General features: G+C 50.0%; 2 protein-coding genes across 10 annotated transcripts; one reads left to right on the top strand and one right to left on the bottom strand.

Moving 5' to 3' along the window:
* Positions 1-18,671: 18,671 nt before the first annotated feature.
* LOC147985439 (uncharacterized) lies at positions 18,672-21,860 on the top strand. Its single transcript, XM_087541573.1, has 3 exons — positions 18,672-19,496; positions 19,633-20,889; positions 21,156-21,860. The coding sequence occupies exons 1-3, from the start codon at positions 18,672-18,674 to the stop codon at positions 21,858-21,860; spliced, it is 2,787 nt and encodes a 928-aa protein (XP_087397699.1).
* LOC125537753 (F-box/kelch-repeat protein At1g67480) lies at positions 21,302-29,768 on the bottom strand. 9 transcript variants are annotated; one of them, XM_087544091.1, is made up of 5 exons: positions 29,600-29,768; positions 22,880-23,645; positions 22,158-22,779; positions 21,938-22,007; positions 21,302-21,848 (listed from the first exon to the last, which is right to left on the bottom strand). In XM_087544091.1, exons 2-4 carry the CDS (start codon positions 23,401-23,403, stop codon positions 21,957-21,959), a joined length of 1,197 nt encoding a protein of 398 aa, XP_087400217.1. In that variant the 5' UTR covers positions 23,404-23,645; positions 29,600-29,768; the 3' UTR covers positions 21,302-21,848; positions 21,938-21,956. The 9 variants fall into 9 exon arrangements, 8 of the variants coding, with proteins under 8 accessions (XP_087400217.1, XP_087400212.1, XP_087400215.1 ...); XM_087544086.1 differs by having other exon boundaries at positions 21,938-22,010; XR_015616710.1 differs by having other exon boundaries at positions 21,938-22,779; positions 29,600-29,761.
* Positions 29,769-72,089: the final 42,321 nt, after the last annotated feature.

Consider the following 72,089-nt stretch of genomic DNA (forward strand, 5'->3'; position numbering starts at 1 on the left):
ATTTAACGTGAATGCAGCTATCTCTAATGCATAACCCAAAACGATAGTGGTAAATTGGTAAGAGACATCATAGATCGCACCATATCTAATAAAGTACGGTTATAACGTTCGGACACACCATTATGTTGTGGTGTTCCAGATGGCGTGTGTTGTGAAACTATTCCACAATGTTTTAAATGAAGGCCAAACTCGTAACTCAAATATTCGCCTCCGCGGTCAGATCGTAGAAACTTTATTTTCTTGTTACGATGATTTTCCACTTCACTCTGAAATTGTTTGAACTTTTCAAATGTTTCAGACTTATGTTTCATTAAGTAGATATACCCATATCTGCTCAAATCATCTGTGAAGGTCAGAAAATAATGATACCTGCCGCGAGCCTCAACACTTATCGGATCGCATTCATCAGTATGTATTATTTCCAATAAGTCAGTTGCTCGTTCCATTGTTCCGGAGAATGGAGTCTTAGTCATCTTGCCCATGAGGCATGGTTCGCAAGCATCAAGTGATTCATAATCAAGTGATTCCCAAAGTCCATCAGCATGGAGTTTCTTCATGCACTTTACACCAATATGACCTAAACGGAAGTGCCACATATAAGTTGCACTATCATTATTAACTTTGCATCTTTTGGCTTCAATATTATGAATATGTGTATCACTACGATCGAGATCCAACAAACTATTTTCATTGGGTGTATGACCATCGAAGGTTTTATTCATGTAACAGAACAACAATTATTCGCTGACTTAAATGAATAATCGTATTGCAATAAACATGATCAAATCATATTCACGCTCAACGCAAACGCCAAATAACATTTATTTAGGTTCAACACTAATCCCGAAAGTATAGGGAGTGTGCGATGATGATCTTATCAACCTTGGAATCACTTCCAACACACATCATCACCTCGCCCTTAACTAGTTTCTGTTTATTTTTCAACTCACGTTTCAAGTTACTACTCTTAGCAACTGAACCAGTATCAAATACTGAGGGGTTGCTATAAACACTAGTAAAGTACACATCAATAACATGTATATCCAATATACCTTTGTTCACTATGCCATCCTTCTTATCCGCCAAGTATCTAGGGCGGTTCCACTTCCAGTGACCATTTCCTTTGCAGTAGAAGCACTCAGTTTCAGGCTTGGGTCTAGCTTTCGGCTTCTTTATGGGAGTGGCAACTTGCTTGCCATTCTTCTTGCAGTTCCCTTTCTTTCCCTTGCCCTTTTACTTGAAACTAGTGGTTTTGTCAACCATGAACTTTGATGCTTTTCTCGATTTCTACCTTCGTCGATTTCAGCATCACGAAGAGCTCGCGGATCATTTTTGTCATCCCTTGCATATTATAGTTCATCACGAAGTTCCAGTAACTTGGTGATAGTGACTAGAGAATTCTGTCAATCACCTTTTTATCTGGAAGATTAACTCCCACTTGATTCAAACGATTGTAGTACTCAGACAATCTGAGCACATGCTCACTGGTTGAGCAATTCTCCTCCATCTTGTAGGAAAAGTATTGTCAGAGGTCTCATACCTCTCGACACGGGCATGAGCATGAAATACCAATTTCAAATCTTGGAACATCTCATATGCTCCATGTCATTCAAAACATTTTTGAAGTCCCGGTTCTAAGCCGTAAAGCATGGTGCACTAAACTATCAAGTAGTCATCATACCGAGCTTGTCAAACATTCATAACGTCTGCATCTGCTCCTGTAACAGTTCTGTCACCTAGTGGTGCATCAAGGACATAATACTTATGTGCAGAATTGAGGATAATCCTCAGATCACGGAGCTAGTCCGCATCATTGCTACTAACATCTTTCAACTTATTTTTCTCTAGGAACATATCAAAAATAAACGGGGAGCTACATCGCGAGCTATTGATCTACGATATAGTTATGCAAATACTATCAGGGCTAAGCTCGTGATAAATTAAATTTCAATTAATCATATTACTTAAGAACTCCCACTTAGATAGACATCCCTCTAATCATCTAAGTGATCACGTGATCCATATCAACTAAACCATGTCCGATCATCACGTGAGATGGAGTAGTCTTCAATGGTGAACACCACTATGTTGATCATATCTACTTTCCCTGTTCAAGAATTCGTCCGATTAACCAGTTAACTTGCCAATTAATCCCTACTCGTAGGGTCAACGAGTAGCGGATAAACCGATAAATCGTCCGATTAATTGATTAAATGGCCGATTAACTTGCCGATTAGCCTATTAATCCCCTACTCGTCAGCCAACCGAGCAGCTACCAGTTAACGATTTCCTCAACAATGTCTACTATATGATTCATGCTCGACCTTTCGATCTCAGTGTTCCGAGGCCATATCTGCATATGCTAGGCTTGTCAAGTTTAACCCGAGTATTCCGTTTGTGCAAAACTAGCTTGCACCCGTTGTATGTGAACGTAGAGCTTATCACACCTGATCATCACGTGGTGTCTCGGCACGACGAACTGTTGCAACAGTGCATACTCAGGGAGAACACTTGTACCTTGAAATTTAGTGAGAGATCATCTTATAATGCTACCGTCGAACTAAGCAAAATAAGATGCATAAAGGATAAACATCACATGCAATCAATATAAGTGATATGATATGGTCATCATCATCTTGTGCCTTTGATCTCCATCTCCAAAGCGCCGTCATGATCACCATCGTCACCGGCTTGACACCTTGATCTCCATAGAAGCGTCGTTGTCGTCTCGCCAACTATTGCTTCTACGACTATCGCTACCGCTTAGTGATAAAGTAAAGCAATTACATGGCGATTGCATTTCATACAATAAAGCGACAATCATATGGCTCCTGACAGTTGCTGATAACTGTGTTACAAAACATGATCATCTCATACAATAAAATTTAGCATCATGTCTTGACCATATCACATCACAACATGCCCTGCAAAAACAAGTTAGACGTCCTCTAGTTTGTTGTTGCAAGTTTTACGTGGCTGCTATTAGTTGAGCAAGAACCGTTCTTACCTACGCATCAAAAACCACAACGCGGTATAGTGATTGCTTTTTGATCTTCAGAAAGAACCTTGTTCATTGAATCTGATTCAACTAAAGTTGGACAAACTGACACCCGCTAGCCACCTGTGTGTGAAGCATGTCGGTAGAACCAGTCTCGCGTAAGCGTACGCGTAATGTCGGTCTGGGCCGCTTCATCCAACAATACCGCTGAATCAAGAATCAACTAGTGACGGCAAGCAATATGTATATACCCGCGCCCACAACTCCTTTGTGTTCTACTCGTGCATATAACATCTACGCATAAACCTGGCTCTGATGCCACTATTGGGGAACGTAGTAATTTCAAAAAAATCCCTATGTATATGCAAGATCATGGTGATGCATAGAAACGAGAGGGAAGAGTGTTGTCCACGTGCCCTCGTAGACCGTAAGCGGAAGCGTTATGACAACGCGGTTGATGTCGCCATATGTCTTCACGATCGACCGATCCTAGCACCGAAGATACGACACCTCCGCGATCTGCATACATTCGGCTCGATGACGTTCCACGAACTCACGATCCAGCAGAGTGTCAAGGGGGAGCTTCGTCAGCACGACGGCGTGATGACGGTGATGATGATGCTACCGGAACAGGGCTTCGCCTAAGCACCGCTATGATATGACCGAGGTGGATTATGGTGGAGGGGGGCACCGCACACGGCTAAGAGATCAATGATCAACTTGTGTGTCTATGGGGTGCCCCCCTCCCCGTATATAAAGGAGTGGAGGAGGGGGAGGGCCGGCCCTCTACTATGGCGCGCCCTAGGGAGTCCTACTCCTACCGGGAGTAGGATTCCCCCTTTTCCAAGTAGGAGTAGCAGAGAATGAAGGGAAGGAGAGAAGAGAAGGAAGGAGGGGGCGCCGCCCCACCCCCTAGTCCAATTCGGACTAAGCCTTGGGGGGCGCACAGCCTGCCCTAGGCAGCCCCTCTCTCTTTCCCCTAAAACACAATAAGGCCCATATACTCCCCGGTGGGTTCCGGTAACCTCCCGGTACTCCGAAAGATGCCGAACTCATCCGGAACCATTCCGATGTCCAAACATAGGCTTCCAATATATCGATCTTTATGTCTCAACCATTTCGAGACTCCTCGTCATGTCCGTGATCAAATCCGGGACTCGAACTACCTTCGGTTCATCAGAACACATAAACTCATAATACTGATCATCACCGAACGTTAAGCGTGCGGACCCTACGAGTTCGAGAACTATGTAGACATGACCGAGACACTTCTCCGGTCAATAACCAATAGCGTAACCTGGATGTTCATATTGGCTCCCACATATTCTACGAAGATCTTTATCGGTCAAACCACATAATGATATACATTGTTCCCTTTGTCATCGGCATGTTACTTGCCCGAGATTTGATCGTCGGTATCTCAATACCTAGTTTAATCTCCTTACCGGCAAGTCTCTTTACTCGTTCTGTAATGCTACATCCCGTAACCAACTCATTAGCTACATTGCTTGCAAGGCTTATAGTGATGTACATTACCGAGAGGGCCCAGAGATACCTCTCCGACAATCGGAGTGACAAATCCTAATCTCGATCTATGCCAACTCAACAAACACCATCGGAGACACCTGTAGAGAACCTTTATAATCACCCAGTTACGTTGTGACGTTTGGTAGCACACAAAGTGTTCCTCTGATATTCGGGAGTTGCATGATCTCATAGTCATAGGAACATGTATAAGTTATGGAGAAAGCAATAGCAACAAACTAAACGATCATCGTGCTAAGATAACGGATGGGTCAAGTCAATCACATCATTCTCTAATGATGTGATCCCGTTAATGAAATGACAACTCATGTCTATGGTTAGGAAACATAACCATCATTGATTCAACGAGCTAGTCAAGTAGAGGCATACTAGTGACACTCTATTTGTCTATGTATTCACACATGTACTAAGTTTCCGGTTAATACAATTTTAGCATGAATAATAAACATTTAGCATGATATAAGGAAATATAAATAACAACTTTATTATTGCCTCTAGGGCATATTTCCTTCAGCGCTCGCCTCCCCTGGCCCGTCCGAGGTCGCGGACTCCCTGGAACTTTGGGCTTCGCCATCCCAGATCCGGTTTCCGCATCGTGCCAGCTACTGAGGGATGAATGCTCGGTGGATGTAACTCCTGTAGATCCGGCGGATCCTTGCTCACCCCCTGCTCAATGCCTGCAGTCCATCATCATCGTCCCATCCCCCGCAGATAGGCTTTCCCTTTCCGGCGTGGACGGTGACTGGACCGAGGTCCATTCGCAGAAAAACCGCAAGCCCTCCCAAGATTCAACGGATCTTTGCTTGCCGAGTGCAGCACACCGCTCGGACCGGCAGCCGGCCTTCAATGTGGTGGGTGGCTGCGAGGATTTCTTAAGCAGGTTCAGAGGGCGTTGCTTCCGTTGCCTCAGCAAGCACCACCCCCGGAAAGATTGCCGAGACCCCCTCCGTTGTGTAATCTGCGAGCTTCTGGGCCATTTTGCTCGCGAGTGCCCCCAAAACCCTCGCAATCGGCGTGGCGGCTCCGCTTCCAGTAGGCTAGGTCCGTTCCCAGCTCATCCTCCAGTTCACGGCTGCCTCCGCTTCCCAACCCCGCCCCCGCCCACTCCATGCCCACCCCCCGCGGCGGCTATGGCTGAGCTTAGCTTGGTCGACCCCGCACGACGCCCCCGCTCCAGCCACAAAGTAGGAGAGTCCACCCTAGCCATCGAGAAGAGTATCTTCTTCCTTCGCCGCCATGCCATCACGTTGCGCGCCACCAACGGCGTGTGCGCTACCTCGCCTATGGCTGTCGGCCGAGCCCTGGAGGCGCAGCTATGCGTCCCACCACACCATCTACGGGTGACGGCGCACAACTCGGAGGACTTCTTTGTCATCTTCACGCAGCCTGCCCACCACGACAACACGGTACGCCGCGTCTCTCTGCGTGTCGACGGCGCCAACTTCGCCATCGCACCATGGAGGGAGAACGACCACGCTGGCCACGGCACCTTCAACCTCCACATGCGCTGCGTCATCGAGCATCTGCCCCAGCAATACTGGACACTTGAGGGCGTCCAAGAAGTCTTCGGCGACAAGGTACACATCGACCTGCTGGACAGCCGCACCCTGGAGCGCGACCACACCAAAACGTTCGCCTGCTGGGTGTGGGTCTGGGACATGGCGTTCATCCCGAGCAGGCACACCTACCGGAAGCTTCCTCAAGGCGCCGGCAGAGTGGAGATGGAGGGCTTCTCGTCGCTCGACTGCAGGGTGCCCCCACCCCGCCCGGCGCGGAGTGGTACGACGTGCTCATCCACGTCGATAGGGTCGAAGACTGGCCCCTCCGCTCCCTGATATCGTTGCACTCTGCTCAGAGTGGCCTGCCCTCCTCCGACTCTGACCACGACGACGACCTGCCCCGCACCTACCCCAGCACCTGGGTCATGCACAGCGAGGACAGCCAGCCTATGTAGCGGCACCGCCGGCAGCAGCGCGCTCCTATGGTGGACATGGGCTGCCGCGAGCTCCCTGGGGGCGGACCTCACCGCGACCATGGCGGTCAGGGCGATGGTGGTGGCGATCGCCGGTCCTGGAAGGACACGCTGCTGGGTCGGGGCCGCGGCCACAATGCCCAGGCCGATGGTGGTGAGGCCACGAGTAAGGAGTACCGGTGCAGCCGCTCCCCTCCGGCTCGCCGCTCAAGGAGCTCCAGGGGCCACGGGCGGCACGGCGGCCGCTCGTCCGCGCAGGCCTACCCAAGAAAGAAGCAGCATGGCAAAGCAAAGCTCGCCAGCCAAGTCCATGTCCCAACCCCCACCGCGTCCACGCGCACCCCAGTTGCGGCTCCGATCGGCTCCAGCACCACGCAAGACAACGTCGCAGAGTTCTTTGCCACTTCCGAGAAGGCGCTCACCACCCCTTCCTTGGGCGACGCGGCCGCTGCACTCCTAGATGAGGAGATCACCACCTCCATCGCGGCGCCACTGGAGTTCCAAGACCACTCCAAGCCGGAGAAGGGCAAAAACGTGGCCAGGGAGCCGGACGTGTTCGGCCCCATGCTGTCTGGGCCGCACCACGCTCCGGAGCACTTCAGCTGCCAGACTTCGTGCGCGCTACCACGGTCGCCATCCAGCTTGGTGCAGTGACCCAGCAAGTTCAGCTCCTGGAGATCGAAGAGCCAAGGAAGGTTCCACGATGCCTCTCCAATGACAAGCCTACCTCCCTGCTCGGAACGACATCGATCAAGCGAAACTCTACCCCGCCAAAGACGCGGGCGACCTCTGTCCCTCCTCCATGCCAGAGTGCATGCCAGGCTACCCAAAACTGCAAGGTGCCTGTGGCGCAACGCGGCTCGCTCCGGCTGGTGCAGGGCCTCGGTCTGCTGGGCCCCAAAGAGCGGATGACGAAGAAGGTGGCGGAAGCGCTCATCCGCAAGTTTGATGAGCCCCTCTCGGATGACCACATTGTCGTCATCACGAAGCTCACCAACATGGATAAGGGCGCTCTCCGCATCGCGGCAGGGCTCAACGGTCCTGACGGCATCGCCGAGGAGGCCGTGGTGTGATCATGTTAGTGCGGCCAAGTCACCATAGTAGTAGTGGTAGCTTCCGTCGGCGGCCAGCGCTCGGCTGGCTAGAGTTAGGTTTCATTTCCCTTTGTTCTAGTAGTAGCATGTGGCTCGAGTTGCACCGTCGTAGTTTGGGGCCTATTGGTGGTCGACGGCATCCCTCGGAAAGACGGTGGGTGTACAAGTGCAGTTTCTATCTTAGTAAGTGTAGTCGCTGGAGATCTCTCATGTGTTCCTGAGGGAGTCCTGGATTAGGGGGGTCTCCGGACAGTCGGACTATATCCTTTGACCGGATTGTTGGACTATGAAGATACAAGATTGAAGACTTCGTCCCGTGTCCGGATGGGACTCTACTTGGCATGGAAGGCAAGCTAGGAAATACGGATATGTATATCTCCTCCTTTGTAACCGACCTTGTGTAACCCTAGCCCCCTCCGGTGTCTATATAAACTGGAGGGTTTTAGTCAGTAGGACAACATACAATCATACCATAGGCTAGCTTCTAGGTTTTAGCCTCTATGGTCTCGTGGTAGATCAACTCTTGTACTACTCATATTATCAAGAATAATCAAGCAGGACGTAGGGTTTTACCTCCATCAAGAGGGCCCGAACCTGGGTAAAACATCGTGTCCCCTGCCTCCTGTTACCATCCTCCTTAGATGCACAGTTCGGGACCCCCTACCCGAGATCCGCCGGTTTTGACACCGACATTGGTGCTTTCATTGAGAGTTCCTCTGTGTCATTGCCGTTAGGCTTGATGGCTCCTTCGATCATCGATAGCGATGCAGTCCCGGGTGAGACTTTTCTCCCCGGACAGATCTTTGTGTTCGGTGGCTTCGCACTGCGGGCCAACTCGCTTGGCCATCTGGAGCAGATTGAGAGTTACGTCCCTGGCCATCGGGTCAGGTTTGGAAGCTTAAATTACATGGCCGATATCCGCGGAGACTTGATCTTCGACGGATTCGAGCCCCTACTTAGTGCGCCACACGGCCATGATGAGCATGATCTAGCTCTGCCATCGGACAGTGTCCAGGAGATCGCGCCGGCAACTGCTCTGACCCTCAATTCGGAGCCAGCTGCGCCTTCAATGGGCGGGTGGATAGACCCTGCCACGGAGGCCGCACTCTCATCGGCGATTGAGCCGAATATCGACCTTACCCTTCACGAGAGCCATGATGCCACTCTGCCGGATCCTTCCCCGGCCACGGACTCCGAACCGCCTGCGCCCGTGCCTATAGAATCCGATTGGGCGCCGATCATGGAGTTTACCTCCGCGGATATCTTTCAGCACTCGCCCTTTAGCGACATACTGAACTCATTAAGGTCTCTCTCCTTGTCAGGAGAGTCCTGGCCGAACTTGTTGGAAATATGCCCTAGAGGCAATAATAAATTAGTTATTATTATATTTCCTTGTTCATGATAATCGTTTATTATCCATGCTAGAATTGTATTGATAGGAAACTCAGATACATGTGTGGATACATAGACAACACCATGTCCCTAGTAAGCCTCTAGTTGACTAGCTCGTTGATCAATAGATGGTTACGGTTTCCTGACCATGGACATTGGATGTCATTGATAACGGGATCACATCATTAGGAGAATGATGTGATGGACAAAGACCCAATCCTAAGCCTAGCACAAGATCATGTAGTTCGTATGCTAAAGCTTTTCTAATGTCAAGTATCATTTCCTCAGACCATGAGATTGTGCAACTCCCGGATACCGTAGGAGTGCTTTGGGTGTGCCAAACGTCACAACGTAACTGGGTGGCTATAAAGGTACACTACAGGTATCTCCGAAAGTGTCTGTTGGGTTGGCACGAATCGAGACTGGGATTTGTCACTCCGTGTAAACGGAGAGGTATCTTTGGGCCCACTCGGTAGGACATCATCATAATGTGCACAATGTGATCAAGGAGTTGATCACGGGATGATGTGTTACGAAACGAGTAAAGAGACTTGCCGGTAACGAGATTGAACAAGGTATCGGGATACTGACAATCGAATCTCGGGCAAGTATCATACCGCTAGACAAAGGGAATTGTATACGGGATTGATTAAGTCCTTGACATCGTGGTTCATCCGATGAGATCATCGTGGAACATGTGGGAGCCAACATGGGTATCCAGATCCCGCTGTTGGTTATTGACCGGAGAGTCATCTCGGTCATGTCTGCATGTCTCCCGAACCCGTAGGGTCTACACACTTAAGGTTCGGTGACGCTAGGGTTATAGAGATATTAGTATGTGGTAACCCAAAAGTTGTTCGGAGTCCCGGATGAGATCCCGGACGTCACGAGGAGTTCCGGAATGGTCCGGAGGTAAAGATTTATATATGGGAAGTCTTGTTTTGGTCGCGGGAAAGGTTTCGCGCATTATCGGTATTGTACCGGGAGTGCCGAAAGCGGTCCGGGGGTCCACCAAGGGGGTCCACCTGCCCCGGGGGGGCACATGGGCTGTAGGGGGTGTGCGCCTTGGCCTATATGGGCCAAGGGCACCAGCCCCAAGAGGCCCATGCGCCAAGAGATGAGGGAAAGGAAGAGTCCTAAAGGGGGAAGGCACCTCCTAGGTGCCTTGGGAAGGATGGACTCCTCCCTGGCCGCACCCTTCCTTGGAGGAAGGGCCAAGGCTGCGCGCCCCCCCCCCCTCTCCCTTGGCCCTATATATAGTGGGGGGAAGGGAGGGCAGCCATACCTAAGCCCTAGCGCCTCCCTCTCCCTCCCATGACACATCTCCCTCCTCCCGCAGCGTTTGGCGAAGCCCTGTTGGAATCCCGCTACTTCCACCACCACGTCGTCGTGCTGCTGGATCTCCATCAACCTCTCCTTCCCCCTTGCTGGATCAAGAAGGAGGAGACGTCGCTGCTCCGTACGTGTGTTGAACGCGGAGGTGCCGTCTGTTCGGCGCTAGGATCATCGGTGATTTGGATCACGATGAGTACGACTCCATCAACCCCGTTCTCTTGAACGCTTCCGCGCGCGATCTACAAGGGTATGTAGATCCACTCCTCCCTCGTTGCTAGATGACTCCATAGATAGATCTTGGTGACACGTAGAAAATTTTGAATTTATGCTACGTTCCCCAATAGAACTATGTCCGGCAGGATTAGGGTGCGAATGACAAAGAAATTCGCCGCCCACCCACCACCCACTTAGTAGCCACTGTCGACGATTTGATCGACATGCTTGACCTCGACTCCGAAGACATTGACGGTCTGGACGACGATGCAGGAGACGAACAGGAACCACTGCCCACGGGGCACTGGACGCCCACCTCATCATATGATGTATACATGGTGGACATACCCAAAGAAAACGACGATGAGGAACGGAAGGACGCAACGAAGGGTTGTTCCCTCAAGAAGCAGTCAAAGCGGTGGCGTAAGCGCCACTCCAAATCCTGCCTCGGCAGAAACATCGGTCACATAGACCCAGCGATAGAGCAGGGTGAACCATCGCCCGACCAGGGCAACACGGAGAATCAAACCGAACAACCCGGCTCCGTCGAAGATAACAGTCCGGACGACATCACACCAGACAGGCGCCCGGAGCAACATAACGCCCATCAAAGGCTTGTTGCCACTGCGAGGAGTCCGAAAAAGAAGAAGCAAAGGCTCAAGGTTGCGCAAGACACACTCAGAATCAGATGGAGTGAAGTACTCAACACTGCAGCAAAGTACGGCGGTAATCGCCACACCAAGAGCTACTCGAATTGAAAGTTGCTACCTGAATTCGGCGAGGAGGCCTTAGATCCCCCGCAATTAGAAAATAAAACGGCCATCCGGTCGGATAGACGACCTCGCGGCCAATATAGAGTGGCAAAAGACGCCGCACATAAGCCAGTACACGATCCACGCGAGGGCTCGCATCAAAAGGACGACGCAACCAGATCCATATACGGGCCACGCAAGCGCGCTCCAGTATGCAATACAACACAACAAACATCCGAACACCATGGTACACCCAAATACAAGGGTACGGTGCCGCACACCCCCTATGTTTCACCGATGAGGTGCTGGACCATGAATTTCCAGAGGGATTCAAACCTGTAGACATAGAGGCGTACGACGGAACAACAGACCCTGGGGTCTGGATTGAGGACTATATCCTCCATATCCACATGGCTCGAGGAGACGACCTCCACGCCATCAAGTACTTACCCCTCAAGCTCAAAGGGCCAGCTCGGCACTGGCTTAAAAGCCTCCCCAAAATCTCCATTGGAAGCTGGGAAGAGCTCGAAGACGCCTTTCAGACAAATTTTCAAGGGACCTATGTCCGACCACCGGATGCAGACGATTTAAGTCATATAACTCAACAGCCCGGAGAGTCAGCCCGAAAGCTTTGGAACAGGTTCCTCACTAAGAAGAACCAAATAGTAGACTGTCCGGACGCCGAAGCCTTAGCAGCTTTCAAGCACAGCGTTCGAGACGAATGGCTCGCCAGACACCTCGGCCAAGAAAAGCCGAGAACAATGGCAACATTAACAAGCCTCATGACCCGCTCTTGCGCGGGCGAGGACAGCTGGTTAGCCCGATGCAGCACCAGCGACCCAAGTACATCCGAAGTCGGGGACGGAAATGGGAAATCATGATGTAGTAAAAACAAGTGCCGGAATAAAGAAGACAGCCTGAAGAGCACAGCGGTAAACGCCGGATTCAAAAGCTCTCGTCCAGGTCAGCAAAAGCCGCCCTCCAAAGGCAACAGAGACGAACTGTCCAGCCTAAACAAGATTCTAGACCAAATATGTCAGATCCATAGTACCCCCGACAAACTTGCAAATCATACCCATAGATAATGTTGGGTCTTCAAGCAGTCCGGCAAGCTCAACGCCGAACATAAGGGGCAGGATACACCAAGCGAAGACGAGGACGAGCCTCGCAAGCAAAGCACTGGGGAACAGAAGAAATTCCCACATGAAGTTAAAACAGTCAACGTGTTACACATAATAAAGGGGAGAAACAAAGCGGCACTCCCAGAGACACATGCCCCAGGGCCTATCACCGCGGAATTCTGCCACTGGTCGTCCCATCCGATCACTTTTGACCATCGGGATTACTCAGCAAGTGTTCGGCGTGCAGGATGGGCTGCCTTGGTGTTAGACCCAATAATTGACGGATACCACTTCACACGAGTTTTGATGGACGGCGTCAGCAGTTTAAATCTAATATATCAGGACACAGTACACAACATGGGGATAGACCCAGCAAAAATTAGCCATAGCAATACTACCTTTAAAGGAGTAACGCCAGGCCCAGAAGCCCATTGCATGGGCTCCCTGCTACTAGAGGTTATATTCGGCTTCTCCGTTAACTTCCGCAGCGAAAAATTAACCTTCCACATCGCTCCGTTCCAAAGCGGCTATCAAGCACTACTCGGACGCGAAGCTTTCGCTCGCTTTAACGCAATACTGCATTACGCATCCCTCATGCTTAAGATGCTCGGTCCACGCGGCATCATTACAGTAAATGGAAATATTGAGCGCTCCTTGCGCGCAGAAGACCGTGCGGCTGCCTCGGCAGCCCACACTAAACGGCCTCACTAACTAAAGCATCTGACAGGTCATTAAGACCACGAACACGGTTGGACGAGTCCGACGCAGTTATATGTAATTGATACAGGTTTGATGGCTATACCCCTATTACAATACAAGGGGCTCAACGCGCGCAAACAAGTGCCAATTAGGCTCAACTTTACTCATCTTGAACTGTACATATTTTCTTTAGTACAACCTACCTTTTTGCACAGCAACTTTTCAACTAAGTTCCTCTCTTTTACAAATGACCATCGTGCTACACCCGTCCAAGATACGGCACAACAGAGACATAGGCGCAGACGTGCAGCAGGGACCCGTTCCAAGGGTTCTTTTTAGATTAAGACCCTGCGTAAACCTTCTTTACTGTCTCTTGTTGATACACATCCCCCGGATTCTCAGTACAATTGAGAAGGATGCTGACATGTTAGCATGTGGCCACGCTAGAATATTGCGCGTACCTGGACACCAGGGGCATATTACAAAGGCCACTGTCTAGGCCCGGTTCACACCATAAAGACCGAATACCTTAGGGAGTGTTCGGCTTCGCGAGTTTGGCCTTATATGCATCAGCTCCGAATCATGTCTTTGGTCAAATGTTGGGTTTTCCCGGCTCCTGTGTTTTGCGGCCTTACGTTCCGCTCTATCGGCTAAGGCGGCACCAGGAGAACTACTGCGATTGTGCCCTGGTTCATCCGGACGAGCACCTCAGTAGAGAAAGCCGAAAACTGACTGTCATGATATAGCATGAGACTGGTCAACCACTCGATGACCTACCGGAATCTTTGGGATTCCTCCGCCTTAACGAAGGGCCGTTTCCCGGCCAGGCATGTACGCACCCCGAATTCGGATGAGTGCGGAGCCACTAGGGGCTATATAGTAGCCCCACTGTCAAACTCCTCTGGCTAAGTGAAAGTGTTAAAGCATTATAGTCCGGTTGCCTAGTTCGCTGCGCTATCACCTCCTTAATGGACCAAGACGTTGGATCAAGTGTGAACATGTGTCTTCTGCGAACACCCCCACATTATATGCGTGGGGGCTGAAGCCGACGACCGCAATCTTTCAGGTTATATACATATATACATAAACGGCCGCACAGGAGGCATCATAATACTTTCGGGCAACAGTATAAATACAGCTTTGATAAACTTAATAAAACATTGTTTTTACAATGGGAATACATGTCATTCAAACATAATATTCTTCGAGCACTGGGCCTCTATCGAACGAGTGCCTTCAAGAACTTCTTCAAAATAGTGCTCGGCAGCCACTCGGCCTATCGCCGAGCCCTGCGCCGTGACAGTGGTGGCATCCATCTCCGCCCAGTATGTTTTGACATGGGAAAGGGCCATCCGCGAGCCTTCTATGCACGCCGACCTCTTCATCGCATTAATACGCGGCACCACACCAAGGAACTGCTGCACCAAACTAAAATAGTTGTTCGGCTTTGGTCTTTCCGGCCACAGATGATCCACAACACACCTCATGGCGAGTCCGGACAATCTATTCAGCTCGGCCCATTCAGCAAGCCGATCAGTCAATGGAAGCGGACGCTCTGGAACATTAAACTGTGACCAGAATAGCTTGTCCACTTCATGATCTGTTTGATCTTGGAAGTATTCGGCTGCATCGACAGCACTCGCCGCCAAGTCCAGATATGCGTCCGCCGAACTCCACAGCCGGTCCAGAGGGGCATACTGAGGATCTCCAAACTTCCTCCGCGGCATGAAGGGTTTCCCAGCCGCGATATCCCCGGCTTGACGCAGCTCCTCCTTCTTCGCTTTCATCGCAGAGCGGGTGTCTTTGGTCACCATCGTGGCCTTCTCCAGGTCCGTCGCCTTCGCCCGATTTTCTTCTTCAAGAAGCTGGCGACGGTCGACAGTGTCTTTTAACTTTACAGCCATCTTGGCCATTTTCTCTTTGCTCTCGCAACGCGCGGCCTTTTCGGCTCTTAACTCTTCGGCCGCCTTTAAAGCGGCCGCATTACTACTCCTTGCTTGCTCCTTGGCTCAGGCAAGCTCCGCCCGAAGGGCCTCCATGATGGCAGCTCCATCTGTAGTCACAACATATTAAAGATACTGGCATCATGCTGCTCTTATTATGTGACGATCACCAGAAAAATCACTCACCCTGTGCCTCGTCAAGCCGCTTGTTGACAAGCACAATGTCGGCATCTGCCGCATCCAGTTGCCGCTTTAGTCCGGCAAACCCATCAGTCCGGCTAGCCACCGGAGCTTCAACCACCTGCACATAAAGGCGGTCTGGTCATTAGCTAGGACTACGATCCTCTGTTTGTCGACGTTCTCGACGACAACCAGAGTCTCAGGGGCTACTATCTACACAGGGCACACCTTAAAATGTGTGGTACTGTCAAAAATGTACATCATTTCACGTACCTCAAAACCCGTCAGTAGACTCATAAAGGCTTCATGCAACCCGCTTTGGGTGGACGAAATCCTTTCAATCACCGTACCCATCAACGTACGGTGCCCTTCTGAGATAGTCGCTCGCTCTAGCAGATCCCTCAGTACGTCCAACCGCATACCAGACGGTGTCGGACTCTTTCGGTGGCTCTCTTCAAGAGCCGGATACTGGGGACTTCGGGTGGCCATAGGATTGTCTTCTAGCCTCACCGGATCCAGAGAGACCCTTTGCGACGACACTTCAAGGTCGCCCGCTTCTTGAGCTGGGGAGTCCGGGGGAGGCGTTTCGCTCTACATCATCTCCGGAAGAAGATCCACCGAAGACGAGCTCTGCTGGGAAGGGCTAATATCCGAACTGCAAGATAAATGCTTCGGTTATTTCCCTCAGAAGTAAGGTAGGATATCTTCACTAGTAAGTACTTTTTGATTACTTACAGCTCGTTAGAGGGCTGATCCCTGCCCGGACATTGTGCGGCAAGAGCACCCTCCGAGGCAGGACCCTTCGGTGGAGATTTCTTCTCCCGTTTGGAAGCCTTGGTTTTCGGATCTTTAGAGGTAGTCCTCTTCCTTCCCCGAGGCAAGAGAATGTCAGATTCTTCCCCTGGGTTGTCCTCCCTCATGGAGACGCTCATTCCCTCGGTTGGAATGGGTAGCGGTGGAGGCCCGCTTTCGCCCTCTTTATTCCCCCCTTCATCTTTCTTTGAGGGCACCAGGCAAGGTGCTGGCTCGAGCATCTTTTCCAGCACCGGATTGTCCAAGCCTTCAGGAAGGGGGGCCGAACACCGGATCATCTTCGCCTTTGTTATCCAGTCCTGGTCAAAGAGCGATTCTTCAGAACAATGTCATGATAAAAAAGGGATAGTGTGTTCGGCCATGGGATTGCTTACTTGGGCCGCGGTGCGGTTGCTACTCAGGCCCACATCCTCGGTAGTGTCCGGACACTCTATTTGGGGTCCGTAGAACGATTTATACATCTCCTCGTGTGTCAGGCCGAGGAAATTCTGAATAGTGCGTAGTCCTTCTGGGTTGAATTCCCACATCCGGAGGGGCCGGCGTTTGCAAGGCTGGACTCGACGAACCAGCATGACTTGCATCACCATAACCGGACTGAAATCTCCCTCGAAGAGATTTCAGATGCGGCTCTGCAGTATGGGCACGTCCTTGGTTGGGCCCCAACTCAGCCCCCTGCTGATCCATGACATCAGTTGTGGTGGAGGGCCCGAGCGGAAGGTGGCGGCGGCTACCCACTTACCACTTCGGGGAGCTGTGACATAAAACTACTCCCGTTGCCACAATCCGGACACCTCTGGAAAGGAGCCCTCCGTCCATGGAGCGCTAGCAATTTTGCTTATTAGAGCACCTCCGCACGCTGTGTACTGCCCCTCGACCATCTTCGGCTTCACATCAAAGGTCTTGAGCCACAGGCCGAAGTGAGGGGTAATGTGGAGGACGGCCTCACACACAACAATAAATGACGAGATGTGAAGGAGGGAATCCGAGGCTAGGTTGTGAAAATCTTGCCCGTAATAAAATATAAGACCCCTAACAAAAGGATCCAGAGCGAGGCCTAGTCCTCGGAGGAAGTGGGAGACGAACACAACGCTCTCGTTGGGTTCGGGAGTAGGGATGACCTGCCCTCTGGCGGTCAGCCTATGTGAAATTTCGGCGGTCAGGTATCTGGCCTCCCTCAACTTCTTGATATCCTCCTCCGTGACGGAGGAAGGCATCCACTGGCCTTGAAGGCTGGATCCGGACATGATTGAAGGTCCGAAGCACCTGACCTGGGCTTTAGGTGTTAGAACTCGAGGCGGGGGAAGGGTTTGATTGAGCACGGAAGGGAAGAAGTAAAAGCCTTGTCCCTTTATAAAGAGGGTGAATATCAAGCGTCCTCCTCGTGGCCGTTTGGGACTTGCCTAAAATCTAGGAGTCCTGGGCACGGTTGGGTTACCCACGTCCGTATTAATGAGGATCCCGTAATAAGGGGAACACGATCTCTGCTTTGACAAGACGTGTCAAGAAACCGCCTCGCATTATGTACGGGGCTGGTTAAGGAAAAACGGTTCGAATAATTACCGGGCCATGGCATGATGTCATGTTGCCGAAACGTGTCAGCAGATTGGATTCGTAGAAATATTATTCTCTCTACGGTGGTATGTGGAACTTATTTTGCAGGGTTGGACACTATCCTTGTATTCAAACTCTTCTGTGGTGTATTCGGGGGAGGAACCTGCCTTGCAATGCCGAAGACAACATTGCGCGCCGGACTCATCGTCATTGAAGTCTAGTTCAGGGGCTACTGAGGGAGTCCTGGATTAGGGGGGTCTCCGGACAGCCGGACTATATCCTTTGACCGGATTGTTGGACCATGAAGATACAAGATTGAAGACTTCGTCCCGTGTCCGGATGGGACTCTACTTCGCGTGGAAGGCAAGCTGGGCAATACGGATATGTATATCTCCTCCTTTGTAACCGACCTTGTGTAACCCTAGCCCCCTCCGGTGTCTATATAAACCGGAGGGTTTTTGTCCGTAGGACAACATACAATCATACCATAGGCTAGCTTCTAGGGTTTAGCCTCTCCGGTCTCGTGGTAGATCAACTCTTGTACTACTCATATTATCAAGAATAATCAAGCAGGTCGTAGGGTTTTACCTCCATCAAGAGGGCCCGAACCTGGGTAAAACATCGTGTCCCCTGCCTCCTGTTACCATCCGCCTTAGACGCACAGTTCGGGACCCCCTACACGAGATCCGCCGGTTTTGACACCGACAGTCCCCATGAATGACGACCACTCCATCCCCCCCCCCCCCCGATCATCAGTTGGAACATGCACGGCTTAAACTCTCTGACCAAGAGGGAGGCAGTGCGTGAGCTGGTCGCGGCTCACCGCGCTGCCATCCTCTGCCTCCAAGAGACGAAATTAGATGCTTGGATACCGGATCTCATGTGCGACATCGGCGGTGGCACCTTGCTCGGATGTGCCGTGCTGTCGGCCATCGGCACGCGTCGAGGCGTGACCATTCTTTAGAACAAGGATGTAGTTTCAGTAGACACCCACGCCATAGGTTAGTTCGCGATCACGGTGAGGATTACCCTTGCCTGCAACCTCACGCGCTTCTGGCTCACCATGGTCTATGGACCGGCCGACGACACGAACAAAGACTCCTTCCTCGCCGAGCTAGCCAGGTATGCGCCACCAGCCGCCAAGCCCTGGCTCATCAACAGCGACTTCAACCTAATCTACGAGGCCATAGACAAAAACAACCACAACCTAAATAGAAGGCTCATGGGTCGTTTTAGAGTTGCGATTGATGGAGCAGGGCTACGCCAGATCAAGTGCAACAATCACAAGTTCACCTGGAGTAGCGAGAGGGAAAATCCAATCCTAGTTAGCATTGATAAGTACTTCTGCAACACGCATTGGGAGACCCTATTCCCGCGAGTCTTCCTCATGGCGGCGTCCACCACGTGCTCAGATCACTGCCCGCTCCTGCTTGCGGATGCGACAGGGCCTCGACGGCGGGAAGGGTTCAAATTCGAATCCTTCTGGTCGAGCTTCTTGCGCTTTCTCGAAACGGTTACCGCAGCCTGGTCACGCCCGGTGGCCACGACCTGCGCTTTCTCCCGTCTTCGCATCAAGATGAGTCAAACTACCAAGGATCTTCGCATTTGGAGCAGAAGTTTGATCGGGGACACAAAGCTCCATTTCCACATTGCATGCGAAGTAATCTTGCACCTCGATGTGGCCCAGGAGCGACGGCGACTCACGACTGCCGAGGCAGAGCTAAGGAAAGGTCGGAAGACCAAGCTTCTGGGCCTAGCAGCGATTGAGCGCTGCAGGAAAAGGCAAGCTTCCCGCCTCACCTGGCTGCGCGCGGGTGACGCCCCCACCAAGTTCTTCATGGCCAATATCAGCTCGAGAAGGCGCAAGAACTTCATCCACGCTCTGAAGGTCGGTGAAAAATGTGATGACGGCGCACGCAAAAAAGGAGAAAGCCATCCACGATCACTTCAGCAGCATTTTGGGCACTCCCCAACATCGACACACGTCGATCAACTCGACCCAACTCCAAATGCCATCGGTGCAGGGAAGTGGGCTGGACAACCCATTTACAGAAGAGGAGGTCTGGGCTGCGATTAAGGCCTCGCCAGCTGAGAAATCGCCAGTGTCGGACGACTTCTATGGAGTGTTCTTCAGATCATGTTGGAGCATTATAAAGGAAGATATCATGCAAGCTTTCCATCAATTCTACCACCTGGCCAGCCAGAATTTTGGGGCCCTGAACTCCACGATCGTCGCGCTCATCCCCAAGAAAGACGGAGCCGACGGCATTAGTGACTACAGACTGATCAGCCCGATCCACTCAATAGCTAAGCTGATTTCCAAGGTGCTCTCGATCCGCCTCACAGCAGTAGTGCAGTCCATCATCTCGCTAGCCCAGACGGCCTTTCTGAAGACCATATGTTTGCACGACAGTTTCGTGTACGTCCAAAATTGTGTCAAGATTCTGCACCGTAGGAAGACGTTGGCCATTCTCCTCAAGCTAGATATCTTGAGGGCTTTTGACAATGTATCCTGGGAATACCCCCTCAAGCTGATGACGACTCTAGGTTTTAGTGCTCGCTGGAGGGATTGGATCATGTTGCTACTCGCCACCTCATCCTCGACTTTCCTGCTCAACGGATCGCCCGGCGCGTACATTGTTCACTGCCGAGGACTGCGACAGGGCGACCCTTTGTCCCCTCTCCTCTTCATCATAGCGATCGACCCCATCCACCGTCTACTACAAGCCACAGAGGAGGGGCTTGAGATCACGCCGGTGCCAGGTAGAGAGATCAAGCTCAGGGTGAGCCTGTACGCCGATGACGCAATAATCTTCGCAAACCCCGACAAGGAGGAAATCGACCACCTGGTGCGCATCCTCCATAGTTTCGAATACGCCTCGGACCCGTGGATAAACCTCGCAAAGTCCACGGCTACGCCGATCCACTGCAACAACATCGACCTAAGTTTCGTACTTCAATATTTCTGCGGTCCGATCGCCCAATTCCCGATCAGATACCTAGGGCTACCCCTCACTACGGGTCGGTTACGTCTAGTTCACCTGCAATTTATTCTCGACCGCGTCCGCGCCCGGCTCGCGGGGTGGAAGGGACGGATGCTCTCCATTGCGGGCAGGCGTGTTCTTGTCCGATGCGTCCTCACCGCCCTGCCCACCTTCGCTCTCACTGCGCTTCAGGTCCCCAAGAAGTTGCTGAAGGAAATTGACAAGTGCAGACGATGCTTCCTATGGGGGGAGGACCAAGAGCTCTCTGGCGGCAGCTGCAAGGGTAACTGGGAACGGGTCTGCTCCCCGATCGAGCATGGCGGACTCGGCGGGCTGAACTTGTCAAAGTTCAGTCGCACACTCCAGCTGCGATGGCTCTGGCATAGCTGGAAGAACCCCTCTCGACCTTGGGTGGGAACGGAGCCCCCGTGTGATGCCTCAGACCAAGCCCTTTTCAATGTTGCGACAGCGGTATCATTGGCAATGGCAAGACAGTGAGCTTCTGGCATAGCTCATGGCTGGGAGTGGTGCCCTTGAAGTTCTGCTTCCCAACCCTTTTCAAGCATTCAAGACGCAAGGGCAGAACGGTGGCTCAAGCCATCGCCGGTGATCGTTGGATCTCGGACCTGGCACATGGCAACACCAGCGACCTGGTCAGCGAGGTTCTAAACCTGCATCGACTAATACAACATCAGCAGCTCACCCTCCAGGAAGAAGACCAGGATCAGATTCATTGGAACTTTGAAGGATCATGCCAGTACAGTTCTCGCTCAGCTTACACCATGCAGTTCCTGGGATCGACAACCGGCATGTTCCATGACCTGATCTTGGGTACTTGGGCTCTAGCGAAGCTCAAACTGTTTGCATGGCTCCTCCATCCGAACAGGCTGTGGTGCAACGACCGTCTCGAGCGTAGAGGCTGGACCAATGACTACTTCTGCCAGCTCTGTCTCAGAAACCTCGAGAGCTCTGCACACTTATTCTGGGAATGCACTTTCATGAAGAGTATCTGGGCTGAACTGTCTTCATGGCAGCACTGTCAGGGTTTGATTCATGCATGTGAAAACAACGATAACAACTCTCTGGAGAGGGTGGCAGCCATGGTCTCGACGGCACAGCCAGCGTTCACGAAAGGAATAAAATCCTTGGTGATGCTTGCGCTGTGGAAAATCTGGCAAAAGCGCTACCACTGCATTTTTAGGAGGAAGGAGGCAAGGGTGCGGGACATGCTCGACGAAATCAAAAGAGACCTTAGCCTGTGGCAATAGAGTGGAGTTAGATTTCTTCAGAGCCCCTTTGGGGACCCGCCGTGAGATAGTAGCCTCTGCTATGGTGTAGTCGGTACCTTTTTCTTCTTTCTTTTCTTATCTCCTTGATTCCAGGATCACCGCATTTGTCACTTTTATCATTGCTCCCTGCTTAAATGAATGAAACACCAGCCAAGGCTGGCACTTTCAAAAAAAAAACAGTAGAACACGAGGATATATACAAGCCAATCTAGGCCAAAGAAGCTATAGGCCTCTAAAATCGAAAAAAACACTATAGGCCTCGCCGAATCATCAAACCTGAATGGTCAGACTGCATAGGCACAACCCCGACGACTTCAGCTCCGACGTCCCCCACTCCGAGCCCGGCGCCGCAGCCGGATCGTACGTCATCGTCTGATACCCGCCCTCTTCCTCCTGCGAGAGCAGCAGCAGCTTCCCGCCACGCGCCCCAAGGCAGAATCTGGTGCTCGAACTGCCAGTGAGCGGCACCGGAATCTTCTTCCAAGAACCGTCCGAAGGGTCGAACGCCGAGAGGCAGCGCTGGTTCTTCCACTCGACGCAGAACAAGGTCTCGCCGACAACCGCGTGCGAGGTGACCATGACGCAGCCTCTCTTGATCTCCTCCCAGCGGCTGCGGCCGGGATCGTAGACGTCGACGAAGCGGGAGTTGCCGATCGTGAAGCTCGATCGGCCGCCCATTATGTAGAGCTTGCTGTGTAACCCGCTGGCGAAGCAGCCCCACCTTGGCCTGCGAAGGCCGTCGATCAGCCTCCATCTGTTTTGCCGGGGATCGTATGCTTCCACGCTGGACAAACTGTTGCCGCTGGAGCCGAATCCACCGGCAGCGTATATCGTGCCGTCGACCTCGGCGCAGGCGAAGTCGCGACGCGCAACATTCATCTTGGCAAGTGCACCCCACCTATGCATATGAGCAGGATGGATTAGTTTCAGATTTCAAATGACTTCTTGCTTATTACTACTAGGAGCATTTGAATTATTATGGAAGATCCAAAATATACCTGTTGAGCCGAGCATGGTACTGGTAAACCTCGTCAGAAACAGAGTCATTCCCATGGACAGCAGCATAGCCAGCAATGACATACAACTTCCCATAAAGAACCACCACACCGAACCCAACTTTGGCCAGCCCAGGCATAGGGGGAATTGCACTGTTTTTGCGCTCCCCCAAGACCTCCCAGTGACACCCATTTTCTCCAGCTTCAGCAGCAAGGACATAGACCAACTCTTCAATCTTCCCAACCTCCTTCCTGACAACATTGAACTCTCTGCTGCCGATGAACGACATCCACCTCCTGGACACTGCACCCATGGCAGGGAAGTGTCTCCGAGGGACGAGAGCGAGGCATATCTTCGCCATGTCTTCCGGCAAACCGGGAATTAGACCGTCGTGTGTATTGTTGTCTTTTTCGGTCATGGTAACCGGAGAAAGCCTTGGCCTGGCCAGAGACTTGAGCGGCATTGTACCACGGTGGCACGTCTGTGCTTGAACAAGCGGTTCCCTTGCTCCAACAAGTGCAAGCATTGAAATCACCTGTGGAACGCTTGATTATTTTTAATGTGTGATGGTGCTTGATGGTTTCATGGTGATGGATACCAATGGTGAATGAGGCTCGTCAACTTATATTGATCTGTCTTTGCTATCTTTCCTGCATCCCATCAGATAGTGGAAGTCCTTGGAATGGTTTTTCCTACAAGAACAGACAGCCTTGGTCTTGTTACTGATGAAGTATAAGCAGCTTCTTCCTTTGCGCATTGCCTTATAATCTACAAAACATATCAAACTATATTAATGTCACCCAGGTCCATAATAAAATGTTTTAGTTGGCAGGAAAAATTATAGTACATGTACATCACAACAATAACCAAATGATCTTGATGACAATTAATCCAGTGGCTTCCACATGTAACTATCTACACTAGAATGAGTTCGAGTACAAAGTTAACTTTATCCCTGTTTATCGAATGGATCAAGGGAAAACCGCAATTAACTCATCCCTATCATTGAAGAATTAAGAAAATAGGAGTGCCATGATACGCTAGCCCTGTGGAAATAGGCAGCGGAAAAGGATGCAATTTGGTGTCATCCATCATGATCAGGAAAGTTGGCAGAGAAAATGAGTTCTAAGTTTCCAACAACCAACAGAACAAACTACTTGTTCAATTTCATTGGGAATGACAAGTTCATATACAAACCCCACATCCACAAATAGGATAATACAAAAGGAAACTGATTGTGTATACCACCTCATGTCATATAAAGTATCAACTAAAATTAAATGTTTAAAGATACAAAAATAAGATAAACGATAAATCAAAAACAAACAGAAACAGATGATTCTATATACACAGAAAGTTTGTCTTTTCAATAAATTTAGAATTGAAAGTTGAATATCACTGGGTAACAAAACATATCACATATTACCTCCGTCCCAAATTACTTGTCTTCGAATGTATCTAATGAATGCAGCGTTTTGGTGCTCGGCCTACATACAGCCCTTTATTTGAAACATTCCGAAAATGTGTACTAACCTTCTGTAACATTTCATGAGAAAATACATTGATCCATGAGCTACACAAAAAAGTGAAAATTGTGGATCTTACACGGTGAACAGCATACACACTGTTCACTGTTTTCAATGTCAGAGATTTGTCTTTTTTGTGTAGCTCACGAATCAATGTATTTTGTCATGAAAATGTGCAAGCATGTAGTAATACACCCGTATAATATATTTTTCAAATTTTTTGAAGCATTGAAACATTAATTTTGATTTTTTTAAATGAGCTCTATGTAGCTCGAGCTCCAAAACCAATTATGGTGTATCTAGAACTAAAACGTGTCTAGATACGACATCTATATCTAGACAGATTTAAGACAAGTAATTCAAGACGGAGGGATTACTTAGACAATCAAATATTTGAGGTAATATGACTGGGTGTCACAAAACTTGCGCTTGATGTTTAGTTTGGTGCTAAAACTTTCAAAACATGGATTTTTGGTCACTCAACTTGAGTTCTTGTGCAAATACGGTCACTTAGATCATATTCAGATGTATCCCGCGCTTATGGTACACCCGCGTGGCTATGGCCCACTATCAGTGACGGGAACAGTTTAGTGCGACTAGCGTGTTTTTTTAGAAGCACCCCTCATTTTGTATTTAAATTAAACAGAAGCCCCTCAATAATACATGTGGGTCCCACTTATCAGCACGAGTGGTGGTAGAAATGAGAATAAAACCGGGGCGTGGGGGGATTCAAACACAACAAGCGCATTAGCCAACAACTGCACCAACTACATGTTCGTCCACATATATAGATACAGTTGATTTTATATTGGTCCTTCGTTTTTTTAGATTCCTCTTTTCCAGGTTCCCAAAAAATCTTACTCCCTTCATTTCATAATATAGTACGCCCGCGCTTTTCGAGATTTAAGTTTGACCATCAATTTAACCAACATGGGCAACTGCGGCGGGAGCAAAAAATATATCATTGAAAGTCGCCCCACGTTGGTTAAACTTATGGTCAAAATTAAATCTCGAAAAATGTGGACGCACTACATTATGGAATGGAGGGAGTAGCTTTTTTCGCCAAAAAAATCAAATGAAAAAACCGCGTTGAAATATATAAGCCTAACCCACAACATACAAATCTTTTCCACGAGTGAGATTTTTTTATCCCCCCTTTTCCCAGAAGGGAACGGAAAAATCCGGGTTTCATAATATCTCAGAAATTCCTTTTTTGGCGTTTAAAATTTTGAATAGAATTTTCAAGTCAAATATTTTTAACGTGTAATATAATATAATTAGTTTAACAACAGAATAATTTATAAGAAATTTGGTCTTGGAGAAAAAAAAACATGAATACGAGTATTTGTTGTGGCCAAAATATAAAACTCAGTGTTTGTCTTTATTGACAGTAACAGGTACTTGATGAAGTGGTTAGCTCCTGTGCTTCCACGTTGGATGTCTACAGATCGATTTTGTTACTCCATTTTTTTCTGCAAAATTGTCCATGCGCCTGCCGCCCGGGTTACGAACATCTGGTCTTGACAGGCTGTTTCGTATAATTAAATAAACTTTAGTTGTGCGTGTTCACCATCAACCGACAGCTGGTGCAATGGATATGAGTCTGAGTGTTTTATTAACAACGTCGTGCGTTCGAACTTCATCCGTCCTATCTTTTTTCATTACATTTGAGACCTTTTGCGTGTAATTAAATGAACCGCGAGGGAGTTTTTCTTAAAAAAGCCGGCATGAAAGGGTCACACAACGCCTTGTACACTCCTAGCCATTAACAGGTGAGCCTCCGCCAGGTTGGTGCGACATGCGAGCAGGCCATATGGACGCAAGTTAAAATGATCATAAATTCATATTTAAAAAAAATCGAAAAAACTTTTTAACCTATTCATCTTCAATCATGGCAGTACGACGAATATCAAAAACAAAATTATATTTAGATCATCAAACTAAACATCAAACGCAAGTTATGTGAATCTTGATGATATTACCTCCAAATATTTGCATGATTATTTGGTACAGATTAGGGGTTTATGTCAATTTGGTACTTAAACTTGGAGTCTGTGCACTAGAAAGGTGACCAGATTAGTGTGTTTGCCCCTTGAACCATCGTCTTCCCAGACGAACAAGAATTTGCGTACTGAAAAGAGAACCTGGTATTGTATTCCTTCAAGTATTGAATGAACACCCCCGCAAAAAAAAGTACTGAATGAACACGTTGAAATAATCCTGGAGTGGATTGACGTGGCCAAATACGCTGCAGTGACGTGGAAAATTAAGTGCATATATAAATTTCTTACATCGTGAAAGGTGGGTGTTCTAAATTTGTTTTCTCCTACCGCTATTTCTGGAGCTCGACCTTAGACATGCCCAAACCAAGACCACTTCCAGAGCATCTCCAGCGGCGTCCCTAACATATCCCACGTGATTTTTTTCACGTCGACACTCAAAAATCAGCCCAATCGTGTCTCAGGAGTTTGTTTTTCGTCGGTTTGAGCCGAAATTGACGCCAGCAGACTCAGGTCGAACCCAACGCGCTGGGGCGCCCGAGGACGCCGGGGCAAGCGATTTTGATGCGAACTAACTGCGGGCCCGCCGAGTCAGCGACACGCCTCGTCGTCCTCACAACTCCTCGGTTTTCCGCGGGGAATCAATGCCAAGGCTGCCGCCGATCAACCTTCCATTGATTCCTCACGGGCGGTGCGGCGACGCCCTGCCTCCCGCCACACATACACATGGCGTTCGGTCGCTATAAAAGCAACGCCTCCCCCTCGCCTCTGGGCACACCCTGTCGTGCTCTTCCTCTCTCTCCCCTTGCGCAGCCGCAGCCGCCGCCGCCGTTCCTCCCCAAGCCCAGCCACGACGATGTGCGAGTGATTCCCGGGCAATGGAGCAGCGGCCAACGACTTCGGTCGCCGCTCGCTGCACGAGTGGGAGGCGTACTTGCGCTTCGAAGTCAACATCCCGACGCCTCCCGACATGCGCGCAGGGCCGAGCGGGTGGAGGCTCAGCGCCGGGGGTGCCCTATCTCCCCGCTGCCCGACGTTGCTGCACGCGCCGACTACTTCGCCGACGAGGTCGATCGCGTGCGGGCGTCACTGACGCAGGAGCAGCGGGCTCTCCCGCAGCACGCCGCCGGTAACCACGAGGCGTGGACGGCGTACTTCTAGCACCGACAGGCGCAGCGGCTAGCCTCCACCAACGGGACGCCGGTGGTGTGGGGCACCAAGATAGCGAGGGGCGCCGCATGTGGTGGGGCGCCCCCGGCTGCTCGCTTCACGCCGTTCTCCGGCACCTCGAGGGTGGCAACGCCCCGCCCTTGAGGTACCCTGCCACCCTGGCCGCCCGGAGCGGCGTCCTCTTCTTCCTCCTCCTCCCGCTCCTCCTCCTCCGGGTCGCTGGCGTTGTTCAGCACCAAGGCCGAGCCAGCGAAGACGCCGCTCGGCCGGCGCACCCGCAGCGCCGGCATCGTCATCAACGAGGGCGGGCGCGCCTTCTCCTCGGCTCCTCCCCGCTTCGTCAAGCCGAAGACGGAGCCGGGGCTCGCCGCCATGAAGATGGAGCCCGGGCTCGCCACCGTGAAGAGGGAGCCAGGCCTCGCTGCCGTGAAGACGGAGCCGAGGCTCTCCGTCGAGGCGGCATTGAAATGGACGCGTGAAGACTGAGTGCGGACGGAGCTAGAGCGCCAGTCTCGCGCGCTGGAGCAGTTCGCCGCTCGGCGTCGTGGCCGCGACGAGGGAGGCGTCGTCGTTCTCGACGACGACGCGCCGCCACCGGTCCACCAGGGCGACCCCGAGTAAGGGTCCAGCAGGGGCGGCCGCACCAAGGAGAAGAAGGACGACGAGGACAACGGCAATGGCGGCGATGTGGCGACTTCGCCGAGCTGAGCACGTTCTTCATGTAGTCTAGGCCTTTGATTTTTTAGTAATTTTAAATTCGCTATGTAAAAACTATTTAAGTCGCCGAAGTTTATGCCCGTTTGCCGAATAATAGCCGAATGTCTTTTTAAAAAATTAAAAAAACCTTCTGAGGCAACCCTGGAGCCGGCGGCTGGGAACCAGTTCGGCTCCAAGTCGATTTTAACGCCGGGTCATTCCTAGGCGGCAATTTTTCAGACCTTCTGAGAGCCAACGATTGGAGATGCTCTCAGCCTGAAGATGATCCTGCCAGGGAATTTGAGCAGTAGGAGATGGATGACGTTGCTCGGTGGCCCCTGCGAGCGGCCTCGCAAAGAAATTCGTGGGACAGGTCACGCACCAATAATGCTACACTTACGGGCAGACGGCGCACGGAATCAGCTACGCGCAGATGTGGAATCAACTGTTTGGTGCTCAGGTTTTTTACTTTACGTGAATTCCGGCTTGTTAGTTCTCTTGTTTGGCCAACTCAGCTCGTAGGCATCCTTTCCGTAGCAGCAGCCCCTAGGTGTAGTATTATTGGGTCGCGCATAGAGGCAGGCACCCAAAGTATACTTGGCCATACCTTGGGCCGGGCCGGGCTTGGGGCTGGGCCTAGCCAAGCCTGACGCAAAAAACTCAGGCCCGAGCCCGGCCTGCCCATCGGGCCTGTTTTCTGGGCCCGAGCCTAGCCCGAATACGTAAAAGTCCGTCGGGCTTCAGGCCGGCCCGACCTTCAGGAAAACGCAAAAACGATGGGCCCGGGCCCGGCCCGGCCTTCGGGCTCAAAATCTAGGCCCGAGCCTGGTCCGGGAGCGGCGTCGGGCCGGGTCGGGTCGGGCTTTTTCGGGCCGGGCTGCCCATGGCCAGGACTAACCCAAAGCAAGAATCGACCATGCGCCTCCACCCCAGTATACGCTCCGCTCCTATCTGCGACTGTGTGCCCAAGCCCAACAGCTGTTTAACCAAGCAGCTCATAGGAAAGTTATCCTTTTTATTTTCTTTTGCAAATTAGGTTGATGAGATGGCATGTGACATTTAGGGCCACCGGTTCGATTCCTCATCGAACAGCGTTGAATGAAGCAATGGGGTGGTAGCTCAACTACGCAACAGGCTGACAAGTTTGCATACATTCGCCGAAAGAGCGGGCGAGAAATGGTGGTTTCCGATCATAATGGGTCACAGAGTTGGCATTTCTAGTTCTACGGCGAAGGTAAACCCAAGAACAAGGCACCATCTCTCTCTCTCTCTCCCCCAAAAAATAACAAGGCACGAGTAAAAACAGTTGAGTAAAGAGATGATTTATTACCCGGGCTGCTGGGAAGTTTTGCCGCGGCGTCGGAGGGAGATAAAAATGGCACAAGTGTCCACATGGAACGGGAGGAGCTAGAAGAAGCGATCCGTGAGAGAAGTGCTAGCGTTCAACATATTCCTGCGGGTCTTTGCTCCTATATATGCCCAGCTGCTTAGCCGTTCGAAATGTTAGTAGTATATCTTTCTATTAAACAATCTTATATTTTTTTACGGAGAGGGAGTACTTCTATCGCTGCCACAGAGATCCTTATTTAACACTGCTTATCACGTATGTGTGTTGAGATCTAAGATAAGTTTGAGCCGAGATAAGTCTAAAAGATAATGGTAATGGATCAGTTGTCCCTTGGTATGTGGACCAACAAACGTACCTAATGACTTATGGAGGAAGTAGTATTCTTCCTGAAAGGAAAAACACTGCACGGAGGCTAAGGAAACGGCAAAATTTCACAAGTCAACTTCTTTTGGTTGATGTAGGTGTTATCCATAGACAAAGAAGAAAATGATGAACCTCCCGGGGAGCGAAAAGGCGAAATGCGCAGAGTCAGCCATGTGCTGATCACCGTGATCTGCGCACTTATATTCTCAGAAATTGGAGGTCGGCCGGTCAAATTAAAGCTCTGGCCTCTCCCTCTGGGTAAGATGATCGCCACGGCAGCGCAGCGTAATGGCCTTATCTTTTTTCTTTTCTTTTTTGAGGGACGCGTAATGGCCTTATCTGGATGGAGGAGCTGCAGTACGGCGCCGTACCTGTACAGCTGTACATGTACACGTCCAACGTATGTTGACAAATTAAACCATGGCCACATGGACATTTTTTTTTTGTAAACTAATGGTGCCTAGTGTTTGACTTGTGCCGTTGCTCACGAAATTATGCTAAACATTTTGTTCCACTCGCCAGCTCAATACTACTACTACAAGGCTGAGAACTGAGAACCTATCAAACTAGAAATCCAAGTTTTCTTATATAAACTATGTCATTCAATTAAAAAGTAGAGTAGTTTGCAGTAATTAATCATGTTGATAATTTGACTTTGATTTGTTGAATAATCCTCTAGTTGATGGTTTTGTGTCTTGTTTTTTTTTGACAGAAAGACTGTAGGGGAACCCCCTACAGTATAATTGATGCAACAAACCCAACTTGCAAGAAAGGAGGAAGGTGGGTCCACCTCGAGCGGATAACACGGAGAGGCGATTGAGGCGATCGCAAGGCGGTCGTTTCGAGAGCTAGGGTTAGGGTTTCCGTGCGGTGGTGGTGAGGATACCGGCGGCACGTAAGGGACGACTGCGTCTCCAAGCGGGCCTTGTGCCGGTGTGGGATTTCTTCGTCGGATCCATGGCGGAGAAGACGAAGGATGAAGGTGCAAAGGCGAACGGAGCGGCGGGTGTTCCAGGAACGGCGGCGGGTGGGGGCACTAGTACTCCAAGAGCGGTTCCTACGCCGCGTTCGAAAGCACATAAAGAAGCGATCGACCCTGCGATGAGGACGCCACTGGGCTCCCATAGCAGAAGCGCTTCCCTCTCCCCAGGCTTGACGCCTCGCTTGGGGGGTTTAGTGCTGACGGAGAAAGAAGCGAAGGGGTTTATCTTCAAAGAGCCTGAGCAGGATCGGGAGCGGCCGGCGAGGTGGTCAGCGATCGGCAAGGCGTTCACCCCAAGACCGATGAACAAGGTAGCTCTCGAGAAATCCATGACTAGGGCATGGGGCCTGCACAGAGAAGCACGGTTCAAGGTTATCGGCAGGAACCTGTTCGTCGTCACATTTGGCAGTGAGGGAGATTGGAAACACGCTCTAAACAACGGGCCCTGGCAATTTGATTTCGCTGTTTTGGTGCTAAAAGAGTATGATGGTGCAACAAGGCCATCTGAGATGACTTTCGAACATGTTGATATATGGGTTAGGGTTGACGATCTCCCATTGGACAAGAGATCAAAGGCGTTTGGAGAAGGGCTGGGGAATTGGTTGGGCAAGAGTGTACGAGTTGATGTTGAGAGGGATGGGTTTGCTAAAGGCTCGGAGCTCAGATTCAGGGTGAAGTTGCCTATAAAGGAGCCTTTGGTTCGAGGATTCTATCTGAAGAAATCTGAAGATGATGTGGAACAAACATGGTTTGATTTGAAGTATGAGAAGATCCCGCATTTTTGCTTCGAGTGTGGTTGCTTGGTTCATGGTGAACGAGTGTGTGTTCCAACACAGGATCCGGAGCAGCAATGGGGAGGATGGCTGAGGGCATCACCTGGGCGTTCTGTGGGACAAAAGGAAGGAGCGGTCTGTGGCTTGTCAAGGAGCTCGAATAGCTACGGCAGTGTGAAATCTAACGAGGGAGGGAGATTCAATATGAAAACGGGGGTTGTAAGAGACCTTCTGACGAAGCGTAATTTACAGAACGAGTTTGCCAAACCGGCCGTCTCGCGCACTGGCGGAGAGGGGACCGGGGATAAAGAGAGGAGTGGTTCTGATGATAAGAAGAATAAGGAGGAGCCCCCGATGGAGGAGAGAGACCTACGTCAAGATCTTGAGCAAAAGAGAGAAAGGGAGCTGCGGTCCAAATTACGCCAGAGACAACTGTTGGGGAACGTAGCAGAAAACAAAAATTTTCCTACGGTTTCACCAAGATCCATCTAGGAGTTCATCTAGCAACGAGTAATTAGATGCATCTACATACCTTTGTAGATCGCGAGCGGAAGCGTTCAAAGAACGGGGATGAGGTAGTCGAACACGACGTGATCCAAATCACCGGAGATCCTAGCACCGAACGGACGGCACCTCCGTGTTCAACACACGTACGGTCAGCGTAACGTCTCCTTCTTCTTGATCCAGCAAGAGGGAAGGAGAGGTTGAGGAAGATGGCTCCAGCAACAGCACGACGGCGTGGTGATGGTGAAGCTGCAGTACTCCGTCAGGGCTTCGCCAAGCACTATGGAGGAGGAGGAGGTGTTGGAGAGGGAGAAGGAGGCAACCAAAGGCATGGATGAAGAGCCCTCCTTCCCCCACTATATATAGGAGGGCCAAGGGGGGGGGGGGGCGCCGGCCCTAGGAGATCCAATCTCCTAGGGGGTGCGGCCAAGGGGGAGGAATCCTTCCTCCCCAAGGCACCTAGGAGGTGCCTTCCCCTCCTAGGACTCTTCCTCCTTGAAACCCTAGGCGCATGGGCCTCTTGGGGCTGGTGCCCTTGGCCCATGTAGGCCAAGGCACACCCCCTACAGCCCATGTGCCCCCCCCGGGACAGGTGGCCCCACCCGGTGGACCCCCGGGACCCTTCCGGTGGTCCCCGTACAATACCGATGACCCCGAAACTTGTCCCGATGGCCGAAACAGGACTTCCCATATATAAATCTTTACCTCCGGACCATTCCGTAACTCCTCGTGACGTCCGGGACCTCATCCGGGACTCCGAACAACATTCGGGTTACTGCATATACATATCCCTACAACCCTAGCATCACCGAACCTTAAGTGTGTAGACCCTACGGGTTCGGGAGACATGTAGACATGACCGAGATCGCTCTCCGGTCAATAACCAACAGCGGAATCTGGATACCCATGTTGGCTCCCACATGCTCCTCGATGATCTCATCGGATGAACCACGATGTCGAGGATTCACGCAACCCCGTATGCAATTCCCTTTGTCAATCGATATGTTACTTGCCCGAGATTCGATCGTCGGTATCCCAATACCTCATTCAATCTCGTTACCGGCAAGTCACTTTACTCGTACCGTAATGCATGATCCCGTGACCAGACACTTGGTCACTTTGAGCTCATTATGATGATGCATTACCGAGTGGGCCCAGTGATACCTCTCCGTCATACGGAGTGACAAATCCCAGTCTTGATCCATGTCAACCCAACAGACACTTTCGGAGATACCTGTAGTGCACCTTTATAGTCACCCAGTTACGTTGTGACGTTTGGTACACCCAAAGCACTCCTACGGTATCCGGGAGTTACACGATCTCATGGTCAAAGGAAAAGATACTTGACATTGGAAAAGCTCTAGCAAACGAACTACACGATCTTGCGCTATGCTTAGGATTGGGTCTTGTCCATCACATCATTCTCCTAATGATGTGATCCCGTTATCAATGACATCCAATGTCCATAGCCAGGAAAACATGACTATCTGTTGATCAATGAGCTAGTCAACTAGAGGCTTACTAGGGGCATGTTGGTGTATGTTATTCACACATGTATTACGATTTTTGGATAATACAATTATAGCATGAATAAAGACAATTATCATGAACAAAGAAATATAATAATAATGCTTTTATTATTGCCTCTAGGGCATATTTCCAACAGTCTCCCACTTGCACTAGAGTCAATAATCTAGTTACATTGTGATGAATCGAACACCCATGGAATTCTGGTGTTGATCATGTTTTGCCCTAGGGAGAGGTTTAGTCAACGGATCTGCTACATTCAGGTCCGTATGTACTTTACAAATCTCTATGTCTCCATCTTGAACATTTTCACGAATGGAGTTGAAGCGACGCTTGATGTGCCTTGTCTTCTTGTGAAACCTGGGCTCCTTGGCAAGTGCAATAGCTCCAGTGTTGTCATAGAAGAGTTTGATTGGCCCCGACGTATTGGGTATGACTCCTAGGTCGGTGATGAACTCCTTCACCCATATTGCTTCATGTGCTGCCTCCGAGGCTGCCATGTACTCCGCTTCACATGTAGATCCCGCCACGACGCTCTGCTTGCAACTGCACCAGCTTACTGCCCCACCATTCAAAATATACACGTATCCGGTTTGTGACTTAGAGTCATCCAGATCTGTGTCGAAGCTAGCGTCGACGTAACCCTTTACGACGAGCTCTTCGTCACCTCCATAAACGAGAAACATTTCCTTTGTCCTTTTCAGGTACTTCAGGATATTCTTGACTGCTGTCCAGTGTTCCTTGCCGGGATTACTTTGGTACCTTCCTACCAAACTTACGGCAAGGTTTACATCAGGTCTGGTACACAGCATGGCATACATAATAGAACCTATGGCCGAGGCATAGGGGATGACACTCATCTCTTCTATATCTTCTGCCGTGGTCGGACATTGAGCTGAGCTCAATTTCACACCTTGTAACACAGGCAAGAACCCCTTCTTGGATTGATCCATATTGAACTTCTTCAATATCTTATCAAGGTATGTGCTTTGTGAAAGACCTATGAGGCGTCTTGATCTATCTCTATAAATCTTGATGCCTAATATATAAGCAGCTTCTCCAAGGTCCTTCATTGAAAAACTCTTATTCAAATAGGCCTTGATGCTGTCCAAGAGTTCTATATCACTTCCCATCAAAAGTATGTCATCTACATATAGTATGAGAAATGCTACAGAGCTCCCACTCACTTTCTTGTAAACACAGGCTTCTCCATAAGTCTGTGTAAACCCAAACGCTTTGATCATCTCATCAAAGCGAATGTTCCAACTCCGAGATGCTTGCACCAGCCCATAAATCGAGCGTTGGAGCTTGCACACCTTGTTAGCATTCTTAGGATCGACAAAACCTTCCGGTTGCATCATATACAATTCTTCCTTAAGGAAACCATTAAGGAATGCCGTTTTGACGTCCATTTGCCATATTTCATAATCATAGAATGCGGCAATCGCTAACATGATTCGGACGGACTTCAGCTTCGCTACCGGTGAGAAAGTCTCATCGTAGTCAACCCCTTGAACTTGTCGATAACCCTTAGCGACAAGCCTAGCTTTATAGATGGTCACATTACCATCCGCGTCTGTCTTCTTCTTAAAGATCCATTTATTTTCTATGGCTCGCCGCTCAACGGGCAAGTCAGTCAAAGTCCATACTTCGTTTTCATACATGGATCCTATCTCGGATTTCATGGCTTCTAGCCATTTTTCGGAATCCGGGCCCGCCATCGCTTCTTCATAGTTCGAAGGTTCACCGTTGTCTAACAACATGATTTCCAAGACAGGGTTGCCGTACCACTCTGGTGCAGAACGTGTCCTTGTGGACCTTTGAATTTCAGTAGGAGCTTGATCAGAAGTATCTTGATCATCATCAATAACTTCCTCTCTAGTCGGTGCAGGCACCCTAGGAACATTTTCTTGAGTTGCGCCATTTTCCGGTTCAAGAGGTAATACTTCATCAAGCTCTACTTTCCTCCCACTTACTTCTTTCGAGAGAAACTCTTTCTCTAGAAAGGACCCATTCTTGGCAACAAAGATCTTGCCTTCGGATCTGAGGTAGAAGGTATACCCAACAGTTTCTTTTGGGTATTCTATGAAGACGCATTTTTCCGACTTGGGTTCGAGCTTTTCAGGTTAAAGTTTCCTGACATAAGCATCACATCCCCAAACTTTTAGAAATGACAGCTTAGGTTTCTTCCCAAACCATAATTCAAACGGTGTCGTCTCAACGGATTTCGACGGAGCCCTATTTAAAGTGAATGCAACAGTCTCTAAAGCATACCCCCAAAAAGATAACGGTAAATCGGCAAGAGACATCATAGATCGCACCATATCTAATAGAGTGCGATTACGACGTTCGGACACACCATTACGCTGAGGTGTTCCAGGCGGCGTGAGTTGTGAAACTATTCCACATTTTCTTAAGTGTGTGCCAAATTCGTGACTCAAGTATTCTCCTCCACGATCTGATCGTAGAAACTTGATTTTCCTGTCACGTTGATTTTCAGCCTCACTCTGAAATTCCTTGAACTTTTCAAAGGTTTCAGACTTGTGTTTCATTAAGTAGATATACCCATATCTACTCAAATCATCAGTGAGGGTGAGAACATAACGATAGCCACCGCGAGCCTCAACATTCATTGGACCGCACACATCAGTATGTATGATTTCCAATAAGTTGGTTGCTCGCTCCATTGTTCCTGAGAACGGAGTCTTGGTCATCTTACCCATGAGGCATGGTTCGCACGTGTCAAATGATTCGTAATCAAGAGACTCTAAAAGTCCATCTGCATGGAGCTTCTTCATGCGTTTGACACCTATGTGACCAAGGCGGCAGTGCCACAAGTATGTGGGACTATCATTATCAACTTTACATCTTTTGGTACTCACACTATGAATATGTGTAGCATTACGCTTGAGATTCATTAAGAATAAACCATTCACCATAGGAGCATGACCATAAAACATATCTCTCATATAAATAGAACAACCATTATTCTCGGATTTAAATGAGTAGCCATCTCGAATTAAACGAGATCCCGATACAATGTTCATGCTCAAAGATGGCACTAAATAACAATTATTAAGGTTTAAAACTAATCCCGAAGGTAAATATAGAGGTAGCATGCCGACGGCGATCACATTGACCTTGGAACCATTCCCGACGCGCATCTTCACCTCGTCCTTTGCCAGTATCCGCTTATTCCGCAGCCCCTGCTTTGAGTTACAAATGTGAGCAACTGCACCGGTATCAAATACCCAGGAGCTACTATGGGTACTAGTAAGGTACACATCAATTACATGTATATCATATATACCTTTTGTTTTGCCGGCCTTCTTGTCCGCTAAGTATTTGGGGCAGTTCCGCTTCCAGTGACCACTTTCCTTGCAATAAAAGCACTCAGTCTCGGGCTTGGGTCCATTCTTTGGCCTCTTCCCGGCAGCTTGCTTGCCGGGCGCGGCAACTCCCTTGCCGTCCTTCTTGGAGTTCTTTTTACCCTTGCCCTTCTTGAACTTAGTGGTTTTATTGACCATCAACACTTGATGTTCCTTCTTGACTTCTACCTCTGCTGATTTCAGCATAGCAAATACTTCAGGAATGGTCTTCTCCATCCCCTGCATATTGAAGTTCATCACAAAGCTCTTGTAGCTCGGTGGAAGCGACTGGAGGATTCTGTCAATGACCGCATCATCCGGGAGATTAACTCCCAGCTGAGTCAAGCGGTTATGTAACCCAGACATAGTGAGTATGTGTTCACTGACAGAACTGTTTTCCTCCATCTTACAGCTGAAGAATTTGTCGGAGACTTCATATCTCTTGACCCGGGCATGAGCTTGGAAAACCATTTTCAGCTCTTCGAACATCTCATATGCTCCATGTCTCTCAAAACGCTTTTGGAGCCCCGGCTCTAGGCTGTAAAGCATGCCGCACTGAACGAGGGAGTAGTCATCGGTACGTGCCTGCCAAGCGTTCATAACGTCTTGTTCTGCAGGGAGAACAGGTGCGTCACCCAGCGGTGCTTGTAGGACATAATCTTTCTTGGCAGCTATGAGGATGATCCTCAGGTTCCGGACCCAGTCCGTATAGTTGCTTCCATCGTCTTTCAGCTTGGTTTTCTCTAGGAACGCGTTGAAGTTGAGGACTACGTTGGCCATTTGATCTACAAGACATATTGTAAAGATTTTAGACTAAGTTCATGATAATTAAGTTCATCTAATCAAATTATACAATGAACTCCCACTTAGATAGACATCCCTCTTCTAGTCATCTAAGTATAACATGATCCGAGTCAACTAGGCCGTGTTCGATCATCACGTGAGACGGACTAGTCAACGTCGGTGAACATCTTCATGTTGATCGTATCTTCTATACGACTCATGCTCGACCTTTCGGTCTTCTGTGTTCCAAGGCCATGTCTATACACATGCTAGGCTCGTCAAGTCAACCTAAGTGTTTGCATGTGTAAATCTGTCTTACACCCGTTGTATGTGAACGTTTTGAATCAAACACCCGATCATCACGTGGTGCATTGAAACAACGAACTGTCGCAACGGTGCACAGTTAGGGGGAACACTTTCTTGAAATTATTATGCGGGATCATCTTATTTACTACCGTCATTCTAAGTAAACAAGATGCAAAACATGATAAACATCAAATGCAATCAAATAATAATAGTGACATGATATGGCCAATATCACATAGCTCCTTTGATCTCCATCTTGGGGCTCCATGATCATCTTGTCACCGGCTTGACACCATGATCTCCATCATCATGATCCCCATCATCGTGTCTCCATGAAGTTGCTCGCCAACTATTACTTCTACTACTATGGCTAACGCGTTTAGCAATAAAGTAAAGTAATTTACATGGCGTTTCTCAATGACACGCAGGTCATACAAAAAATAAAGACAACTCCTATGGCTCCTGCCGGTTGTCATACTCATCGACATGCAAGTCGTGATTCCTATTACAATAGCATGAACATCTCATACATCACATATAGATCATTCATCATTCATCACAACTTTGGCCATATCATATCACAAAGCACTTGCTGCAAAAACAAGTTAGACGTCCTCTAATTGTTGTTGCATGTTTTACGTGGCTGAAGTAGGGTTCTAGCAAGAACGTTTTCTTACCTACGTGAAACCACAACGTGATTTGTCAACTTCTATTTACCCTTCATAAGGACCCTTTTCATCGAATCCGCTCCAACTAAAGTAGGAGAGACAGACACCCGCCAGCCACCTTATGCAACTAGTGCATGTTAGTCGGTGGAACCGGTCTCATGTAAGCGTACGTGTAAGGTTGGTCCGGGCCGCTTCATCCCACAATACCGTTGAAGCAAGATAAGACTAGTAGCGGCAAGAAAGTTGACAACATCTACGCCCACAACAAATTGTGTTCTACTCGCGCAAGAAGAACTACGCATAGACCTAGCTCATGATGCCACTGTTGGGGAACGTAGCAGAAAACAAAAATTTTCCTACGGTTTCACCAAGATCCATCTAGGAGTTCATCTAGCAACGAGTAATTAGATGCATCTACATACCTTTGTAGATCGCGAGCGGAAGCGTTCAAAGAACGGGGATGAGGTAGTCGAACACGACGTGATCCAAATCACCGGAGATCCTAGCACCGAACGGACGGCACCTCCGTGTTCAACACACGTACGGTCAGCATAACATCTCCTTCTTCTTGATCCAGCAAGAGGGAAGGAGAGGTTGAGGAAGATGGCTCCAGCAGCAGCACGACGGCGTGGTGATGGTGAAGCTGCAGTACTCCGCCAGGGCTTCGCCAAGCACTATGGAGGAGGAGGTGTTGGAGAGGGAGAAGGAGGCAACCAAAGGCATGGATGAAGAGCCCTCCTTCCCCCACTATATATAGGAGGGCCAAGGGGGGGGGGGGCGCCGGCCCTAGGAGATCCAATCTCCTAGGGGGTGCGGCCAAGGGGGAGGAATCCTTCCTCCCCAAGGCACCTAGGAGGTGCCTTCCCCTCCTAGGACTCTTCCTCCTTGAAACCCTAGGCGCATGGGCCTCTTGGGGCTGGTGCCCTTGGCCCATGTAGGCCAAGGCGCACCCCCTACAGCCCATGTGGCCCCCCGGGACAGGTGGCCCCACCCGGTGGACCCCCGGGACCCTTCCGGTGGTCCCGGTACAATACCGATGACCCCGAAACTTGTCCCGATGGCCGAAACAGGACTTCCCATATATAAATGTTTACCTCCAGACCATTCCGGAACTCCTCGTGACGTCCGGGATCTCATCCGGGACTCCGAACAACATTCAGGTTACTGCATATACATATCCCTACAACCCTAGCGTCACCGAACCTTAAGTGTGTAGACCCTACGGGTTCGGGAGACATGTAGACATGACCGAGATCGCTCTCCGGTCAATAACCAACAGCGGGATCTGGATACCCATGTTGGCTCCCACATGCTCCTCGATGATCTCATCGGATGAACCACGATGTCGAGGATTCACGCAACCCCGTATGCAATTCCCTTTATCAATCGATATGTTACTTGCCCAAGATTCGATCGTCGGTATCCCAATACCTCGTTCAATCTCGTTACCGGCAAGTCACTTTACTCGTACCGTAATGCATGATCCCGTGACCAGACACTTGGTCACTTTGAGCTCATTATGATGATGCATTACCGAGTGGGCCCAGTGATACCTCTCCGTCATACGGAGTGACAAATTCCAATCTTGATCCATGTCAACCCAACAGACACTTTCGGAGATACCTGTAGTGCACCTTTATAGTCACCCAGTTACGTTGTGACGTTTGGTACACCCAAAGCACTCCTACGGTATCCGGGAGTTACACGATCTCATGGTCAAAGGAAAAGATACTTGACATTGGAAAAGCTCTAGCAAACGAACTACACGATCTTGCGCTATGCTTAGGATTGGGTCTTGTCCATCACATCATTCTCCTAATGATGTGATCCTGTTATCAATGACATCCAATGTCCATAGCCAGGAAAACATGACTATCTGTTGATCAACGAGCTAGTCAACTAGAGGCTTACTAGGGACATGTTGGTGTCTGTTATTCACACATGTATTACGATTTCCGGATAATACAATTATAGCATGAATAAAGACAATTATCATGAACAAAGAAATATAATAATAATGCTTTTATTATTGCCTCTAGGGCATATTTCCAACAACAACAGGAAAGACAGTTGGAGCTCAAGGCAAACTATAAGCAGTTCGGACATAGTTGGACTGATGGGGCTGGTTCTTCTAGCCAGTATAGGGAGAGGGAGAGAAGGCAAGGATACTATGTGAGAAAACCTAGACTGGATTACAGGCCAGTTCAGCGCAGTCCGGATAGCCCGAGGCAGGGGCAAAGTATGAGAGGAAGAGGAGGCAGAAACAGTACTGGGTCCCGAAGAAGGATGGGGAGAGGCAGGTGGAGAGTGATGGTTTTGTCCGGGAAACTCGTCAGAAAACAGAGTCGGTGTTTGATCATATTGAAGAAGGTAATGAGATATCAGCGGACCCTGTGAGGCGGGGCCGCCGGGCACAATGAGTCTATTGGCCTGGAACTGTCGAGGACTGGGGTTGGACTCGACAGTTGGCGAGCTTAGAGACCTGGTACGGTCGTACAACCCAGCGGTGGTTTTTTTATCTGAAACAAAAAAAATCTGCAAAAGCTATGGAGAGGTTAAAGTGGAAGTTGGGCTTCAACAATGGAGTGGCAGTGAATTGTGTAGGCAAAAGTGGTGGGCTAGCATTGTGGTGGAGGGATTATGTAAATGTGAGCGTCAGGCCATGGTGTCAGTATTACATAGATGCACAAGTGGAGGTGGAAGGGAAAACCTATAGATTCACTGGAATTTATGGGGAGCCGTGTGTGGAGAAAAGGGCCAAAACGTGGGAAGTGTTGAGGTATTTGAGAACACAGGATGATATGCCTTGGATATGTGCTGGTGATTACAATGAGGCATTGGTGCAAAAAGAGTAGTTTGGTGGTAAGCCTAGGTGCATAAAACAGATGGATGAGTTTAGAGAGTGTTTGGAGGACTGTGGACTAGCAGATATGGGATTCTTAGGGTATCCGTTCACATGGGATAACAAGAGACAGGCGGAGGAAAATATTCAAGTTAGACTAGATCGAGCAACGTGCACACCGTCATTTATGCAAATGTTCCCGGCTTCGGAAGTACAACATATTCTAACAGAGGAGTCTGACCACCAGGCATTCCTAGTGTGGGTTGCGTCGACACTAGTCGGCAACTCAGCGAGAGCGCAACGGCCTTTCATGTACGAAGCTGCATGGGCCAGACATGCGGACTACGAAGGCATGATAGCCAATGCATGGGAACAGGCCCATGCGGCCAATCACATGCAGCCGGGCGTGGTGGCGGCATGCAAGCAGTTTGGCTTGATGGCCAAGGCAATGCAAAAGTGGAGCAGAGAGGTGTTTGGGTCAATAAAAAAACAAATTGGGCACTTGAAGTGGCAGCTACGTGACGCGAAGGAACGGGCTCTGAGGACGGGGTATAGGCAGGAGATAAAGGATATTGAGGACCAGTTACGTGAGCTATACGAGCGGGAGGAGATATACTATAAGCAGAGATCAAGAGTGGATTGGCTACAATACGGCGACCAAAATACGCAGTATTTCCAGAATAGAGCCTCGCATAGGAAGAGGAAAAATACGGTGAAGGCGCTACGGAGGGAGGATGGTACGAGATGTACTGATGATGATGGCATGTGTGCAATGGCCGCACACTTCTATGAGCGGTTGTTCACGTCGGAGGGGTCAAGGGATGTGGAATTTTTTTTGCTTCATATCGAGACGACCATGACGGATGAGATGAATGCTCGACTGGTAGCACCGGTTACGGACGAGGAGATTGAACAAGCGTTATTCCAGATGGGACCAACGAAAGCTCCGGGCCCGGATGGGTTCCCGGCTATGTTTTACCAAAGACACTGGTCGTTGGTGAAAGAGGAGGTGTGTGCAGCTATTCGAGATTTCTTGGCTGGGAGAATGACTCCGGATGGTTTCAATGATATGGTGATCGTGATGATTCCCAAGGTGGTCTCTCCGGAGTTGCTTGCTCAGTTCCGACCCATTAGTCTGTGCAATGTCTTGTATAAGATAGCGTCGAAAACCTTGGCTAATAGGCTCAAGGTGGTGTTGCCTATGTTGATTGCGGAGGAGCAAAGTGACTTTGTCCCAGGAAGGTTAATGACAGATAATGTGTTGGTTGCCTATGAGTGCGTGCATGCAATTAGGAAGAGGAAGAGGAGGAAACCACTTTGTGCGATTAAGCTTGATATGATGAAGGCATACGACAGAGTGGAGTGGACGTTTCTCGACTGGGCGATGACACAATATGGCTTCTCTGCTCACTGGAGAGAGATGATCATGAGATGCGTCAGGACAACAAGTTTTTCGGTCAAGTTGAATGGGGGTCTTTCACATAGATTTATCCCGAGTAGAGGACTGAGGCAGGGAGACCCACTGTCCCCTTACCTTTTTCTCTTTTGTGTAGAAGGATTCTCAGCTTTGTTGAAGCACGCATAGGAGGAGAAGAGGATCAAGGGTGTCTCGTTTGGGAGCACGGGCCCCACGGTCACCCATTTGCTTTTTGCTGATGACAGTATTGTGTTCTTGGAAGGGTCGCATGATAACTTTCTTTGCCTACGTGAGATCTTGCAGGACTATGAAGTGGCTTCGGGCCAAAAAGTAAACTTGGATAAATCAGCAATATTCTTTGGCAATGGGTGTGATGAGGAGGATAAGGTGGCCCTCAAACAAACTTTGGGGATATCTTCGGAGGCGCTGAGTGAGCGCTATTTGGGGTTACCGACAGTTGTTGGGAAATCCAAGGACGGAACTTTCCAGTATGTCAAAGAGAGTGCAAAGGGGAAGGTGTCCGGGTGGAAAGGCCAAGGACTATCCGAGATGGCGAGGGAGGTGTTGATCAAGTCAGGACTTCAGTCTACTCCAACCCTTACCATGAGCTGCTTTCAACTCACGAAGAAAATGTGCGGGAACTTGTCTTCTATCTCTTCAAACTTCTGGTGGGGTGAGGCGAATGGCGAGAAGAGAGTACACTGGATTGCCTGGGACAAGATGTGTTCAAGGAAGAATGAAGGAGGGCTTGGGTTCAGAGATCCGGAATTGTTTAACCAAGCTTTGCTTGCAAAACAAGCTTGGAGGTTGTTTAAAATGCCAAACACGTTATGTGCAAGAGTACTAAAAGCGAGATATTATCCAGACAACTCCATCCTCAACGCTTCTTGTCCGAGTGGAGGGTCCTTTACATTTAGAAGCATAATCCACGGACGGGAGCTGCTGCGTGAAGTTCTTATTTGGCGCATTGGGGATGGGTCCAGTGTACGGATCCACCACGATAACTGGATACCGAGGAAGGGAAGCCTGAAGCCACTGGGCCAGGTCTTCGTCCCGGGTATAACAATAGTCCGTGACCTGTTGAATGATGCAGGATCAGAGTGGGATATGGGGAAGCTGCAGCTAATGTTTCCCCCTGGAGAGGCATGTGATATCAAGCAGATTACAGTGGGGGGACCGACGGTGAATGACTTTATCGCATGGAATTACACAAACAACGGGGAGTTCACGGTCAGATCAGCCTATCACCTTGGCATGACACTGAAGAAGGCTAAAACAGGGAGTCCGGGGTCCTCATCATCGATAGCGAGCCACAAGGCATGGATGAGCCTATGGGACACAGTGGCGCCGGGCAGGATGAAGATACACACGTGGAGGTTGATCCGTAATGGGCTGGCAGTGGGCTCAGAGTTGCATAGGCGAAAGATAAAGCCTGGGGTGTTTTTTCCGATGTGCGGGAGAGAGGAAACAAACATACACACGTTTTGGCGATGCCCACATTCAGCAAAATTCTGGAACTTGGTGTGCTCGGAGTTGGGAACACCGGTGGCGATCCCACCGGATGCTGTTCGTTCCCAGAGTGCACTATCACAATGGCTCCAGTCATGGTTTGCTTCTGCGACGGAGGATGCCCGAGCAATAATGGTGCAGGGCTTGTACGCTCTGTGGACGGCAAGGAATAACACACGAGAAGGGACGAGGATCGAGGAAGCGGGGGATATGGTAGAGATGATCAAAAGGCTCATGGAGGAGTGGCAGCAACTGCATGGCAAAAACAGCAAAACCCCTCGACCTGTACCCACGCAGAGATGGGAAGTTCCTGACCATGGATGGGTCAAGGCCAACGTCGATGGGGCAACAACTAAAGGAGGAGAGAAGGGAGGCGGAGGGGTGGTGTTCCGGAATTCAGAAGGAGCGTTTATAGCAGCGGCGTGCCAGAGCTATAACAATGGGGGTGATCCAGCATTGGCGGAGCTCCAAGCATGCAAGAGAGCTGCCCAAATGGCAGGAGAACTTAATCTGACAAGAGTTCATATTGAGATGGACTGCCTAGACGTGGTACGGAAGCTGCAGAGTTCAAACGATGATCTCTCCACATTGGGGCCAATGATAAAGAAGGTTAAACATCTTCTTGAAACACGGAAGTGGAAGGTGACATGGGTTCGGAGGACGGCCAATGGTGTTGCGCATCGGCTAGCAAAGGAAGGAGTAGAGAATAATAGTAGTATGATCTGGGTGCATGATCCGCCAGAATGTATTTTGCAGTTTCTTTCGGCAGAAATCCCTGCCTTTTATGACTAAATAAAGGTGATGTGAACGTAAAAAAAAACCCAACTTGTAAGTATCATGCCTTGAACCTGGGTGGGTGGGAAGGCATCAGCCCCTTCCCACCACTAGGCTATGCCTTAGTCTACAAAAAGAAATTAGCACTAGCACTGTAACTCGAACACGCGACTTCACACTAACTGGCTTGCTGTGCAAACCACTATGATGTAGACATTCTCACGTTTTGTGTCTTGTCACATGGAAGGATGAACCTGTCAAATTCCGGTGATGGGCTCTCTTTCTCTACTGACCAAATTTTCATTTTATAAGCAGCTTACTGTTCACTCAAGCTTATAAAGGTAGTGGAGACGGGAAACTCAATTGTACGCCCACTAGCACCTGCTCTGGGTGAAAAAAAATAACTATTTCTGAAATTTTAAAGAAGATGAAGAAAATGATCACACATGCTTGCAAATAATTCCATAAAAGAGTCATCTATGCCAGGTTAATGCTTTAACTTTTACTTTTTCAAGAGCACAAGAAATTTGTTTCTTTCGGGCCATACAAATGTTCTCTTCTGCATGAAATTTCACAAATACATTTTTTTTGAAAAGGAGGTCATCTCCCGGCCTCTGCATTCGAAAGATGCATGTGTCGACCATTTACATTGTAATTTGCTTGTTTTTTAGGGGAAGACCTTCATGACTAGCTTTATTAGACTTAGATAACACTTACATCATCCGCTAAAACACGAGAAATAAAGCCAGGAGATGAGTCCAACCACACATTTGGTGGATCATCATGATCTTGTTGCGCTAGCACATGAGCAACCATATAAGATTCATGATTACAATATGTGTAGTTTGCTCAGAATAATTAGACACACACACACACGCACGCACGCATGCACGCGCCCACGCACACGCACACGCGCACGCACACGCGCACGCGCACACACACACACACACACTTTTTGAAGTATTCTTGTTTAAGTGTCTCCATGCAACAAATGCCACCGTGTCAAACTATATGTGTCCAGTTTCACAAAAAAAACTATATGTGTAGTTTTATGGCATAGCTTATGTGGAAATAAATTCACAACAACTTGTTGCAGCTTCCTGCCTTGTCATTACCCCTATATATACAGTCGTGCAACAGATTTCATAGCCATGAAATTATCGACTTTTCAATTCTACAAGTTGCCGGCATATGTCCGTGATACTCTTTCATGGGGACCGGGGGGAGAGTTGTCCTAATAGGAATAGGTGGCATCGGGAACAAAATTATTAGCTCTTTGTCACTATCTCATCTTGTTTGTACGTGGATTCTTACCGAAAGGCCATGTCTTGCTTCCTGGTGGACTAGATCATCTGGCATGACAAGTTACATGTTTCGCTCAACGTCTGCCCAATAGAGAGTAGAGGGTCATCCAGCGCTTTGACTCCCTCCACACATCCAATCTGCAATGGGTGAATTCCGCCAATGTTGTTCTTTTGCTAAAAAGAAGGGCACGGAAGACATCTTCGATTATAGACCTATCAGTCTCATCCATGCTCTCGCCAAAATTATTGCCAAGGTCTTGTCGCTTCGGCTTGCTCCTCTCATGGATGGCCTTGTCTCCAACGCACAGAGTGCTTTCATCAAGAGGCGTAGTATCCATGACAACTTCATGTGCGTCCGGAACTTTGCCAGGAGATTACATAAGTGCAATTCCCCTGCTCTACTCTTCAAGCTGGACATAAGAAAGGCCTTTGACTCTGTTAAGTGGGAATACTTTTTGGATCTCCTCCAGTGCATGGGGTTCCCGGACAAGTTCCAGGCTTGGATTGCCGCGCTGCTTTCCTCGTCTTCGTCTCACATTCTCTTAAATGGGATCCCCGCCCCCCATTAAGAACGGTGCCGGGTTTCGGCAGGGGGACCCCATTTCCCCATTGCTTTTTGTCATCGCGATTGATCCACTGCACAAGATTCTGGATTTGGCAACCCGGGAAGGCCTCCTTCACAAGATTCGTGGGCGTGGGCCCATGGTGAGAACCTCCCTATATGCGGATGATGCCGCCGTTTTTGTGGCCCCCATCAAAACGGACATCGACAACCTTGCGTCCATCTTGAGAGGCTTTGGGGACGTCACTGGCCTTTGCACCAACTTTCAGAAAAGCTCTGTCGTGCCAATCAGATGCAACCATCTTAACCTTGGGCAAATTCTTCAGACCATGCCGGCAACTCGTGCTACCTTCCTGGTGAAATATCTAGGCTTGCCACTCTCAGTCTGGCAACTGAGGAAGGTGGATTTCCAATACCTTGAGGACAAGGCGGCTGGCAAGTTGGTCACGTGGGACGGCCGAAACGTCACCACTATTGGTCACACGACACTCGTCAAGTCGGTCATCTCCTCCCAAGCCATATACTCTCTCACGCCTCTCATTGTTCCGCCAAGCACGCACAATAGCCTCAATAAGTTGGAGAGGGCTTTCCTGTGGCCGGAGCGGACAAGACAACAGGAGCCAAATGCAAAGTGAATTGGAAAATGGTTTGTAGGCCAAAGGAGTATGGGGGTCTAGGGGTACTCAACACGGAAAATTTTGCGCGTGCTCTACGCCTTCGATGGTTGTGGTACGAATGGAAGGCTACCCACAAGCCTTGGGTGGGTTTTGGTAACCCTTGCACTGATGAGGACCTCGAGTTTTTCTACGCCTCTACAATCATCACTGTTGGTGATGGCGCAAAGACGCCGTTCTAGGACTCTCCTTGGCTGCTTGGGCGGAAGCCCAAGGATATTGCGCCGTTAATCTTTGAGGCCTCAAGGAGAAAAAAATTGGAGGGTGCGGGAGGATCTCAAAGGAAATGCTTGGATTCTCAAAATCAATCCCAACTCCGTTCTCACCGTTGGTCACACTCGTGAATTCTTCACTCTTTGGATGCTTGTCCATGACTTTCGCCTTGATGAGCAAGTCGAAGATGATATCACTTGGAAGCACGCGAATGATGGGATATACTCGGCGGCCACCGCGTATAAGGCTCAGTTCCTTGGGTTGATTCTTTCACCCATGGATCACATGGTTTGGAAGGCTTGGCCCCCAAGGTTAAATTCTTTGCTTGGCTAGCTATACAAGACCGTATTTGGACCGCCGATCGGTTGGATAGACGTGGTTGGACAAACTGTGGGCTTTGCCAACTATGTAAGAGAGAGCAAGAAATAGGGCCACACCTCTCCTTCAAGTGTCGGTACACGCTTAGGCTTTGGAGAGCTATCATCGAGAAGCTTGGGCTACATCACGTCAACACCTCCGAGTGGCATCTTGATGATTCCGTCAACGCGTGGTGGGACAAACGGACCGATAACCGCAACCCAAACCAGCATGCCATGACCTCCATCACCATGCTCATCTCATGGACCATTTGGAACGAGCGGAATGCTAGAGTATTTCGCCAAAAATTTGCACCACCACCTGTTCTCCTTGGATCCATTCTTGAAGAAGCAAAGCTATGGGTTACTGCCGGTGCAAAAAAACTTGGGACTGTAATTTTTCGGGAGTAGTTGTCATGCCATTCTGCGTGGGGTGTTATGTAAAACTCGAAACTCTATTCTCTTCTTATTTAATAGATGAGGCAAATCTTATGCCTCCGTTTCGAAAAAAACAACGGGCTATTGGATGTAGTAACCAGCATAATCTCGGCGATGATGAGCTGCCACACACAAATGTTCAGAGTAGTCTACTCCATGACTTTTGGCTAGATAATCCTCCCGTTCTTCTCTCCCTCCTCCTGCCGCCGCCCGAGGCCACGCCGGCGTTGCCTGGCCAGTGACGGCGGCGGTGGGGCCCTCCCTCTCGCTCGGTGGTGGCAATCTCTTGTCGGCGGCGGCGGCTCATGGATCGGTGGTGCACCAGCAGCAAGGAGCAGCGGGCGCCCGACAGCGAGTGTGACGGCAACGACAGCGCAAGCGCGTTCTCCCCGCGGCCGAGGAGCACCTGTGGCGGCGGCCCAGATCGCGGGCCTCGTCCGCGAGCCGACAGATCTGGAGGGCGTCTATAGGCGGGCATGGTGGGCCTGACGGCACCGGCTTAGGCAGTGCGGCGGTGCCGTGGCCGGTCAGGCGGCGGCGGTGGCCTGGATCCGTCGTTCAGTCCCCGGCAGAGATGGCGGTGATCCGTGCACGAGATGCTTGATGGAGGTCCTTCGAACAGATCTGGGTGAAACTTGCTTTCGGCTTACTGCCAAAGCCGGCGGTGGCGGCGCTATTTTGCGAGATTCCCTTCTTGAAGGCATCGCCGAGGAGAGTTTCAAGGTCACTGTCTGCTAACTCCGGGGGAAACCCTAGATCAGTTGATCGGAAGACGGCGGCGTTCTTATGTCGTTCCCCCCTTGGGGGCGTCGTTCTTGGAGGTGTGCACGGGCTCAAGGGACCAGTGGACCGCATCTTAGGTGGAGCGGTGCTTCATCCTACACATTGATGGCGACAGATCTCGACGTGGCGCAGTGCAGATTCGGCGACCGATGTGCGAGGATGGACTCGCGTAGGAGGACGACACTGTCTGGCGTCGTGGTGGCGTCGATGGTAGAGGGACCTGGCACGGTAGATGCAACAGTACTGCTCGGAAGATGGATTGGTGGCAGGTGGCTGCGGCGGCCTCATACCCGGCAGGCGTCCGGGTTGAAGAGGGCGTCGGACTGGTGGGTGCCCCATACCCGGCAGGCGTCCTAGTTGGGACCTCAGGTCATAGATGTTAGGTTTGGCTACGAGGTCTGTTTGGTATTAGGCCCAGACTATCAGCATCCCTACATCAACTAGATAGGAGTAGCGGTAGATGTTGCCTAGATGGTGGCTTTAGTCTTACTGTTGTATGACTTTATAAGGTCTTATGTGAATAATTAATAAAGTGGCTGCATGCATCGTCCAGATGCAGAGGCCGGGGGTCCTCCTCCATTTCTAAAAAAAATCCCCCCGTTCATTTTTAGCTCTCTTGGTTGCTGAGGATGTAACAATGATTACTAGCTTAGATGCATGTTTACTGTAAACAAAGGTTGGCTTTTTGTCAGTACATGATTCATGTATAGCACAAGAAACAGTTTGTTCATTGCATTCTCACGGACCCGCAAGATTTGTTCAAATACTGATCACCATCCAAAACCTGCTTTGAAGTAATGCAAAATGAGTTGTGCATTGGTCAACATGTCAAAACCAAACAGAGCATGATTAATTGTTTTGTTTCAGATAATGGAAGAATAATTCTCCCTGCCTCTCCACCCAGGGGTGCACACAACCAATGTTATAACAGTTTTACCACCATCCTTGTTTTCTATATAGAGCATCACTAGTTGGTCAATGGAACCAAATATGAGTGGGGTGAGGAGGCAAACGGCTATTTGAAAACTTTTGAAAAATAAGGTTGGAACCAACTAATTCGCTCGGTTTCTCGTTCTTATTGCTTGGGATAAAGTCAGCAAACCCAAGGATCATGGAGGGCTAGGGGTACTTGATCTACACTCCCACCACATAGCACTGCTCATCAAGTTCCTCCACAAGTTTTTCAACAAGACTATTACCCCTTGGGTCAATATTATTTGGGAAAAACACTACCAAGACAGATTACCAGGAGATCACAAGGTGCGATCATTCTGGTGGAGAGCAATACTGAAGTTGATGCCAACATTCAAGCAACATGAAGTGTGTAAAGCAGGGAGAGGAGACACTATGTTTTTCTGGACTGATAACTGGACTGGATTACCACTCAATATCAAAATCCAGAACTACATTCATTTGCAATCAATCCATATATCTCACTGCATAAAACTCTGGAACAAACTGACATCAACCTGCTATTCCATAGGCCACTGTCATGGCAAGCATATGAACAATACACCCCTTTTGCTAGATATTTTTGCCAACAAAACAGTGACAGAGAAGAAGAACAACTGGACTTATAATTGGTCAGCCCCTAGATATTCTTCCATGAAAATGTACAAGGCCATTATACGGGAAAATACAACTCACAATGTCTTCAAGCGTCTTTGGAAAACAGCATGCAGGCTCAGACATAAGATCTTTTTCTGGTTGTTACTTCATGACAGAGTAAGCACACGGAGTTTGCTACAGAGAAAAAGCATGTATCTGGAGGATTATAACTGCGCCCTATGTTCAGACACCACCAATGAAACAGTAACACGCCTCTTCTGGGATTGTTAGTTTGCTTTGATGTGCTAGCATTCCATCATTCCTAATAAGCAAAGAGGCATTTCAGTATATGATGAAATTCACATGTCCCTGACTAAGCTTCCAGAGGCAATTGCTATGGATATTCTAATAATGGGGTGTTGGAGCTTGTGGATCAGCAGAAATGATAAAATCTTCAGAATGGCAACACCAACACTGGACACATGGAAATATTATCTAAAGGAAGGACTGCAAGTTACTGAAATAAGAGCAAATGCTACCAAGGCTGAAAACATACATTCCTGGATAGAACAGAACCTTTAATTTAGCTATGATGATCCCTAGAGCAGGCATTGGTTGGCGATGTGCTTACTATTTTCCTTTTTGCATTTGTAGATATTTTAATTAATGAAAATATATCGTAGAACGATTTTTGGCTCAAAACTAACTAATTCGCTGCTTGATTGCAAAGTCCATAAGGAATTATTCATGCGATCTATAAAAAAACAGAAGGTTAGCGCTTTAAAATTTACCCTTTCAAGGGCACACAAATTGTTTCTTTCAGGCCACAAAATGGTTGTTTTTTTTCTTCATGAAATTTCACAAGCACATAAAGACTCGAACATTTAAATTGCAAGTTTGCTCAGAGTGATTAGACACATTGAAGTATTTTTCTTGAAGCATCCCCATGGAATAACTACCGAGATATATTGCCATGTCAAGATGTATGTCTAGAAATTTATAGCGTAGCTTATGTGGAAATAAATTCACAACAACTATTGCAGCTAGCTCCCTGCCTTGACATTGCTCCTATATATACAATCGTGCAGCTGAGCACATTCCATAATCACGAAATTATTGGCTTCTCAGTTCTACACATTGGCGGTATATGTGTGTATAATATTTCACAGGGATTGGAGGATATATCTTAAGGCATGAGCCACCATTAGGCATAGATGGCACCGGGAACAAAATGATTAGTTGATTCATACTACTTCGCCTTGTGTCTGCATGGACTCTTACAACAAGGTCATTGGATACTTGCTTGTGACTAGATCATCGGGCATGGCAAAGTTACATGTCTTGCTTACATCTGGATGGTAGAGAGTATCACAAGGGCTACTGGAGTTCCGGGATGAAACAAGCATAATGTTCGTCAAACATGATGCAATGTGTACATCGTACGAGTTGCAACGTGACAGGAATACTTGGACGCGTAGGTTAGGAGGTTAGAGGCCTATCTTATCTTTTGTAACAATAGCTCTATCTCTACCTAGCTTGATTTCCAAGATGTAATCTCCGCCTATAACACGTACGACGTCCCCTCTCGATGAGGTAAGACGTTTTCGCTATCGCACATGGTAATCAGAGCCCCCTCATTCATCTAGCTTTCCAATCCCCATCTAGTGCACGGCCATGTCTTCCTCTGGCACCTTCCAACCGAGCCTCAATGGCCAGGTCACGAAGAAACTTTCCCGCATGAACTACATATTTTGGTGCACTCAGAACACACCATAGCTATGGGGCGCAGGTTGTTGGGGAACGCAGTATTTCAAAAAAAATCCTACGATCACGCAAGATCTATCTAGGAGATGCATAGCAACGAATGGGGAGAGTGTGTCCACGTACCCTCGTAGACCGAAAACGGAAGCATTTAGTAATGCGGTTGATGTAGTCGAACGTCTTCACGATCCAACCGATCCTAGCACCAAATGTACGGCACCTCCATGTTCAGCACATGTTCATCACAATGACGTCCCTCGATCTCTTGATCCAGCTGAGGACAAGGGAGAGTTCCGTCAGCACGACGGCGTGGTGATGATGATGATGAAGCTACTGGTGAGGGAGTCTAGGACTAAGGGGTCCTCGGGCGTCCGACCTGTTATCCATGGGCCGGACTGATGGGCTGTGAAGACATGAAGGCCGAAGACTACTGAGGGAGTCATGGATTAGGGGGTGTTCGGGTAGCCGGACTATACCTTCAGCCGGACTCCAGGACTATGAAGATACAAGACTGAAGACTTCGTCCCGTGTCCGGATGGGACTTTCCTTGGCGTGGAAGGCAAGCTTGGCGATGCGGATATTCAAGATCTCCTACCATTGTAACCGACTTTGTGTAACCCTAACCCTCTCCGGTGTCTATATAAACCGGAGGGTTTTAGTCCGTAGGACAACTTCATCATACAACAACCATACCATAGGCTACCTTTTAGGGTTTAGCCTCTTTGATCCCGTGGTAGATCTACTCTTGTACTACCCATATCATCAATATTAATCAAGCAGGACGTAGGGTTTTACCTCCATCAAGAGGGCCCGAACCTGGGTAAAACATCGTGTTCCTTGCCTCCTATTACCATCCGGCCTAGACGCACAGTTCGGGACCCCCTACCCGAGATCCGCCGGTTTTGACACCGACATTGGTGCTTTCATTGAGAGTTCCTCTGTGTCGTCGCCTTTAGGCCCGATGGCTCCTTCGATCATCAACAACGATGCAGTTCAGGGTGAGACTTTTCTCCCCGGACAGATCTTCGTCTTCGGCAGCTTCGCACTGCGGGCCAAGTCACTTGGCCACCTTGAGCAGATCGAAAGCTACGCCCCTGGCCATCAGGTCAGGTTTGGAAGCCTAAACTACACGGCTGACATCCGTGGGGACTTGATCTTCGACGGATTCGAGCCACAGCCAAGCGCGCCGCACTGTCTCGATGGGCATGATATAGCTCTGCCGCCGAACAGCGCCTTGGAGGCCGCACACGCATCGGTTCCGACCATTGATTCGGAGCCTACTGCGCCGATCGAGGATCAGCGGTTGGACGCTGCCTCAGGGGCTGCGATCTCAAAGGCGATCGAGCCGAACTCCAGCCCCGCACTCCGCATGGCCCGTGACTCCGAGGAGCCGGATTCCTTTCCGAACTCCGAGCCCCCCGTGCCCCTGCCGATCGAATCCGATTGGGCGCCGATAATGGAGTTCAACGCCGCAGACATCTTTCAGCACTCGCCCTTCGGCGACATCCTGAATTCGCTAAAGTCTCTCCCTTTATCAGGAGAGCCCTGGCCGGACTACGGTCAGCAAGGATGGGATTCGGATGATGAAGAAATTCAAAACCCACCCACCACCCACTTCGTAGCCACTGTCGACGACTTAACCGACATGCTCGACTTCGACTCCGAAGACATCGACGGTATGGACGACGATGCAGGAGACAACCAAGAACCAACGCCTATAGGGCATTGGACAGCCACCTCATCTCACGATGTGTACATGGTGGATACCCCTAAAGGAAGCAACAACGAGGAAAACGGGGATGGAAAGAGGGATCGATCTCTCGAAAAACAATCAAAGCGTCGGCGTAAACGCCGACCCAAGCCCCGCCTCGATAAAGACCCAGCCATAGAGCAGGATGAGCTGGTAGACGACGAGCATGCCTTAGAGCAACCATCCCAACAGGACAACCCAGATAGAGAAACCGAACATCCCTCCCCCGGCGAAAATGGCATTCCGGACGACCCTACGCCGGACAAGCCCACGAAGCAGAAGAACCTCCACAAACGGCTCGTTGCAACCGCACGCAACCTGAAAAAGCAGAAGCGGAAGCTAAAAACTGCGGAAGATGCACTCAGGATCAGATGGAGTAAAGTAATCAATACCGCAGACAAATACGGCGACAGTCGCCGCACTAAAAGCTATCCGAAGAGAAAGCTACTGCCTGAATTTGACGAGGAGGCCTTAGAGCCCTCGCATTCCAAAAGTGAGAAAGCCACACGGTCGGATAGACGACCCCATGGCCAGCATAAAGCAGCAAGCAGCGCCGCACTTAAGCTGGCATGCGACCCACTTAAGGATTCGCATCATGGCCCAGCCAGGTCCATTTACGGGCAATGCAATAAAGCCATTATCAGAATCCGGCCCACCCAAATACAGGGTTGCTGCACACCACCTATGTTTCACCGGTGAGGTCCTGGATTATGAATTTCCAGCGGGATTCAAACCCGTAAACATAGAGGCATATGATGGAACAACAGACCCTGGAGTCTGGATCGAGTATTATATCCTCCACATACATATGGCTAGAGGAGATAACCTCCACGCCATAAAATACTTACCCCTCAAGCTTAAAGGGCCAGCCCGGCATTGGCTTAAAAGCCTTCCTGAAAACAGAATCGGAAGTTTGGAAGAGCTCGAGGACGCTTTCCGAGCAAATTTTCAAGGGACCTATGTCCGCCCTCCGGATGCAGACGATCTTAGTCACATAACTCAACAGCCTGGAGAGTCAGCTCGGCAATTCTGGAATAGATTTCTTACTAAAAAGAATCAGATAGTCGACTGTCCGGACGCTGAAGCCTTAGAGGCTTTCAGGCATAATGTCCGAGACGAATGGCTCGCCAGACACCTCGGCCAAGAAAAGCCAAGAACAATGGCCGCACTAACAAGCCTCATGACCCACTTTTGCGCAGGAGAGGACAGCTGGTTGGCAAGATGCAGCACCATTGACCCAAGTACATCCGAAACTAGGGATGGAAACGGAAAACCGCAACGCAATAAGGACCGTCGCCGGACTAAGGAAAAAAGTCCGAAGAGCACGACAGTCAACGCCGGATTCAAAAGCTCACAACAGAATCAGAAAAAGCCGCCCCTCCAAGATAACAGGGACGACCTATCCAACCTAAAAAAAATCTTGGATAGGATATGTCAAATACACAGCACTCCCGGAAAGCCTGCTAACCATACCCACAGAGATTGTTGGGGTTTCAAACAATCCGGCAGACTCAACGCTGAACACAAGGGGCTCGACACACCAAGCGAAGACGAGGACGAACCCCAAAAGCAGAGTACCAGGAAACAAAAGAATTTCCCACAAGAAGTAAAAACAGTAAACTTACTCCACATAACAAAACATGCGGCGCCCATAAAGGTACGCGCCCCACGGCCTATCCCAAAGGAATCCTGCCACTGGTTGTCAAAACCAATCATCTTCGATCATTTGGATTATTCTAGAAGTGTCAGGAACCCAGGCTGGACTGCCCTGGTACTCGATCCAATAATTGGCGGACTCCAGTTTTCAAATGTCCTTATGGACGGTGGCAGCGGACTCAACCTGATATATCAGGACTCAATCCGCCACATGGGGATCAACCCAAAAAGAATTCGCCATAGCAAAACCTCCTTTCAAGGAGTAACGCTAGGTCCGGACACCCATTGCATGGGTTTTCTCCGGCTCGAGGTTATTTCGGCTCTGCCGATAACTTCCGTCGCGAAAAGCTGACTTTCCACATCGTCCCATTCTCAAGTCGCTATCAAGCACTACTGGGACGCGAAGCTTTCGCCCGCTTTAACGCAATAACGCATTATGCATCTCTTACGCTTAAGATGCCCGGTCCACGCAGCATCATCTCCTTAAAGGGGAAGCAGTGAGAACACCTCCCCCAAGCGGAGGATTGTGCGGCCGCTTTAACAGCCCCACAATACAATGGCTTCACCAGCCAGAACATCGGAACAGGTCATTAAGACCACGGACACGGATAGACGAGTCCGGCACAAAAGTATCGTTGATAAAGGCTTAGTGGCCATATACCCCTGCACTAGGGGCTTCACACGTATAAAATAAGAGACAATAAAGCTCAATTTTTCATATTTTACTTTACACTTTGTTTATTTCATATAACTTTTGTTCGGCACGCCCCTTTTTCAACTTAGTTGCTCTCTTTTTACAGATGAACGTCATGCTGCGCCCGTCCAGGATACGGCACAACGGAGACACAGGTGCAGACGTGCAGTAGGGACCCGTTCCAAGGATTCTTTTCAGATTAAGACCCTGCGTAAACCTTTTTTACTATCTCTTGTTGATACACATCCCCTGGTTCTATGACCAAGGAGGAGGCTGGCGTCTTGGCATGTGGCCACGTCAGAATTCTTGCGCGTACCTGGACACTAGGTGCTTATACCTCAGAGCGTTACCTTGCCCGCTCTCATAAAGACCGAATACCTTAGGGAGTGTTCGGCGTCGCGAGTTTGGCCTTATATGCATCAGCTCCGAGCCATGATTTTGGTCAAATGTTGGGTTGCCCGGCTCCTGTGTTCGGCCGCCTTACGTTCCGCTCTATCGGCTAAGGCAGCACCAGGAGAACTACTGCGATTGTGCCTTGGTTCGGCCAGGCGAGCACCTCAGTAGAGAAAGCCGAAAACCGACTGTCATGATATGGCGTGAGACTAGTCAACCACTCGATGACTTTCCGGAATTTGTAGCATTCCTCCGCATTAACGAAGGGCCGTTTCCCGGCCAGGCACATACGCGCCCTGAATTCGGGCGAGCGCAGTCGCCACCAGGGGCTACCTAAATAGTCCCATTGTCAAGCTCCTATGGCTAAGTGAAAGTGTTAAAGCATTATAGTCCGGTTGCCTAGCTCGCTGCGCTATCACCTCCTTTGTAGGACCAAGACGTTGGATTAAGTGTGAAAATGCGCCTTCTGCGAGCACCCCCGCACTATGTGCGTGGGGGCTGAAGCCAACGACTACAATCTTTCAGATTTTGTATATATATCTTAAAATGGCCGCACAGGAGGTGTTCCAAATACTTGAAGGCACAAGTATAAAAGGCTACTACAATTCATCAAAATATTGCTTTATAATTACATATGCTATCAGAACATAGCATCCTTCGAGCACTGCGTCTCTATTACACGAGCGCCTTCAAGGACTTCCTGAAAATAGTGCTCGGAGGGTACTCAGCTTTTGTCCGAATCTCGGGATGCAACAACGGTGGTCTCCATCTCTGCCCAGTATGTCTTGACACGGGCAAGAGCCATCCGTGCGCCCTCTATGCATGCTGACCTCTTCATCGCATTGATACATGGCACCGTGTCAAGGAATTGCTGCACCAAGCTGAAATAACTCTTCGGCTCCGATATCCCCGGCCACAGATGACCCATGACGTACTTCATGGCGAGTCCGGACAATCTATTCAGTTCGGCCCATTGAGCCAGACGATCGTCCACTGCCAGTGGATGCTCTGGATTCTGGAACTGCGACCAGAAAAGCCTTTCCACTTCGCGATCTTCTTGATCTCGAAAGTATTCGGTCGCATCAGCAGCACTCGCTGCAAAATCCAGATAGGTGTCCTCCGCACTCCACATACGGTCCAACGGAGCAAACTTCGGATCGCAAAACTTCCTTCGCAGCATAAAGGGCTTTCCAGCCACAATCTGTCCGGCCTGACGCAGCTCCTCCTTCGCAGCTCTCATCGCAGAGTGAGCGTCCTTGGCATCAGCAACGGCCTTCTCTAAGTCCGTCTGTCTCGCCCGGTCTTCTTTCTCAAGAAACTTGCAACGGTCACCAGCACTTTTTAACTTCACGGCCATCACGGCCATCTCCTTCTTGCTTCGGCAGTGAGCAGCCTGTTCGGCTCTTAGCTCTTCAAGTGCCTTCTCGGCAACCGCATCACTTTTCCTGGCTTGTTCCTTAGCTCGGGCAAGTTCCGCCCGAAGAATCTCCTCGGCGGCCGCACCATCTGCGTCAAGCACACACATTGTAAGATACTGGCATAAAGCTCCTATTACCAGATGCAGCCCGAGGAATTGCATACCTTGAGCCTCATCAAGCCGCTCGTTGATGAGCGCGATGTCGGCATCTGCCACGTCAAGTTGCCGCTTTAGTTCGGCAAAATCATCAGTTCGGCTCGATTCCGGACACTTCGCCACCTGTATACAAAGGCGACATTTTAGACCTGGGATGATCCTCTGCGCGCCGTCAATTTTGACAACACACAGAGTCTCAGGGGCTACTATCTACACAGGGCGCATCTTGTTTATGCGCAACTGACAAAGAAGTACATTATCAAACGTACCTCGAAACCCGTCAGCAAACTTCTGACGGCCTCATGCAATCCGCTTTCCGCGGACGAAATCCTTCCAATCACCGTACCCATCAATGCACGGTGCTCCTCTGAGATAGAAGCTCGCCCCAGCAGAATCATCAGCTCCTCCGACCGTGCATCGGACGGTGCCGGACTCGTCCTATGACCTCCATCGAAGGCCGGACGCGGAGAACCTTGGGGGGACATATGGCAACCTTCCACCCTTGCCGGATTCGGAGAAACCCTCCGCGACGACACCTCAGGGCCGCCCGCCTCGCTAGGCGGTACGGCAGGGGGAGGCGTTCCACTCTCCATCATCTCCGGAAGAAGATCCCCCGAAGACGAGCTCTGTTGAGAAGGGCTGAGGTCCGAGCTACAAAGTAAAATTTCGGTTAATCTTCTCGGATAAAAAGCAAGGATTTCTCTCATCCCTCTAAAGGAAAATCTTTCTCTACTTACGGCTCGCTGGAGGGCTGATCCCTTTGAGGGCGTAGTTCGGCCGAGGATCTCCCCGGCGTCGCACCCTCTGACGAGGACTTTTCCCCCCGCTTTGAGGCCATGGTCTCCGGGTCGTCAGAGGCGGCCCTCTTCTTCCCCTTAGGAGAGGAATTGTCGGTTCTTCCCTTCGGAGCAGCCTCCTTCGAGGAGGCCATAGTTTCCTTGTCCTCCCCCTCACTTCCCTCCAAAGGCACGATCTTCAACATCCTAACTAGCACGGGATCCAGCCTGGTCTCAGGAAGGGGAGCCGGACACCTGATCAGCTTTGCCTTTGCTATCCACTCCTGTTTAAAAGGAAAGCTCTTTTAGGGGCGAATTTATGACAATTTTACGGATAGCGAGTCCGGGCACAAGGTTACTTACTTGAGTATCCGGGCGATTGCAGCTTAAACCTGCATCCTCGGTCAAATCCGGACACATTGCTTGTGATCCGAAGAACATTTTATACATCTCCACGGGTGTTGCGCCCATAAAATGCTGGAGAGCTCGTGGTCCCTCCGGATTAAACTCCCACAGACGAAGGGAGCGACGTTTGCCGGGCAGTGTTCGGTGAATCAGCATGACCTGCGTCACCTTGACCAGGTTGAGGTCTCTTTCTAAGAGATCCCTAATGCGGCCCTGCAACAAGGGCACATCTTTGGATAACCCCCAATCTAATCCTTTGTTGACCCATGACGCTAGCCATGGTGGGGGACCCGAGCGAAAGGCAGGAGGCGCCACCCACTTGGTGCTCCTGGGAGCGGTGATATAGAACCACTCTCGTTGCCACAAGCCAAGGTCCTCTTGAAAGGAGCCCTCGGGCCATGGAGCATCAACATTCTTACTTATGATAGCGCCTCCGCACTCTGCGTGCCATCCCTCGATCATCTTCGGCTCCACTCCAAAAGTCTTGAGCCATAATCTGAAGTGAGGAGTAACATGGAGGAACGCTTCGCACACAACGATGAATGAGGAAATGTGGAGGATGGACTCCGGAGCTAAGTCATGAAATTCCAGCCCATAATAGAACACAGCCCCCTCACGAAGGGATCCATCGGGAAGCCTAACCCCCGAAGGAAGTGAGACATGAACACTACGCTCTCACCGGGCTGGGGACTAGGAATAGCCTGCCTTTGAGCAGGCAACCTATGCAAAATTTCGGTGGTCAAGAACTTAGCCTCTCTCAACTTTAGCACGTCCTCCTCTGTGACGGAGGAGGGCATCCATCGGCCTTGAAGGTCGGAACCGGACATTGTCGAAGGTCCGAAGCGCCTGGAATCTGGAGCCTAGGGTGTTGGAACTTGAGGCGACGGGCGAACTTGTTTTGAGATTGGAGAAAAGGAGTAAGGCCTTGGTCTCTTTATAAGAGGTTGAATACCAGGAGCCCTCCCCGTAACCGTTTGGGACTCACCTTTAATCGAGAAGACATGCTAACGGGCATGATTGGGTTACCCACGTCCGTATTTATGAGAATCCCGTAAATAAAGGGGACACGATCTCTGCTTTGACAAGACGTGCTAAGGAAACCGCCTCGCAAAACACGATGAGGTGGAAAAGTGAAAATGATTCGAATAAAGGCTTGGCCGTAGTGTGATGTCACGCTGCGGAATACGTCAGCGGATTAGATTTGTGTTAATATTATTCTCTCTGTGGCAATATGTGGAAACTTATTTTGCAGAGCCGGACACTACTCTTGGTGTTTACAAACTTTTATGAAGAATTTGGAGGAGGAACCCGCCTTGCAATGCCGAAGACAATCTACGCGCCGGACTCGTCGTCATTGAAGCCTGGTTCAGGGGCTACTGAGGGAGTCCTGGATTAGGGGGTGTTCGGGTAGCCGGACTATACCTTCAGCTGGACTCCAGGACTATGAAGATACAAGATTGAAGACTTCATCCCGTGTCTGTATGGGACTTTCCTTGGCGTGGAAGGCAAGCTTGGCGATGCGGATATTCAAGATCTCGTACCATTGTAACCGACTTTGTGTAACCCTAACCCTCTCCGGTGTCTATATAAACCGGAGGGTTTTAGTCCGTAGGACAACTTCATCATACAACAACCATACCATAGGCTAGCTTTTAGGGTTTAGCCTCCTTGATCTCGTGGTAGATCTACTCTTGTACTACCCATATCATCAATATTAATCAAGTAGGACGTAGGGTTTTACCTCCATCAAGAGGGCCCGAACCTGGGTAAAACATCATGTTCCTTGCCTCCTGTTACCATCCGGCCTAGACGCACAGTTCGGGACCCCCTACCCGAGATCCGCCGGTTTTGACACCGACAACTGCACCGTGTCCAGATTGGACTCTACTTGGCGTGGAAGGCAAGCTTGGCGACCGAATATTCCTTCTTATGTAACCGACTCCATGTAAACCCTAGATCCCGTCGGTGTCTATATAAACCGAAGGGGATAGTCCGGAAAGGACACCACATATACTCATTACCATATTCATAGGCTAGACTTCTAGGGTTTAGCAATTACGATCTCGTGGTAGATCAACTCTTGTAATACTCATATTCATCAAGATCAATCAAGCAGGAAGTAGGGTATTACCTCCATAGAGAGGGCCTGAATCTGGGTAAATATTGTGTCCCCCGTCTCCTGTTACCATCGATCCTAGGCGCATAGTTCGGGACCCCCTACCCGAGATCCGCCAGTTTTGACACCGACATTGGTGCTTTCATTGAGAGTTCCACTATGCCGTCGACAAAAGGTTCGATGGCCCCTTCAATCATCAATGATGACGCTGTCCAAAGAGGAACCTTCCTCCCCGGACAGATCTTCGTATTCGGCGGCTTCGTACTGCGGGCCAACTCGCTTGGCCATCTGGAGCAGATCGACAGCTACGCCCCTGGCCATCAGGTCAGATTCAGAAGCTTTAACTACGTCGTGGATATCCATAAAGACTTGAGCTTCGAGGGATTTGAACCCGCGGTGATCGCTCCCCCTCATCCCGATGAACGTGACTTAAATTTGTCATCGGATCACACCCAGGAGATGGTCCCTGCGGCTGCAACGACCTTAGAGACGAAGCAGATTGAGCCATCCGAGGCCGCAGAGTCCGCGGTGTTGGAGCCACACATGGACTCTATGCCCTGCAATATTCGCTTTGACAGAACTTCGGACTCGTCTCCGGCTATAAGTTCCGGATTGTGTACGCCCGCGGACACCGAGCTAGATCGGTTATCGATCTTCGAGTTCAGCGCTGCTAACGTTTTCCAGCACTCGCCATTGGGTGACGTGCTAAAATCTTTAAAGAATTTGTCCTTGGAGGACTCACAGCCGAACTATGTCCGGTTCGAGCTAGAGATGGATGATGAGGAATCTTGCTTCCCACCCGCCACCCACTTCATAGCCACCATCGATGACTTAACCGATGCTTGACTATGGCTCCGAAGACATCAACGGTATGGACGACTATGCCGACAAGGAGCAAGGCCAAGACCCGCCATTCACTGGACGTTGGACGGCTACCTCTTCGTACAACGTGTACATGGTTGATACACCTAAAGGATCTGGCGACGACAAAGAAGAGCCAGATGCGAATAAAACCTCCGAGACACAGTCCAAGCGCCACCCCAAGTCCCGCCGCTCAAAGGACGGCAACACTGGCACCGGAGAAAATAGTACTCCGGGCGACGTCGAAAACAATGAAGACTCTGTCGGGGCTACATCCGAACTGGAACATGACAGCAGGCAAGACAACCCTGACGAACAGGCCATAGAAGATGACTCGAAGGATGATAGTTACCGTCCACCCTCCGGGGAGGAGACAAGCCTTGCCAACGAAAACTTCATCGTGCCTGAGGATCCTCTCGAGCAGGAGCGCTTTAAGCTTCAGCTCATAGCCACTGCAAGAAGCCTGAAAAAGAAACAACAGCAGCTTCAAGCTGAACAAGACCTGCTCGTTGACAGATGGACTGATGTCCCGACAGCCGAGGAATACGGCCTCAACAGCCCAGCCAAGAGCTACCCGAAACGCAGACTGCTATCTCAATTCGATGAGGAGGCGCCGGAGCACATATCTCCCTCGCGTAATGCGGATCGACCACCACGTGGTCGGGACAGGACAGCGGAACGGCCACCCCACGGTCGGGATAAAGCGTCAACTCAGGCCGAACAGCAGACCGCCCTGCCACCCCGTCAAAATAGGGACGGAAGAGTCCAGAGTCATATGTATGACCTCCGACAGACCCTGGATAGTAGAGCAGGACACACAAGATCGATATACAGATCACGAGGACATGCCTCGAGGCACGACGACGGCTACCTATTCGGGCGTGACAAACCTAACCACGCTCGGGCCGAATGCCGCAGACGGTCTCCTTCAGAGCTCCGCCACGATGCGGCCCGATATAGAGGTGCCGCACACCTGCTCTGCTTCACAGATGAAGTATTGGATCATGAATTCCCCGAGGGGTTCAAGCCCGTCAATATCAAATCATACGACGGCACAACCGATCCTGGAGTATGGCTCGAGGATTTCATTCTCCACATCCACATGGCCCGAGGATACGATCTCCACGACATCAAATACCTCCCATTAAAGCTCAAATGACCAGCTCGGCACTTGTTAAATAGCCTGCCTGAGAACTCCATCGGCAGCTGGGAGGACTTGGAAGAGGCTTTCCTCGACAACTTCCAAGGAACTTATGTCCGGCCACCAGATGCCGATGACCTAAGCCACATAGTTCAACAACCCGGAGAATCAACCAGAAAATTCTGGACTAGGTTCCTAACCAAAAAGAACCAGATCGTTGACTGTCCGGATGCCGAGGCCCTAGCAGCCTTCAAGCACAACATCCATGACGAATGGCTAGCACGCCACCTCGGACAAGAAAAGCCGAAGTCAATGGCAGTCCTTATGGCACTCATGACCCGCTTTTGCGCAGGCGAGGACAACTGGCTGGCTGATAGCAAAAACATAGCCTGCGAGGCAGGCCCCACCGAGGCCAAGATCAGCACCGGCAAGCTCCGGCGCAATAGACACAAACGCCGAAGCAACGACGACAACACCGAGGACACCACAGTCAACGCCGGATTCAGTGGCTCCAAGTCTGGCCAACAGAAGAAACCCTACAAAAGAAACAACGAAGGACCTTCCAGCCTGGACCGCATACTCGACCGTCCGTGCCAAATTCACGGTACCCCGGATAAGCAAGCCAATCATACCAACAGGGATTGTTGGGTCTTCAAGCAGGCTGGCAAGTTGAATGCCAAAAACAAAGAAAAGAGATCACAAAGTGAGGACGAGGATGAAGAGTCCCGGCAGCCGAACACCGGGGGACAGAAGAAATCCCCCCCCCCCCCAAGTCAAAACGGTGAACATGATATACGCCACGCACATCCCCAGAAAGGAGCGCAAACGAGCACTCAGGGACGTCTACACGGTAGAGCCAGTCGCCCCAAAGTTCAATCTATGATCGTCATTTCCGATCACCTTCGATCGACGAGATCATCCGACTAGTATCCGCCACTGCGGTTCGGCCGCACTGGTCCTTGACCCAATCATCGACGGATTCCACCTAACACGAGTCCTGATGGATGGTGGAAGCAGCCTCAACCCGCTGTACCAGGATACAGTCCGGAAGATGGGCATTAATCCCTCACGAATCAAACCAATAGAGACTACCTTTAAAGGAGTCATACCAGGTGTAGAGGCCCACTGTACAGGCTCAATCACGCTGGAGGTGGTTTTCGGTTCTCCGGACAACTTCCGAAGCGAAGAGTTAATCTTTGATATCGTCCCCTTTCGCAGTGGCTACCACGCACTGCTCGGACGAACCGGTTTGCTAGATTTAACGCAGTGCCACACTATGCTTATCTCAAGCTCAAGATGCGCGGTCCACGCGGCGTCATAACAGTCAATGGCAATACGGAACGCTCCCTCCGAACAGAGGAGCAAACCGCCGCCCTAGCAGCAGAAGTACAGAGCGGCCTTCTCAAGCAGCATTATAATTCAGCTGCCGAGCCCCTGGACACCAACAAGAGGGTCCGGACTACACTGCAACAGGACATTGCGGCTCGTCAAGAGCTCGACTAGCAATTCGGCCTCCGTCCTAGCCTCAATGAGGTAGTGGCATTCGTACCACGCATACACAATTACGCACTCAAAATTCCATGGACATCGATGGAGGCACGAGATAACCCAGGGTCTATAATTCGGCCAAACCAATCCCGGACACACATACCTTTACTTTTTCTTGTTTCAGGCACCCTTTTCCGCTGGCCTGATGTCAAGTCCTTTCAAATGACTGGAATACAACAGAGGCAAGCAGCACGGGTGTGTAGGGTAACCTTTATACGTTCTTCTTGACGATATTCATACTTATTTCTCAGGACCCGCACGCTGCACCCTATTGATTCCGACATGTTAAATGGACGGATACTTCTCGCACCATCTGTACAAGATACGCCTTGACGTATCTATCCAGTTATAATAAAAATGGTTCGTGGCCCAGCTTCTGTGGTTTTCGCTTCTTACTTCATTTTATTTCGATCTGTCTATTTGCTGCATCGACACCCTTTTATGTTTCATATTCGCCAGGGGCTACCTGTCACCCCACAATACGACAGCACAGTCCGAACACTTCTTATATATAAGTTCGGCACCCCGAATTTAGCATTATATGCATTGACTCCAAATCATGTCTTTGGTCAATAGTTGGGTTGCCCGGCTCCTGTGCTTGCTACCCTACATTCCGCTCCATCGGCTAGGGTAGTAAAGGGATAACTACTGCGGTTGTGCCCTGGCTTTGACCAGAGGAGCACCTCAGTAGAGAAAGCCGAAAACTGACTGTCATGATGTGGTGAGAGCCGGTCAGCTACTCGAGGGTTACAAATCGTTGGATATTTTTTCCGCGTTACGCGAGAGATCGGCACTTCCCGATCAGATGCTGACAGTACTCTGGCTTAAACCAGGGGCTGCGCCCATGCTTTATTATAAAACTCCTATGGCTAAGTGAGGGCGTTAAACCCATAAAGTCTGATTGCCTTGTTCGTTGCGCTAAACAACTCCTTCAAGGACCATGTAATTGGATCAAGATTGTTTAGATTCCACCCCGAACACCTCCATACTATCTACGTGAGGGCAGAAGCCGACGACTGGCCAACCCTCAAATTACACACAACATGGCCGTACAGGAGGAAACAATTCAAAGCATAATTACTTTACAAAAACTGGCTTTGTTCCCATAATACAAGACAAAGGCAACATGAATACATTCATTCAAATACAACGTCCTGTGAACATTGCGCCGCTACAAGTCGAGACCCTCCTACAACATCCTCGAAATATCACTCGGGTGTGCGGTGCTCCTTGCCCTCCGGCGGCCCGATGGTGACTTCAACAGCGTTCATCTTCGCCCACCACATCTTGCAGCGAGCGAAGGCCATACGGGCACCTTCAATACAGACGGAGCGCTTGATAACGTCCAGCCGAGGACAGGCATTCACCATCCGCCTCACGAGTCTGAAGTAGCTGCTAGGCACAGCTTCGGCTGGCCACAGCCGGATTATCAAATCCTTAATGGCTAGTTCAGCCACCCTATGCAGCTCCACCAGCTGTTTCAGCTGATCGGTGAAGGACACGAGATGCTATGGTGCCGCATACTACGACCAGAAGAGCCTCTCCAAAGAACCCCCTCCTTCGGCTCGATTGAACTCCACGGCGTCTGATACACTGCGTGGCAAATCCGCAAAAGCCCCTGGGGAACTCCGAACCAGGGTTAGTAAAAGGTACTGCTTCTCCACATACTTGCTTTGCATCTTAAATGCCTTACCCGTTGTGTTCTTCTTGGCCTCCTGGATCTCCTGGAGGGTGGCTTGGGCCTCATTCCATGCGGTCTCCACGCTTTGACGAGCCTTGGCGAGTTTGGTCCCTCGAACCGACGCATCATGCTCCAAGGCCTCACATTTTTTCACCGCATCCTAGAGCTCCTGATGGACTTCTTTGACCCGGGACTTTAGCTTCTTACGGGCGGCTTACTGCTGGACATCCTGCTCCTCGGCCTCGCCCAGGGCCTTCCTCAGGGCCTTGACCCCGGTCGCGGCTTCTGCACATATCACAATACCGCTGTCAATATACAGCACTTATCCTTTCCCGAACGTATAGCAAGTCGTTCCTCACCTTGCTTCTCCTGGAGCCGAACCCTAACCTCGCCAAGCTCGTTCTTGGTCCGCTCCAGCCTCCGCTTCAGCTCGGAAACCTCGGCAGCATGCGAGGTCGCGGCCAATAGGGACGCCTACTTATCGATACATATTCAGTCAACCTCTTATAATTAAGGATTGATCCCCTATTCGGTTCTCCTCGCCGAACACCAGACAGTGTCTCAGGGGCTACGGACTATATGGGGTTTTTCTCTTTCTTACCTCGAAACCTGTTAACAGGCTGCTGCAGGCTTCATTCAGTCCGCTCTTGGCAGACTGAACCTTATCGATCACCGCACCCATAAGGATACGGTGCTCGTCCACGATGGTGGCGCTTCGTAGCGCCCCCATCAGGTCATCTGGCGCTCCTGGATGGACAGGAACCACCGGTGGAGGCAACACACCCCCTCCTTCAAAGGGGGCTGCTCGCCCAACTCCGGAGCCATATGGGTCTCCGGAGTCGTATTCGGCTGAGGTCCGAACTGGATACGGCCCTCTTTGCCAGTCTCCATGGGGATTGGCTCCCCTATGTGTCTGGCAGTGGAGGTCCGGCCTTGTGGCGCCTCCCGGACAGCGTCCTGGGCTCCTCCCTTCGGAGCGGTCCTCTAGGATAACACTTCGGTGTCGTCCCTGGCACCGGGGGAGTAAGCAAGTGGTGGCAACATGCTCGCCATCTCCGACGGAGCCAACGAACCTCCAGATGAGGATTGCTGGATAAGGTCACGGGCCGGACTGCAATAGTGTGGATTAACCATGTTAGAATAATAAAAAGAAAGGACTGGATGTGCGCATAAATAAGCCATGTCACTTACGATGCGGCCTGAGGCCTAGCACGGGGGCGACGTTCCGGACTACTATCAATGTCCCACGCGGTGTTGACCGCTGGGGCGCCCTTCCCCTTTTTGGGCGCTTTCGCCTCCAGATGTTCCGAGGCGACCCTCTTCTTCTTCTTCTCCTCGGGAGAAGGGTTGTTTTCCTCCTCCTCCTCTTCTTCCTCGTCATTGATCTCAGGGACAGAGGAATGGGCGTCGTCGTCTTCGGACATCGCGTCCGAAGTGCCCTTGCGACGAGGGCCACTCTTGGCCCCCTTGGCCTTCTTCTCCGGCACTGTATATGGTGCTGGCACCAGCATCTTCGCCAGGCGCGGGATGACTGGTTCTTCGGGTAACGGAGCCAGACACTGGATCCGCTTCGCCCTCTCCACCCAGTCCTGAGGGAGCAATACTAAGATCTCAGACATCATCCTCGAAACACTTAAGTTGGGAATACGTCAAAAGTAACATACATCGCTGGCGGGGCGATTACAATTGTGACCATGGTCTGAGTCCGTGGCCGGTGGCTTCTCGTTGCCCTTAAAGAGCAACTTCCAGCCCCCTTCGTGAGAAGTATCAAAGAGCCTTTTCAGGGTCTGGTGCTTCTTCGAATTGAACTCCCATAAAGGGCAGCTTCGACGCTGGCACGGAAGAATCCGACGGACTATCATCACCTGGATAACGTCAACGAGCTTGACATCCTTGGTCACCCTGCTTTGAAAGCGCGTCTGCAGCGCTATCAGCTCGTCAGGTGAACACCAGTCCGGACTCTTCTCGACCCAGGAGGTGAGTCGCATGGGAGCACTTGAGCGGAATTCGACAGCTGCGGCCCAGGTGGTGCCGCGAGGTTCTGTGATGTAGAACCACTGCTTCTGCCATTCCTTTACTGTCTCCACAAAGGTGCCTTTGGTCCAGGAGACGTTGGATAGCTTGCTCACCATGGCCCCTTCGCACTCCGCGTGCTGGCCATCCACCACCTTCGGCTTCACGTTGAAGACTTTGAGCCACAGCCCGAAGTGGGGATGGATGCGAAGGAAGGCCTCGCACACAACGATAAACGCCGAGATTTTGAAGAAGTAATTCGGGGACAGATCATGGAAATCTATCCCGTAATAGTACATCAGCCCACGGACGAAAGGGTGGAGTGGAAACCCTAGCCTGCAGAAGAAATGGGGGATGAATACTACCCTCTCTGTGGGCTCCGGCGTGGGGACAACTTGTCCCTCGGTTGGCAGACAATGGGCGATCTCCTTCGCCAAATATCCGGCCGCCTGGAGCTTAGTAATGTCCTCCTCCTTGACAGAGGAGACCATCCGCTTGCCCTGACCACCATATCCGGACATGGTTTCTTGAGTGGAAAGGAGATGAGAACTTGGGCGCTAGAGCTTGAGATCGGAAAGGCAGAGACGGAGAGAGAGCGTGAGGAGAGGAAGAGGGAATCCTTATCCCCCTATAAAGGAAACAAATATTAAAAGCATCCTCACTCGCCTTAGGATTCGCCTGTTCCCCAGGGCTGTATAAACGACACGGTTCAGTTACCCATGCCCGCATTGATGATAATCCCGCAATAAAGGGGCACGATCTCTATTTCAACAAGACGTGCCGATAGCAACCGCGTCTCGAAGCGTGGAATGGTAGAAGAAAAACGGTTCGAAATTATAACCGGACAGACGTGACGTCGTGTTGGGAAAAAGCTGTCAACAGATTAGATTCGTGCAAATATTATATTCTCTCTGCGGTTGTGTATGGTGTGCGTAACAGGTCAGGATACTATCATTGCATCCGAAGACTATGTTGGAGTTCGGAGAAAGGGGAACCCGCCTTGCAATTCCGAAGAAAATCTGCACGCCGGACTCCTCGTCATTGAAAGCCAGGTTCAGGGGCTACCGAGGGAGTCTAGGACTAAGGGGTCCTCGGGCGTCTGGCCTGTTATCCATGAGCCGGACTAATGGGCTGTGAAGACATGAAGGACGAAGACTGCACCATGTTCGGATTGGACTCTACTTGGCGTGGAAGGCAAGCTTGGCGACCGAAGATTCCTTCTTATGTAACCGACTCCATGTAAACCCTAGATCCCCTTGGTGTCTGTACAAACCGAAGGGGATAGTCCGGAAAGGACACCACATATACTCATTACCATATTCATAGGCTAGACTTCTAGGGTTTAGCCATTACGATCTCCTGGTAGATCAACTCTTGTAATACTCATATTCATCAAGATCAATCAAGCAGGAAGTAGGGTATTACCTCTATAGAGAGGGCCCGAACCTGGGTAAACATCGTGTCCCCCGTCTCCTATTACCATCGATCCTAGGCGCACAGCTCGGGAACCCCTACCCGAGATCCGTCGGTTTTGACACCGACAACTGGCGCACGGCTTCGCCTAAGAACTACGACGATATGACCGAGGTGGTAAACTTTGGAGGGGCACCGCACACGGCTAAGAGATGTCTGTTATGCCTTTGGGATGCCCCCCGCCTCCGTATATAAAGGGGGGAGGAGGAGGCCGACCCCCTAGGGCCGCGCCAAGTGTGGGGAGTCCTGCTAGGACTCCCTAGTCCTAGTAGGATTCCCCTCTCCTCTTTTTTTCCTTTTCCGGAGTAGCAAAGGGTGAAAGAGAGAAGGAGTTGGAGAGGGAAAGGGGGGGCGCCGCCCCCACCCCTTGTCTAATTCAGATTGGCAAGGGGGGGCACCTCCTGGCCGGCCCACTCTCATCTCCACTAAGGCCCATGTTGGCCCATTATCTTCCCGAGGGGGGGGGGGTCCCGTAACCCCCGGTACTCCAAAACTTATCCGAAACTCACCGAAACCATTCCGGTGTCCGAATGTAACCTTCCAATATATGAATCTTTACCTCTCGACCATTTCGAGACTCCTCGTCATGTCCGTGATCTCATCCGGGACTCTGAACAAACTTCGGTCATCAAATCACATAACTCATAATATAAATCGTCATCGAATGTTAAGCGTACGGACCCTACGGGTTCGAGAATTATGTAGACATGACCCAGAGACATCTCCGATCAATAACCAATAGCGAAACCTGGATGCTCATATTGGATCCTACTTATTCTACGAAGATCTTCTATCAGTCAAACCGCATAACAACATACGTTATTCCCTTTGTCATCGTTATGTTACTTGCCCGAGATTCGATCGTCGGTATCTTCAAACTTAGTTCAATATCATTACCGGTAAGTCTCTTTACTTGTTCCGCAATGCATCATCTCGT

The sequence above is a fragment of the Triticum urartu genome, chromosome 2A, assembly GCF_056163025.1.
Source record: "Triticum urartu cultivar PI428250 chromosome 2A, HENAU_Tu73, whole genome shotgun sequence".
Taxonomy (NCBI): domain Eukaryota; kingdom Viridiplantae; phylum Streptophyta; class Magnoliopsida; order Poales; family Poaceae; genus Triticum; species Triticum urartu.

Excerpts from the sequence above, each read along its gene's own strand:
- LOC147985439 (XM_087541573.1), top strand. The coding sequence starts at position 18,672 with ATGGTCTATGGACCGGCCGACGACACGAACAAAGACTCCTTCCTCGCC. Across the intron at positions 19,497-19,632 it reads ACTTCATCCACGCTCTGAAG|GGAAGTGGGCTGGACAACCC; the intron begins GTCGGTGAAAAA and ends CCATCGGTGCAG. Across the intron at positions 20,890-21,155 it reads GCAAGGGTAACTGGGAACGG|CATTCAAGACGCAAGGGCAG; the intron begins GTCTGCTCCCCG and ends ACCCTTTTCAAG.
- LOC125537753 (XM_087544089.1), bottom strand. The coding sequence starts at position 23,403 with ATGCTTGCACTTGTTGGAGCAAGGGAACCGCTTGTTCAAGCACAGACG. Across the intron at positions 22,780-22,879 it reads TACCATGCTCGGCTCAACAG|GTGGGGTGCACTTGCCAAGA; the intron begins GTATATTTTGGA and ends TCATATGCATAG. Across the intron at positions 22,011-22,157 it reads TATGCAGTCTGACCATTCAG|CAGGGAGCAATGATAAAAGT; the intron begins GTTTGATGATTC and ends CATTCATTTAAG.